This window comes from Vigna umbellata, chromosome 2 (assembly GCF_029865625.1).
Source record: "Vigna umbellata cultivar VRB3 chromosome 2, Vumbellata_1.0, whole genome shotgun sequence".
Lineage (NCBI taxonomy): Eukaryota > Viridiplantae > Streptophyta > Magnoliopsida > Fabales > Fabaceae > Vigna > Vigna umbellata.
In genome coordinates, this window is record NC_142166.1 from 34675249 (window position 1) to 34747337 (window position 72089).

Here is a 72089-nt window from a genome sequence, read left to right on the forward strand (position 1 = left end):
TGTATGTGTTTGTTTTTTTGAGTCGTGTCCTTTGATTTTAAAGGTGATTTTAATTTAAGGGGTAATTAGTCAGTAGCCTAAGGCATTTCTTGCAAGGCAAGACTTGGTACTTAAGCAGCTCTTTAGCTCACCTCTCTTACCTGGGACTTGTCTAAGTGAAAGTTTTTAACCCTTTAAATTAAGAAAACTCTTAAAAACAAAGATGTCTTCTTATAGTTCATATAGGTCTTCTAGGTTAGATAATGTTGATGAAATGTTTAAACAAGCTAGGAATCTTCCATCCTTTGGTAAAGACATAGATGCATTAACATACCTAGCTTGGGAAAAAGAAATTGATAAAATAAATCCTTGGTTTTATGGAGAGAGTGAATATTATGTCCTTAGCATATATCTCTCTAAGTTAGAAGAGCATGCAAGTGAGTGGTGGGATGAAAGACAATATCATGTTAGGAAAGGTAAAAAGTCTCCTATTCGTGATTGGTATGATTTAAAAGCTTGCATGAGAAGAAAGTTTGTGCCTTCAAGCATTAAAAGAAACCTAAAATTAATTAGAGATTGCATTGATTATCGAAAATTATTTCTTGAGAGTTTAAATGATCATGGGTTTCTTCGTAGAGAATTAGAATTTGGGGCAAGACTTAAAGAGATAAAGGATAAGAAAAGAGAAAGAGAGATTGAGAGAAAAGAAAAGGAAGAAAGGAAAGAAGAAGAGAAGAGAGAGAGAGAAGAAAACGAGAAAAGAGAAGAGAGAAGTAGAGAGGAATTAAGAAGAGAAAAAGAGAGAAGAAGAAGAGAAGAAGAAAAGGAAGAAAGAGAAGAAGATAAAGAAAAGAAGAAGAGAGAAAAGAAAAAGAGAGAAAAGAAGAAGAAAATAGAGAAAGGCAAGAAAGAGAGAAGAAAGAAAAGGAGAAATTGTTACTGATGACAAATCGTATTCTTTCAAAGACCATGGAACCTAAAAGGGAAGGTTTCCAAATCTTTACTTCTTTTCCAATAATTGATTATTTTTCAATTTTTAACTTCTCTTTCAAACAAATTGTCATCTCATATTATATGCAAACTTTATCAAAATATGACAATTCAAATCTTGAATTATTCTTATCTTTTAGGAAAGAAATAACTCAAGACAAAAGTGAATTTGGACTTCTAGAATTTCCAAATGTGATAAAACAAAATATTAGAAGTCCTTATTTTCTTGTTTTTATAGAAAAATTCTTTCTTGGATTGATATTAATTGAAAATATATTTGATGTTTATTGCAGATTTGTGTTTGATCCAAGAGGAAGAAAAAGTGGATATAAAAGAATAAGGCCACTCCAAGATGGCCATGCTCCCAAAGATTGTGTGGAGCTTCTTCATAAGGCGATTGCCAGATTTGAGGACAAATCTTTTTTTAAGAGGGAGGGTATGATGGAATCCTGCCTGATGTGTTTTCTTAGTGTCCTCTTTTTGTAGTTTTCACATTTTATTGTGCATGTATTTTAGCTTGTAAGGAGCATGGGTTACTATAAATACCTAGCTCCTCTCTTATATTGGCACTTTTGAGATTAATGAGAATTGAATTTTCTGAATCAGAAACTATTCTCTCTTGAAAGTCATAGGCTAGAGAGTCCAAAGACTCCCTCTAGCCACCTTCCAAGCACCTCTCTCACTTTCATTTTCCAAATTTCACGGTGCTTCTCTCCTCCACGCTACCTCTCCTTCACTGCCACCTCGTTAGAGCATGCGTCAGCGCTATCCATTTCCTTCTTCAACCACGCGTCAGCTCCTCCATTCCACGTCATTGGCTTTTCCTCTCACGCATCAGAAACGCCACTTCATTTCGAAATTCACTCTCGCGCATCCCTTGCACATCACAGAGCATCTCACTCTCGCTCGAGAGCCCCTCGTCGCCAGCCATTGTTCTTCATGGTGAGTCTTCTATCCTCACAGATTCACTTCGTCACTCTCGTTTCTCCCTCACCATAGCCTCTTCCCACCATTTGTTCATATTTTGACCGTTTAAACATCTCTCTTCACATCGCTTTCCATTTTCCACCGATTGAACCCTCCTTTACTTCGATCTAACCCTTTTCCACCGTTCAATCTTCATTTTGAACCGATTAATCGGTTCATATTGGGTTTCCTTCCATTTCCAGGGTTTCTATCGAGTTTAACCCTCTATTTCTTGTTCTTCTTCGAGTTTTTGTCATTTTTCGTTGCGTTCATCTCTGGAGGAAGCTTCGAAGGAGCTCGCAACACGCACATTCGTCGTCTCCTTGGACGCTCGTCCATCACTTAGGGTTTATAATATTTTTGAATTATGAGAAGATGCACAAATAGTTTAAGATTTAGTAAGTAGAATGAGTTTGTATAAATCTCATATTTAGTTTTCTTTTAAAATCTTATTTTATTAACCAAATTTTATAACGGATAAGAATTCATAAATATTACAAACAAATTTTATAGATAGATAAATAATCATGAATATTTCCAACAAATTTTACGACGCTTAAGTATATATAAATATTACCAACTAATATTATTTACTTATAACCATTAAATTATCAAATATAATTTATCACTACTTTACTAGACAAATATAGCTGTTGGCAATACAACTATTAATATTGTTTTAATAATTTTCATTGATTATAAAATTTAGTCGACAGATTCAATTTCATAATAATGATTAGTCGATAATTACAAGCTTTCTTATATTGATAGTTTAGTTTTTTATCTCCCGTAGAAAAGTACTTCAACTCCACATATGTTTAACATCTTTGTAGAACTTGTCATTCTTTCAAAAGAAACATTGATGTGAAGTTATCCCAATACATTTTGAATGGTCTTAATATTTTCCACAGTTCCAAGTCCTAAATTAAATTTCCGCATTCAATTAGCTTGAATTGTTAACTTAAAGCATGTTATAAATTCAACTTCATAGCAATAATATATTGCTTTACGCTTTTTCGTGATACTACTCATTTGGCCAAAAGAAATACATAATTGGGATATTTGAGATTAAGTATTTTGAAGGCACATATTTAAGATAATATGTTTATCCAAATTGTTTTCAAGATATTAAATATATAATTTTTTATTAGAAAAATGAAATATAAGTTGCATATAATAGATAAACTCATTTCACCTGCCAAAATGAGTGTAGTTAATTATATGATTCAACTTATCAGCTTGCAAAACTTATTAGTCTAACAAGTTAATGGGAAGAGTGTGCCAAATTAAGCTATTGGATTGGGCTCTTTTTTTTTAATATTTTAAAAGGTTATCTATTAGATGTAATATCTTGTGCACTATTACAAATTCTATATTTTGCATTATACTTATTTTAACTTGTTATGATAACTTGAAAAAAAATATATATCTAATTTAACTTCACCAACTCAAACTTTATAAATGAAATTGAATTGATATATTTTTATATTTGTATATATTAAACATTTTCGTAATAGTTAGAGATGAATTTCTCACGAAAGTACCAATTGCAAAGATAGGTGACTTCTAAAAAGTACATTCACAAACAAACATACTTTATACAAAATTTGAATTATAACGAAACTAAAAACGAATATGAAAATTATAACCACTAAACTTTTATTAATGATTTTATTGTTTGAAAGTTGGGAGAAATAAAAATTCCTGAACATGGTATAATAGACATTACCTAGAGTTAATTGAGTTTAGAAAATGAGCCCAACCCATTTTTGCTGAAACCAATGAGAGGTAATTGATTCTGCACCCCATCAATTTCTACTTACACCCCATAAGTTTTTAAAACTCCTGTTTTGGGAGATGAGGAAGGGTTTTTCAGATTTATATTTCCGAGAGTAAAATATCATTCTGCAAAGATTAATCTAAAAAGAATAACATGTAAGACTGCCGGAAAATATAGTCCGTATTGTATTGTTGAATTTATGCTCAGGAATAATAATTTCAAAATAGATGTGCTTTTGAACTTTTGAGAAAAGTCATAAGAATATTTCGATATAATAATTTTTAAAGGCTTTTACTTCCTACATCCTACATCCTACAATATTTGAAATACTTGTTTTCCCATGGAATTTTATTTCATATGGTGTTCTCCTTCGAAGATGATGTGTTGTGCTGCTGTAATTTTCACTGTTGTTATCACTCTGCCCTGTTCGATTCCATTCTCCTTCAGGACCTCGCCACCGATGAGTCCTGTTTCATTAACCACGCTGACGGAAAGATTCTACTACCTCGCTTAGTCCCATGGTCTTTATAAATCCTCCCAACGGTGACCACCATGGTCCCGTTCTCAAGGAGAGACTCCAACAACTCATGAGTGAGGAACAGAGGAAATTGTGAAATTAATCAGATCTTCTTAATGAGACGCTGAAATGAGAGAAAAAGTTTCGTTTTGAAGGATTCTACTGGTTATAGACAATGCAAAAATTTTAAGAATCACCATGTCCTGTTACATAACTGTTTTTTTTTTTACGCGTGAAGTTTTTGTACTCTGTATAACGAGTGAGGTTTGGATGGATTGGAGATGAATCAAAGAATGTTCTTTGTTTGGGATGAGAATGGAAGGTGTGAAGATGAAAAATGAATGATAGAATTGGAGGAGAGGGAGAAATCTCCAATGCAACTTTAGGGAGAAGCCTAACCTGTGAAAGAAAAAACTGAATGAAAAATCAATTTTAGCTGTTAAATTAAATAATTTGTTACATGTTTAAAATGAAATCCTGACAAAAAAATATTAACACGTCAAAAAATAATTTTATGAATTTCCAAAGAATAATTTCATGAATTTTCAAATAATAAAGATAGAATTAGAACAAATTTTTGAAAGAAAGATGAAATCAAAATTTCTTAAAAGGTATAAAGATTAAAAACATAATTAAACCCCAAAGAAAAATCTAGTCTGGGAGATGCAAAATAAAGGTTTAATTAATTATTTTCGAAAAAAAATCTAAATTAATCTTTTCATTTTTTTTCTTTTTATTTAGCCTTGATTTGTAAAAATTAATGTAATTTAAACTTAATTTATAAAAACTTAATGTAATCATTTTTAATAAATTTTATAAATATGATCAGTGATCATATTTAGACTGGAATTATGTTAATTATACAAATAAAACAAATCATTCTTATTAAAATAATAATTTTAATTTTTGTTTAATTTTTTGGATCCATTTAAATAAATTTAATGAAGTATCAAATTTTACACCAAATTATATCCATTTTATAAATCGACATTAAATTAAGACAAAAAGAAAATTAAAGAACCAATTTAATATTTTTGAACGAAAATAAAAAACAAATGAGTAATTAAATCCAAAATAAATGTTATGAAAAGTGCATTCCGAAATTGTATTTTATTTTGAAGGTTTAATAGCCAATTTAGTCCTCACTTTGGTTGAAAAATCTCAATTTAGTCTCTCGTTATAAAAGTGTTTTGAATTAGTCCTAACTTTTAAAATAGTGGGTCAGATTGGTCCTTTCTGTTAAATATAAGTTAACAAAATTAATGGATGATGATGTGACACAACTTAAAGTTAACGAGGGACCAATCTAACACATCAGCTTTAAGCTGTGTCACATCATCATCCATTAATTTCGTTAACTTATATTTAACGAAAGGGACCAATCTGACCTACTATTTTAAAAGTTAGGACTAATGTAAAACACTTTTATAACGAGGGACTAAATTGAGATTTTTCAACCAAAGTGGGGACTAAATTGGCTATTAAACCTATTTTGAATAAAGGTATGATGTTATGAGCCATCCCAACATCACCAGGGCGGCGAGGAGTCCGAGGAACACTTCCCTAGGTGGTGTCGGCAAAGAAGAGGACAAACAACTACACAGAACAACCAGGAAGAAAGCAGGAAGGAGAAGGGAAAAGATAAAAAATAATGATACTTTCACACTCAAATTTGACAAACTTTTGATACCGACCCGTGTCATAAGCTAATTGTCCATGTGTTTAATGTTTTAAAAAATTAAAAATGAGATGGATAATGAAGGTTGGGTTTTGAAACGCGAAATTCATTTAATAAAAGAGAACCTCATTTGTGATAGAGCCTTCTAGAGTTCTCCCTCCCACCCACCCACAAGCTTTGATATCCCCACAAGGGTTGCTGGCGTTGACGGAGTTTGTAGGTCACCATAGTGCCGCCATTGATCGAAACTGCATATGCGTCACCATTCCACTCTTTGGAGCGTACTTATTCTGAAACCGTCATTGGAGGTGATTTTTGAAGCTTTTTGTTGTTCATTTCGGTAATGCATTGTTTTAGTGCAGTGAGTTTAACTTTTAAAAAAAAACATTTTAGGCATTTAGGGTTTGTTTTGTTATTTGGTTGTTTCTCGTAGTATGGTTAGTTGTGGTTTGAATTTTTGTTGAACATTTTCGTGTTTATGTTGTTTTTGGATGCAAAGTTTGAATTTTTTGGGTTAGTGGTTATAGTTGAGTTATTTTGACTCAGGTTTTCTATTATGTTTCATTTGACTTAGGAAAAACAAACCTTTATTTTCACCAAGGATGTTCTACCATGAACAAAACATACATCCTAAGTCAATGAATGAACTTTAAACACAAGAAATGTAGGTTCAGTATAACACTGGTACCATAGTTCAAATAAGTAGGGAGTTTAGTTATGACTTATGCACATGAAGGTAGACTTTGTTCTAAATACATGTTTCCTATTAAAAAAATTAATAATTATGTCCACACACCTTTGTTGTCAAAATTGAGGAATAAATGTTGGATTGATGGTGGATTTTTGTTCTACCATGTTGATATACATGTATATGAAGTTTTGGATGGATTGGATTGTGAAATGGGATGGAAAATAAGCGAGTTTCAACTTACTTTTTATCAAATACGAAAATTGTGTGTTTTTGTTGGTTGATTGATGTAATCCCGCCCGACGTAGTCCTTCTTTGTATTTTTACCTTTCATAGGTTAGCTTGTAAGGAGCATGGGTTACTATAAATACCCAGCTTCTCTATTGTAATGGGGACTTTTGAGAATAATGAATTAAACTTTATGTAGAGAGAACTCCAGAATTTAGTTCCCTTGAAAGTCAAGGCTAGAGAATCCCAAAGGATCTCCTCTAGCCACCTTCCATCTCACATTATCATTCTCTCATTTTCCATTACCAGATTCTCTCTCCTCCGTAGCATCCATCTCACGCCATTCTCACCGATTACTAGCGTCCTCGTGGCTTGCGTCAAGTCTACTGCCACGCGTGCCTTTTCTCTCACGAGATTCCATCAGCATAGCTTCCATATCCTCATTTCGCGTCTTCACCTACGTTTTCTCTATCGAAAACTCTTCAACCACAAATCTCCTCCTCATCATCGCTAGACCTTCACCGTGGTGACTCTCATCCATCCTTCGAACTACATCCATTCGAGCCTCTTGACCGAACATCATCAGGAGCCTAGGGTTTCTTCCGCCTCTAGGTTATGTCTTAGATTTCCTTCAGTTCCATCGGTTAGATCTTCTTCTCCACCGATCAAATCCTCCCTTACCTTCAACCCTAGAGTTTTCACCGATTAAACCTCCAAACCTAGGGTTCTTAGTTCTTCTGCTGTTTCCGCTGCTTCATTTGCTTCCTCTGCTTCTTTCCGCTGCGCATCGATGTCAAGGAGGCCTCGAGGAGTCCAGATCTCTCAAGTTTCGTTTTCTCCTCGGAGCAAGTGAACAAGATTTGAACAAGATTTGAACTCTGTGAGACATTTGAGCAAGTACCATGTGCATACCATATAAGTAATGACTTGCTTAGGCAATGCTTGGTTGCACTGAGAAAACTCCAGCAGAGTTCAAATTGCAGTTGGCCGATCTGCATTATCTTTGTTTGAATCATTTTATGTGTTTAAAATCTGTTTGGCATATAGATCTTGTTGGACATCTTGCAGTAATTTCCTTGTGTCTTATTCAAGCTTCAATTGATGTTTTAGAGTCATTCTCATCAATAATTTGTCAATTGACTCCATAAAACTTAAAATTGGTGGTGTGGTTGAGCTGCTAACTGCATGATTGGTTCTAACAAGTTCAATTTTCGAATTACTATTTTCTGCATCCAACTTCAGAGCAAAACAAGTTGTTTTGATAATTCAAACATGATGCAATAGCTTAATTCGAGTTATATCAGCCTTTGTGCAATTTGAAACCTCCAATTTTTAAGTTCAATTTTTTAGTACAAGTTGGAACTGTAGTGCTGAATTTTTTTTTGTGAATTAGATCATTTCACGAGGACTGGATTGTAGCAATAGCAAGGATCTGTGAAAAAAAAATAAATAAAAAAAAACAAAAAGATGAATATGATATATTCAATGTAAAAAGCTTTTCAGACCTGTACAATCCAGTTAAAACCAATTTCAAAACAGACTTCAGATTTAAACATATACACTGGTTTCTTTGTGGCATTCCATTTAACAGTTTTGAAAATTCAGTTCTGGACGCTGCATGTGATTTAAGTTTCAACTTGCTGTGGTTTTTGATTTCTTGCTTTTAAAATCTGTTCTAGTGCCAATCATAGGTTCAGTTTGAGTGCTCACTTTGATCAAAAGCTTTGTTTCTTGCTTGTCTTTGTTGGTTATCTAGTTTTGTCTGCAATGCATGTGAAATCTATTATGCCAATCTTTAGTTGAAGCTTTTAATTGCTTATTTCATCTGGTCTAGAGTTTCCTTTAGTAGAGTCTACTCTACTGTTTGAGTGGTTGTCCTGTTTGTCCATCACTTTGCCTTAGCCTAACCATTTTTTTTTGCTGAATTGAGAAATCTGATTCCATTATGGTTTTTTGGGATTTGAAAGAAGGTAAGTGTGAATGGTAGCATATTAGGTGGTGGTGATCCACAGGATTCTCTGGCCTAGACTGAAAATTTCTCTTTTAAACCTTTCATTTGAGTGCTTAAAATTTTTAAAGAGAAACCTTAGTGCTGTGAGCTTAGTAAGGCTAATTTAGCCTAAATTCCTTAGCATTTGTAAGAGAGTTCAGTTTCAATTAATCATTTGTTGACTGTGTTCATTGTGCAGGAAAAGAAATTGGAGTAATTAAAATGGAACAACTGTGATTTTGTTTCAGCTGCAACTACAATCATTGTTGTTTTAATTGATTATTGATTTTCTGGTGATGCTATTTGTGCTTGTGAATCTTTAAACTGTCATTGCATTCATTTTAGTTAAAACATTGCTTGCTAAATTCATTGATATAATCACTGTTTTGAAAGTGAATTGTTGATTTCATGGTTTAATTGGGCATGTTGAATATTGATTCTGATTTGATAAGACCTATGGGAACTTGGTAGATGCATAGGAATTGCAAATAATGTGTTGATTGTTTTATGAGTATTTCTGGAATTGCAACAACACTGTTTTAAAACTGCCAATTTCTGATTTGCATCACATTACTCTTTGTCCATTGATTTGGTTAGCATGGTCCACTGATTTTTGAATTAGTTTAGGACATTGTTCTTGACTAGTTTGGTCCATTGTTTCTGCCCAGTGTAATTCACTGATTTTTCTGAAAAGGCTGTTCTTGTCATAATCAGTTTTGCATCAATTTGTTTTTAATTGCCAATGCATCATCCAGTTTTAGGAAGTGATTAAAGCACCTAATTTCTAGTGTTAACTTGGCGGTTGAATTAATTAGGTGGTTAGTTTCTGCATTGAATTACATCCAATCTAAATTTAATTCACTGTCCATTTGCACTTGCTGGATTTTGTTGAGATTTATGTGTGCAGAGCTGATGTTTGAGAGCTTAGTTTCAGCACATCTTTACTGAGAAAACAACAACCTAAGCACTTCATGTGGAAGCTTTGAACTGAAGGGAGTTTCTTTTACCTTAAATGGCTTCTGTTTTGATTAAACTGTTCTTGTCATGGTTTGTAATTACTTGTAATGTGTGAATTGTTGATGTTGGTCTGAATATCTGTGCAGGTTTTCTGTGTGCAACACATTGTAATGGACAATCAATAGAAACCTTTCTCTGCATCAAGTGTACAAGCCCAAGAAAGAGTTGAACCCAAGAACTAGAAGACCCCCAAAGTTGTCCAGAAGCAATAAGTTTAAGTGTGTATAAAGGCTTTGAAGAAAAGACATGCAGTAATGAACTGTTTGGACCAGACCGTGCAGCTGTTTGAATATTTTGTAATTGTTTTCTTCATTTTTATGTGTAATAGGTTTTTGTGTTAGCTTTCTTTTAATTTCATTGTAAAAGGCCATTCCAAGTCCAAGTGTATTGGAAGAGTCCTTGGTGCTCTTTCAACTCTTGGCAAAACATTTCTTGTTTGTGTTTAAATTTTTTGTGTTTCACGTTTAGGGGTGCTTTAGGCTAAAAGGGATTAAACTCTAAGCCTTATCACATTAGAGTCCGAGAGTCTAGTCTTTTAATTGTGCTTAATTGTTTGTGTTTTTTTTTTTTGAGTAGTGTTCTTTGATTTTAAAGGTGATTTTTGTTTAAAAGGTAACTAGTAGTAACCTAAGACATTTCTGGCAAGGTAAGACTTGATACTTAAGCAGTCTTCATGACTCACCTCTCTTACCTGGGACTTGTCAAAGTGTGAATCTTGTATACCTTTCACACAAAGAAAACTTTTAAAAACAAAGATGTCTTGTTATAGTTCATATAGGTCTTCTAGGTTAGATAATGTTGATGAAATGTTTAAACAAGCTAGGAATCTTCCATCCTTTGGTAAAGACATAGGTGCATTAACATACCTAGCTTGGGAAAAAGAAATTGATAAAATAAATCCTTGGTTTTATGGAGAGAGCGAATATTATGTCCTTAGCATATATCTCTCTAAGTTAGAAGAGCATGCAAGTGAGTGGTGGGATGAAAGACAATATCTTGTTAGGAAAGGTAGAAAGTCTTCCATACGTGATTGGCATATTTAAAAGCTTGCATGAGAAGAAAGTTTGTGCCTTCAAGTATTAAAAGAAACCTAGAACTAATTAGGGATTGCATTGAAGATGGAAAATTATTTCTTGAGAGTTTAAATGATCATGGGTTTCTTCGTAGAGAATTAGAATTTAGGGCAAGACTTAAAGAGATCAAGGATAAGAAAAGAGAAAGAGAGATTGAGAGAAAAGAAAAGGAAGAAAGGAAAGAAGAAGAGAAGAGAGAGAGAAGAAAATGAGAAAGAGAAGAGAGAAAAAGAGAGGAATTAAGAAGAGAAGAAGAGAGAAGAAGAAGAGAAGAACAAAAGGAAGAAAGAGAAGAAGATAAAAGAATAGAAGAAGAGAGAAAAGAAGAAGAAAAGAGAGAAAGGCAAGAAAGAGAGAAGAAAGAAAAGGAGAAATTGTTACTGATGACAAATCCTATTCTTTCAAAGATCATGGAATCTAAAAGGGAAGGTTTCCAAATTCTTACTTCTTTAAGGAAAGAAATAACTCAAGACAAAAGTGAATTTGGACTTCTAAATTTTACAAAGATTACATATCAAAGTATTAGAAGTTCTTATTCTATTGTCTTTAAAGAAAAATTCTTTCTTGGATTGATATTAACTGAAGATATATTTGATGTGTATTGCAGATTCGTGTTTGATCCAGGAGGAAGAAAAATAGATCTAAAGTAATAAGGCCACTTCATGGCTCTGCTCCCAAGACTGCGTGGAGCTTCTTCATAAGGCGATGCCAAATTTGAGGACAAATCTTTTTTTAAGCGGGAGGGTATGATGTAATCCCGCCCGACGTAGTCCTTCTTTGTATTTTTACCTTTCATAGGTTAGCTTGTAAGGAGCATGAGTTACTATAAATACCCAGCTTCTCTATTGTAATGGGGACTTTTGAGAATAATGAATTAAACTTTATGTAGAGAGAACTCCAGAATTTAGTTCCCTTGAAAGTCAAGGCTAGAGAATCCCAAAGGATCTCCTCTAGCCACCTTCCATCTCACATTATCATTCTCTCATTTTCCATTACCAGATTCTCTCTCCTCCGTAGCATCCATCTCACGCCACTCTCACCGATTACTAGCGTCCTCGTGGCTTGCGTCAAGTCTACTGCCACGCGTGCCTTTTCTCTCACGAGATTCCATCAGCATAGCTTCCATATCCTCATTTCGCGTCTTCACCTACGTTTTCTCTATCGAAAACTCTTCAACCACAAATCTCCTCCTCATCATCGCTGGACCTTCACCGTGGTGACTCTCATCCATCCTTCGAACTACATCCATTCGAGCCTCTTGACCGAACATCATCAGGAGCCTAGGGTTTCTTCCGCCTCTAGGTTATGTCTTAGATTTCCTTCAGTTCCATCGGTTAGATCTTCTTCTCCACCGATCAAATCCTCCCTTACCTTCAACCCTAGAGTTTTCACCGATTAAACCTCCAAACCTAGGGTTCTTAGTTCTTCTGTTGTTTCCGCTGCTTCATTTGCTTCCTCTGCTTCTTTCCGCTGCGCATCGATGTCAAGGAGGCCTCGAGGAGTCCAGATCTCTCAAGTTTCGTTTTCTCCTTGGAGCGTCGCCTATCAACTTACTTTTTATCAAATACGAAAATTGTGTGTTTTTGTTGGTTGATGAATTTTGAATGGATGAATGATGGATTGTATGGAAATCTTTTGTAAGATGGAAAATGGTGAGTTAACCATTAAGATTTTGATGTTGTAAAAAGTTATGTGTGGAAAGTGATAAATCCAAAGGTGTATTTTGATGAGTAAAATTTATAGAGTTATTGCTTTGAAATTTATGGAGTTGTGGAATGGTGTTGAGAAATACAAAGGGAAAACAATGCCCAATTACATAAGTGTAAGTTATCAAACTTTTGATGCTTTGGACTTTTGATTCAACATTTGCATTTTATTGATATTGTGTGCACTTTTTTCTTTGTAGGAGGAACTACAAGAGGTTATTGAGAAGTATGTTTGCGATTGGATTTTGGATGTTGACAATGTGTGGAGTGATGAAGTGTTGCAAGATTTAGGGTTATTGTAGATGTTGTTCAATACAAATTCTTGCAATGTAATTTATGTTTTTTTTAGAACTATTTCAAAATGTATTGATTAGGTCTGAATGTACATATGTTTTTGTTACAAATGATCAAAGAAATGTATTCCTTACATTTATTGATAATGAAATTTGAAGATAAGAATGATCATTGTGTTATTTTTGGTGTTCATTATTAGAAGGTTGAATAGAACAATGACCATTTTTTGTGTAGGACGTTTGTACTGCAATCCCCACGAAATGTATGTCATTATGTGTGTTCAATGTGGTATGTACAATATTGTATGTTGATTAAATGTTGAAAATTAATTATTGCACTTAAGCACTAAATGACATGAACTTTATTGACCAACATGTGCGAAATATTTGCCTTAAGTGTCATAATCATTGGCTGAACAAGACTTGTATGTCCAGCAAATGGTAAAAAAATAAATTTTGAACTTCAAAATCAATGGCATTTTCAAAGTTGACATGTCTGTGCAAAAGCTTTGCCTAAACTCCCCACTTATTTAGCCTTTGGTACCAAGGTAGTTTCTGCACCATGCGTTTTACATAGAATGGTTCCTTGGGGATGAAGTTCGATATAAATGTTATAATGAATGCTTGAACATCAATTGTATGTCTAATAAGTCTTAAAAAAATTGTTCACTTCAAAATCAATGACATTTTCGAAGTTGACCTGTCTGTGCAAAACCTTTGCCTAAACTCCCAACTTATTTGGCTTGCGTTTTACATAGAATGGTTCCTTGGGGATGAAGTTCGATATAAATGTTATAATGAATGTTTGAACATCAATTGTATGTCCAATAACTCTTAAAAAAATTGTTCACTTCAAAATCAATGACATTTTCAAAGTTGACCTGTCTGTGCAAAATCTTTGCCTAAACTCCCCACTTATTTTGCCTTTGCTACCAATGTAGTTTCTGCACCATGAGATTTACAAAGAATGGTTCCTTGGGGATGAAGTTCGATATAAATGTCATAATGAATGTCTGAACATCAATTGTATGTCCAATAAGTCTTAAAATAAAATTGTTCACTTCAAAATCAATGACATTTTAAAAGTTGACCTGTTTATGCAAAATCATTACCTAAACTCCCCACTTATTTGGACTTTGCTACCAATGCAGTTCGTACACCATGAGTTTGACAAAGAATGGTTCCTTGGGGATGAAGTTCGATATAAATGTCATAATGAATGCCTGAACATCAATTGTATGTCCAATAAGGCTTAAGAAAAATTGTTCACTTCAAAATAAATGACATTTTCAAAGTTGACCTATCAGTGCAAAACCTTGTCTAAACTCCCCACTTGATTAGCCTTTGCTACCAATGTAGTTTCTGCACCATGAGTTTTACAAAGAATTTTTCCTTAGGGATGAAGTTTGATATAAATGTCATAATGAATTCCTGAACATCAATTGTGTGTCCAATAAGTTGACTTCAAAATCAATAGCAATGTTGACCTGTCTGTGCAAAACTTTTGCTTAAACTCCCCACTTATTTTGCCTTTGCTACCAATGTAGTTTCTGCACCATGAGTTTTACAAAGAATGGTTCCTTGGGGATGAAGTTCGATATAAATGTCATAATGAATGCTTGAACATCAATTGTATGTCCAATATGGCTTAAAAAAAATTGTTCACTTCAAAATCAATGACATTTTCAAAGTTGACCTATCAGTGCAAAACCTTGCCTAAACTCCCTACTTATTTGGCCTTTGCTACCAATGCAATTTCTCCACCATGAGTTTTACAAAGAATGGTTCCTTGGGGATGAAGTTCGATATAAATATTATAATGAATGCCTGAACATCAATTGTATGTCCAATAAGTCTTAAAAAAAATTGTTCACTTCAAAATCAATAGCATTTTCAAAGTTGACCTGTCTGTGCAAAACCTTTGGTTAAACTTCCCACTTATTTGGCCTTTGCTACCAATGTAGTTTCTACACCATGAGTTTTACAAAGAATGGTTCCTCGTGGATGGAGTTCGATATAAATGTCATAATCAATGCCTGAACATTAATTATATGTCCAATAAGTCTTAAAAAAAATTGTTCACTTCAAAATCAATGGCATTTTCAAAGTTGACCTGTCTGTGCAAAATCTTTGCCTAAACTCCCCATTTATTTGGCCTTTGCTACGAATGCAGTTTTTTTGAGTTTTGTTTCTAAGTCACAAAATGATCTTCAAAAACAAGAAATATACCTTCAATACACCTATTGGACCATAGTTCAAATAAGTGGGGACTTACGTTATGACTTATACACAACATGGTAGACTAACTTCTACCTAAAGGTTTCCAACTTCATTTATTAATTATCATGTCCAAACTCCTTTAATTTCAGCAAGGATGGTCTATCATAATATTTTCCCAAACTTTACAAAATCAACCAAATTTGTCAACATAATACTAAACATGAAATATAAAAGACCTCCTTTTTGCTTGGCCAACTAACTTGAAGTACCTAGGTAACAACTTCATTTCATGTCGACAAACATAAAACATAAAATAAATCTCATTCAACCACTTTCATACAATGAAATTCAATTCAAATTAAAGGGAAAGAACAATTCTTTGTACATTAACATATTAACTACCAATTACATTTTCTATTGTACTTGAACATCGTCAACTGAAGTTCTTAACATTTATAAATCACTATAAATTATTCAACTACTCATTATTTTCTTCATGCATCTATAGTAAATGGAGTTCTATTCGCCCGACTCTTGAATCGTCTTTGGGGTACAACCTTCATTCGATCATACATTGTGCTTTGCTTCATTTCATCCTCACGTTCAAACCCCGGGGTTTGCTGCTGATGTTGAACCTACGTACTTTGACAAGGATCTTCAGTTCCATTAAGTGCTTTCTCCCCAAACTCCTGACCCTTATCTTCATTTTTGGCTTCAACCAACATTCTTAAATGATGAATACTACATTACATCTTGGCAATAACCTGCGTTTGTTCTTCTACAACACGAATTATTTTCTCCTTATCTCCTTTATTTTGCTTATTAAATGGCACACCATATTTCTGAACAACTTCTTTCACAATACCATAACAAAGCTCTTCTTTCGACACCCCAACATCAACAAAAATTTGAAAAAATGAACAAAGTTTATTATATAAAATACGAAATAAAAAATAGATTGCACCACACATTCCTCAAATAGATTCGCCCAAATTCGCATAATCTCGAATTCCAGTTCAGATTCATCCATTCCATCATGTTTTCAAACATATTTGGAGTCCAAAATCACTCCATAATCAATCATAATCATCATAAACATCAACATATACATTTTCTCATGAAAACCAACTCTTTTAGTCACACACCAATTAGATTTTTCTGCATAATTTTCCAACACTCATATAGCCCCAAAAATATGCCAAATCCATCCAAAAATAGTTTATACCCATCACCCATTCATCAATCATCAAAACAAATTTGAAATAACACAATACTCAAGTGAATTTTCTAAAAACTCATCATCAATATTACTCATCAAAATACGCCTTTGGATTTATCATTTTCCACACATAAACTTTTTACAACATCAAAATCTTGATGGTTAACTCACCATATTTCTGTCTTACCAAAGATTTTCATACAATCCATAAATTCATCCATCCAAAATTCATTAACCAACCAAAACACACAATTTTCGTATTTGATAAAAAGTAAGTTGAAACTCCCTTATTTTCCATCCCTTTTTCACAATCCAATCCATCAAAAACTTCTTATATATGTATATCAACATGGTAGAACAAAAATCCACCATCAATCCAACATTTATTCATCAATTTTCACAACAAAGGTGTGTGGACATGATTATTAAATTTTTTTAATAGGAAACATGTATTCAGAACAAAGTCTACCTTCATATGCAAAAGTCACAACTAAGCTCAACACTTATTTGAACTATGGAACCAGTGTTGTACTGAACCTACATTTCTTGTTTTTAAAGTTCATTCTTTGACTTAGGATGTATGTTTTGTTCATGGTAGAGCATCCTTGGCGAAAATAAATGTGTGTTTTTCCTAAGTCAAACGAAACATAATAGAAAACCTAAGTCAAAATAACCCAACTATAACCACTAACCCAAAAATTCAAACTTTGCACCCAAAAACAACATAAACACAAAAGTGTTCAACAAAAGTTCAAACCAATATCAACCATACCACGAGAAACAACCATATAAATAAACAAACCCTAAATGCCCAAATTTTTTTAAACAACTTAAACCCACCGAACAAAAACAATGCATTACTGAAATGAACGACAAAAAGCTTCAAAAACAACCTTTAATGGCGGTTTTGGAGTAAGTACGCTCCAAACGGCGGAACGGTGGCGCATATGCAGTCTTGGTCAACGCCGACGACCCTTATGGGGAGATCAAAGCTTGTTGGTGGATAGGAAGGAGGACAGTTCTGTAGAAGGCTCTAGCACAAATGAGGTTCTCTTTTTTGAAATGAATCCAAATAAATCTCGCGTTTCAAAACCCCTGCAGCTTTCATTATTCAAGTCATTTTCAATTTTTTAAAACATTAAACACATGGACCATTTAGCTTATGACACGTGTCCGGTGTCAAAAGTTTGTCAAATTTGGGTGTCAAAGTATCATTAATGATACTTTGACACCAAATTTTGACAAACTTTTGACACTCGGACACGTGTCACGGTCCGATTGGTTCATCTGTAAAAGAATTTAAAAAGCGAAAATGGCGTGGAAATGCAAGGACTGCAGGAGATTCATTTCGTGGGCTTCATTTTGGGGGTTTCACAAAATAGAACTTCATTTGGGTTTGGCGAGAGAACCCTAAAGAGAACGTGCTTTCACCCACAATCGTCGCCTGAGCAGAAGCGATCATTCACGGAGTTTGCACCGTTCACCGGACCGCCGCTGTTCACCAGAGTCTTGTCTGCCGCCGTTCCGCCGTTTCGAAGCAGCAACAAACACCGAAACCACCATTGACGTGGTTTTTTAAGGTTCCCGCCCTTCCTTTGGCCAATCCTTTATTATTGTTCGGTGGGTTTGAATTGTTTTTTTTTAAATTTTTTACCATTTAGGGGTTGTTGTGTTTTATGGATCTTATTCTGAATTTTTTGAAGTTTATTTGGTGTATTGTAGATATTGTTGCAATGGAGGAAGTTGGTCAACAGAGTCAAGTTTGTCATAACAGGAAGAAGGTATGTGAGATTATATTATATTTGCATAAATTTAAGGTTTTTATGTATGTAAATAGAAATCATATTTTTCGATCATATTTTTGTGAAATTATTTTGGAATAATTTGGCTACATGACTCTATACGCTTACCTCAATTTTGATGATGGTTATAACAAGATACTTCTGCTGGAAAAACAGTTTGATGCCAAACAGAAATTGGAAATCGAAGGAAGCTAAAAGGGAAATTGCAAGTTATGAAGCATGTTGGAGATGAAGGTGATACAGCGGTTCGGAAAAAGATAAAAGAAATGAACGATGAATTGCAAGAAAAAATAGAGAATTTGGAATCTGTGGAGAGCATGAATCAAACTCTCATTATGAAGGAACGTCAATGTAATGATGAACTGCAGGAAGCTCGCAAAGAATTATTAAAAGTACGATCTCATTTACTTCATTTACTTTCTCTCTGATAAAAGTCTCTCTGCCTCCCCTTTAATCAACCTATATATGTAGATTTACTATATACACAACCGTTTTTTAGGAGTACATTAGTAAGCTATAACTTGGCTTGTGTTTTAGAAAAATACTAGTTATAACTTGCCGAAGTTGAAGCTCTCAAAATAAAATAAAATAACGAGGTAAACATTAGCAGATTGGAATCATGACTTTCTTAAATACACCTAAGATATAAGTTGCTAATGTATGTTCACTTATTTTTTTCAAAAAGAATATTTTAGCGTTGATATAGTTTAAGAAAACTATAGTTATTTCTTTGCTAAAATACCCCAAATAATAAGTAGATTTGTGTTAGCAAACTCCATGCCCGCCCCCAACATATTAATTCACACACACACATATACATATCTTTTACTGTGCAACCTTCGCCTTAGGATTATTTGAAGAAAATCATGGTTATAACTTGCTAACATACTTCTAGAAAACAAGTGGGTATATGTTAATAAATTTCAATTTATATCTTTCACTCAGGTGTGAGCTTTAACATTTTTCTTCTTTGATTGTTGAATATAACCACTTTAACTAGCAACTGTTGTTTCTGTGTCTTGTCTTGCTAAGTTGTGAACATTTCTCTGAGAATATTCCCTTCACCATTTGTTGGATATAAGAATTTTGATATTATGTTGTTGGATCTTGAGTAGATTGGGTATACTAAATGTATAGTTTGCTTCTAATATTTTAGGAGTTAGAGGATATGCTTAATGGTCCTTAAGGTAATATTGCGCTCAAGAGAATGGGAGAGCTAGATCGGAAGGTTTTTGAGACTAAATGCAACGAAAGATTTTCTCTTCAAGAAGCTGGGACCAAAGGTGTCGAGCTTTGCTCTTTGTGGCAGGAAAACGTGAAGAATTCTTCTTGGCATCCATTTAAAGTGATCACAAATGATGATAAAGCAGAGGTACGAACCACCCTGGCATGCTTTAATGAAGTTCAACCTCAATTGGTTATCTGATGTTACTCGTAAATTTCTGCTCATACATTGAAGAAATTTGCTTTACATGTTTTCTCGTCCAAAGAAAATGGTTTTAATTGTTAGTAATTTGTTCATTATTGTACCAATGGGTCGGACGATCATAATGCCACGGAGGTTGTCAATATGGTCGGACGACCCTAGAATTATCTCGCTCTGACCAGACGGTCAAGAGCGAACGATCGGAAAAATTTTGTAGTTATCTATGCGAATATTAAGGTAAGCAATGATTAAAGCCACTGGGCCGAAATTGGGCCATGATTAACGTCTCACTAATCTCAAGCCTATGGCGAAAACTATAAATACAGGTCAAAGGTAAGAGGTAGGTGGTTCGCATTTACTGTACATTTATTACTATCATATTGAATTATCGAACGGTACACATACAGACTTTGGCATCGGAGAACCTTTAACAGGTACACCTTCGGACGGAAGAGCGAGACCGAGGACCTTAGAGCGAGACCGGACAGATAAAAATAGCAAATTGTTAAGATGTTTGGTGACTCGACCTAACTACCGAAACATTTTGGCGCCCACCGTAGGACCGAGTTACTTGTCAAACCCAATGGTGACCACAAGAAATATGAGCGTTGACGACCCGGTAGAGATGATCAGGAAGTTGCAGCAACAAATGGAGAAGATGCACCAGCGCCACGGTAGGAAGCTGGGCGAGTTCTACAAGGTGTTACGAATGAGGAGCATTGGTGTTTTAAAGTTAATAATTATGATGATGGTACAAAGTGAAGAATATGAAGACTCTTGTTGCATCAAGTTTTAAAACATATATGCATAATGATCGGCGAAGAAAAAGAACAAGAGTAAGATTCAGACCGAACGACAGATAAGTAGATGAAGACCAAACGGTCGCTATCAATGAACGACCGAACAAAGATGAAGACCGAACGACTACAATCAGATGAAGGCCAAACACAACTAAAGGCAGAACATTGTTCATGGCCGAACGCAACTAACAAGACCGAGCAGTAAGCACCGAATGGTAGACTTCATGACCAAGACCAAGCAGTCAGGACACGAGCATTATTGACCAAGAACATAGGACCGAGTGGTAAAGTTATGACCAAGACAGAGCAGTGTAGGGCCTGACCGAGAGCACGTAAGACATGTCGAGATCAAACAGTTCAGACCAAGCAATGAAAGACAGTAAAGAATAAAGCCGAATGCTGAAAAGCTGTAAGAAACCTAGACGAACGGCAAAAGGTGACAATGACTTGAGCTATACGCATTTGAAGCCCGAACACAAGTTGTAACACAAACCGAACGACAGAAGTCCATGAGGGTTCCAAACCGAAGGCTGGAAAGCTGTGAAGAACCAAGCCGAATAATAATGGTTCAAAATATTGTTATCTATGATGTAATTTTGACACTAAATGCACCCTTTCTCACTTAGAAACTTGCTTTAACTCATGTTTTTGCTTTAGTGAATAAGAGAGTTGAGGTTATACTTGATGATTTTATCACTAAATTTCCTTGATTTTGTAGGCTATTGGAATGATTTGAAAGAAGAATTAAAGTACCAAATAGTTAAAATGCAGAAAAGTCAACCAGAGTGCAGAATATCAACCAGAATGCATAAAAGTAAACCAGAGTGCAGAAAAGTCAACTAGAGTACATAATTTAGTGCTGTTTCGCGCCTAGGCGCCCTTTCAGGGGCGCTAAGTGCCAGATTGAGTGTCGTTTTGCGTCAGTTTCGTGGGCTTGGACCTATTTTCTATTATTTTTATGTTCTATTTAAGGACTTGGACGTGCTAGGGATTGTATCTTTTGATGGCTTGAGGATAGAAACACACTTTTCACCTCTTAAGGGTAGATTTGGGGATGTGACAACTCTCCTATTCTCTTTCTAGGGTTTTTCTATCTCTTTTATTCTTTCACTATTCATCTAGTTTCTTCATGATGATGGGGAACTAAACCTTATTCGTTGTTGGGGAAAGATGTAACCTCTTAAACTCTAATGTATTTGAATTGATTCTTATTATTGAGATATGCTTCTTTCATTAATTGTTAGGGATATTCTTCTTCATGTATGACATAAATCTTATGATTTGTCTAAGTATCAGGAGATTTCGTACTCCTAGGGTTGGACGATTTGGGGATGTGATAGATCTCCTCTTCTCTCCCTAGGATTGTTATCGAGAGATATCTTACAAATCATGACCTAGGTAATTCTCCCAAAAGCAGTATTGTCTAGACATAGGGATATGAGGGTTGGTTGCCTTTACGCTTTTGTGCGTTTATAATGCAGAATTAATTCCTAGGGAGACAAGACATTGTAAACTAGTAATTAAGGATAGACTTTATTCGCCGAGACATTTGGTGTAAAGTAAATTAGAAAGTGGTATTAACAATAATGAAAGAAGAAGAATTTTTATATGCATGAGAGTGATTAGGTGAAATCTAAACCCAACAACATATTCATCTCATATTTTCAATATCATTCATTCATCCTTGTGTTTAGCCTAATTTGATCAAATTAAATTCATGTTTATTTTTATTGCATTTGCATTGAGTAATCACATAACTGTTTAGTGCCATGAGTCCTTTGGGATACGATACTTGGTCTTACCATTTTATATTACTTGATACGATTCAGAACACTTGCTGGAGTCTTAACATCGAACGACAGAGGATGATAAGGGGTTGAACCGAACGACATGAGGATGTGTCGAATTAAGCCGAACGACAGAAGGAGATAAGGGTTTAAACCGAACAGCAGCAAGCTGTGACGAATCAAACGAGGAGCAGAATATGAGGAATTCGAGCCGATCGGTTGAAGAGTTAAAAAATCCTAACTATTCCAAGTTTCGCATATAATCGATTATCACTTACAATAATCGATTATCACTGGCAATTGTAATGCGTCTTTTCATTTCCAGACCAGTAGGTTATAAATCTCTTTGCCAAACACTTTAGAAGACAACTTTGCGAATTTGAGAATACAGTGAAATCTGAGGAAGTTCTCAAGTGCTAGTCCCTATTCTTGTCAAGTCTTGTGAATAGGAGAAGCTCGCGCTTTGTATGTCAAAGGTCGAAGCTGTTCTCTTCAAGTTGGCAGAGTTGTTGCTTCCGGTTCGTTTGTCGAAGAAAGCTCTTTTAGTTCGTTTGTCGAAGGAAGGTTTTTGCTGCACTCTTCTGGTTCGTTTGTCGAAGGAAGGTGTTTTTGTTATTTTTATTTTCTATTCACTTTCATTGTAACTGTGAAACTATTTTAGTGAAAAGGTTAATCACTATTCATAATGATTAACGACTGAACGTAGAATCTTTTGATTCCAACCACGATAAAAATCTATTGTGTGATTTTTCTACTTCTTACACTGTTTATATTTTCTGCTCATCAACTGTTCGATAAAACGTTTATGAGAAAATTAAAGGAACCATTTTTAAATTGACCGAACAAGCTCTTCGCTTTTAAACAATTAGTATCGTACTCTGTTTTAAATATTTTCGCTACGCAAAATCGGTACCGGTTGTTCCAACGGTTGGTATCAAAGCTTGCTTTGATATTCTTTCAAATTTTTCGAAAGATGGTCGGTCATCAAAATCAAGTATATGCCGAAGGTGCTTCAATCAACAGACCACCACTTTTTACTGGTGATAATTATGCCTTCTGGAAAGTCAGAATGGAAATTTTTATGGGGTCTGTTGACAGAGGCATCTGGGAAGCTGTACTAAATGGTCCTTATATTCCAAAAAGTACTGTTGATGGTGTACAAGTAGAAAAACCATATTTTAATTGGATTGCTGAGGAAAATAGAAGAGCCCAATTTGACATCAAGGCTCGTAATATTATTTCATTTGTTGTTGTACTTGACAAGTTCTATAGGATTTCTATTTGTAAGACAACACAGGAAATGTGGGAAATCCTTAGAGTCACACATGAGGGCACTGGTGATGTGAAACGTGCAAGGAAGAACACGCTCATCAAGGAGTATGGGATGTTCAGAATGCAGCCTGGAGAATCAATTTCTGATGTTCAGAAGCGCTTCACTCACATAGTGAGTCATCTAACCAGTTTGGGTAAGTCCTTTGGTCTTGATGAATTAAATGTAAAATTTTTGAAATCATTGGACAGGTCTTGGCAACCAAAGGTGACACCTATCTTAGAGTCACAAAATCTCACCCAAACGTCGATGGCAATTCTCTTTGGAAAGCTTCGTGAGCACGAGCTTTAATTGCATAGATTGACTGCTGAAGAGGATCAAGGAAGGAAGAAGACTCTTGCCTTCAAATCTGAAATTTCTAAAGGAAAAAGTTCAAAAGGAAATGAGGATGATGACTAAAATGATGAGGAAAACATGAGCCTCATGATAAAGAAGTTTGCCAAGTTCATGAGAGCAAAAGGAAAGGACAAATACCATGGAGAAAGAAAAGAGAATCAAGGTTCTCCATCAAGTGTTAAATGTCATGGATGTGGAAAAAGAGGACGCGTGAAGACTGACTGTCCTAAGAACAAGAAAAGTGAAGAAAAGAAAGAAAGAAGATTTCCCAAGAAGAAGAAAGCTTACATAGCATGGCAAGAAAACACTTCTAGTTGTTCAAGCTCTAGTGAATCTGATGAGGAAGCAAATCTCTGTTTAATGGCAAACTCAGAAGATGCTGGAAGCCAAGTAAGTGATTCTAGTTTTGAGTCAAGTGATGAATTTGATTTACGAAAGGCCTTTCTTGAACTGTTAAATGAATATGAGAAACTAGATGCTGCTCATAAAAATTTGAAAAATGAGTTTAAGGATTTGTAAATTAAATATGAGAAAGCACTAGATGAAGAAGTGGTGTTAAGAAATAAAGTTAGTAATCTAGAAACTAAAATGTCTGAGTCTAATGCAAATGAACAACCTATTGAATGTTTATCTTGTAAGAGTCATATGTTTGATATTGACATTCTTGAAAATCTACTTGCAAAGGCAACCAAGCTTAACTCATGCTACAACTATCCTTAAAAAGAGCAATTATAGAAGTAAGAGCATGCATCATCATAAAAAGTCTACAGTTAAGAGAACTCGTAGAGTTTGGGTTGAAAATGGGACTTTTGTGAAAAACAAAGTGCATGATGTTTGTTGTTTTTATTGCATGCAACATGGTCATACAACAAACAAATGTAACATTAAACATTTTGGAATTCCAAATGGAAAATATGCTTGGGTTAAAATTGTGAAATAATGTTTGCTTGCATGTACTAACCCCAAGGACCCATAATGAGATTGGGGACCTAAATTCTTGCTTAACCTGTTTTGTAGGAACCTACAAAGTCAAAGAAGTCATTGTGGTATCTTGATAGTGGCTGCTCAAGACACATGACTGGTGACAAAAAGAGGTTCATCTCTTTTGAGAAGAAGAAGCAAGGTTTTGTAACATATGGGGATAACAACAAAGGAAGAATAATTGGAACTGGAGACATTGGAGAAGGAAATACATTGACCATAAAAGATGTGTTATATGTTAAAGGTCTCAAACATAATCTCCTAAGCCTAAGTAATTAATGCAACAAAGGTCTCAAGGTGATGAGGATTATTTAAGGGAAGCTCTTGAAGAGATGTATCTAAATGAAAACAATCATAGATAAACTCAAAATCAAGAAGTGGATCCTAAGAGCTACCAACAACCTCGTGGCCTCTCCGTGGACAACATCATTGGAGACATTTCAAAAGGGGTAACTACTAGACACAATCTAAACAATTTTTGCCAAAATGTAGCTTTTGTGTCTCAGATAGAACCCAAGAATATAAAAGAAGTTCTTCAAGATGATAAGTGGTGTGTTGCTATGTAAGAAGAGCTAAATCAATTTGAAAGGAATGACATTTGGGAACTCATTCCTAAAAAAGAAGACTATCAAGTCATATGAACAAAATAGGTTTTCAGAAACAAGCTTGATGAAGATGGAAACATCTAAAAGAATAAAGCAAGACTAGTTGCAAAGGGATACTGTCAAAGGGAAGGTATAAATTATGATGGAACTTATGCTCAATAGCCAGGTTAAAAGCAATTAGACTTTTACTTGCTTATGCATGATTGATGAAATTTAAACTATATCAAATGGATGTAAAAAGTGCATTTTTGAATGGTTTTATAAAAGAGGAGGTATATGTTAGTCAACCTCCTGGATTTGAAGATTTCAAATTTCCTGATCATGTGTACAAATTGAAAAAGGCATTGTGCCTTAAACAAGCACCTAGGTCTTAGTATGAAAGACTTAGTACATTCTTGATTGAAAATGATTTTTCTAGAGGAAAGGTTGATTCAACCTTATTCATTAAGAAATTTGGAAAACATATTTTGATTGTTCAAGTGTATGTGGGTGATATTATCTTTGGATCTACTGATGATTCGTTATGTGAGTGTTTTGCAAATATAATGCAAGTTGAATTTTAGATGTTTATGATGGGTGAACTAAATTTCTTCTTAGGATTACAAATTAAACAAATGGAAGGTGGAACTTTCGTTTCCCAAACCAAGTATTGTAGGGAAGTACTTAAGAAGTTTGGAATGGACACCTGTAAAGAAGCCAACACCCCAATGACAACCTCTTGTTACTTAGATAAGGATGACTCTGGAGAAGAAGTAAATCAGACTATGTATAGAGGGATGATAGGATCTTTGTTGTAACTTAGTGCTAGTAGACCTGATATTATGCAGAGGGTTTGTGTATGTGCTAGGTACCAAGCAAATCCCAAGGAGTCTCATTTGACTGCTGCTAAGAGAGTGTTAAAATATCTTAAGGGAACCACCTCCTTTGGACTTTGGTATCCCTCTATTGCTACACCTAGTTTGATAGGTTATTCTGATGTAGATTATGGGGGTTGTAAAATAGATAGAAAAAATACTAGTGATACTTGTCATTTTTTGGGATGCTCTTCAGTGTCTTGGCACTCAAAGAAAAAAGCATGTGTAGCCTTGTCTACCACTGAAGCTGAATATATAGCAGCTGGCAACTGTTGTGCCCAAATCTTGTGGATGAAACAACAATTGAAGGACTTTGATATCTTCCTTGATCACATTCCTCTGAAATGTAATAACACTAGTGCAATAAACCACACCAAGAACCCTATAGTGCACTCTAGAACTAAGCATATAGAGATTAGACATCACTTCTTAAGAGATCATATCCAAAAGGGGGACTGCAAGATAGAATATATTAATACTTTGCATCAATTAGCAGACATTTTAACAAAAACCTTGCCTAAGGATAGGTTCTGTGATCTTAGAAGAGAATTAGGAGTTATTGATATGTCTTAATCTTAAGATTCATGACCTTTTTAAGTTTTTCGTACTTCAAGCGTATTTAATCGATTATCATATAATCGATTCTCCAGGCTTGTAATTAAAAACTAATTTTGTTAAAATATAGGATATGATAGATGACGTCTGGAATAGTAACCAAACGGCAACATAGGCAACTAAACGGTATCAACAAGAGACACCAAGAGGTAACAGAGGCATGCCGAATGGTTTGAACAGAGGAATATGACATTCATGGGAAAAATTTCTGTTTAAGATCTTATGTCATGATCTTGTGCTACCTAGTACCCATTTGAGGGGGAGATATATAAGGTTATTGTTAAATACCTTGTTATTTATCCATACTCTGGTATTTCATCATGTATTTGCCTCTCATTTTATAAAATTTCAAATTTTAAAATATTTGAATTGCATCTTTCTTTTGTTGAGGGGGAGAACTTTTTTAGGGGGAGTATACTTACTTTTTGCTTATGATAAAAAATGGGGAGAAATACTTCTAGTGCAGTTATTTCTAACCTGTTTGTAAGTTTAAATTTTGTGCAGATATTCAACAATGCTTTTAAACAGGGAATTTTTTATCATCATAAAAAAGGGGGAGATTGTTACCAATGAGGAGCATTGATGTTTTGAAGTTAATAATTTTGATGATGCTACAAAGTAAAGAATATGAAGACTCTTGCTGCATCAAGTTTAAAAGCATATCTGCATCATGATCAGCGAAGAAAAAGAACAAGAGTAAGATTCAAACTGAACGGAAGATAAGTAGATGAAGACCGAACGATCGCTATCATCAACAGCCGAACGCAGATGAAGACCAAACGACTACAATCAGATGAGGGCCAAACACATATAAAGGCAAAACATTGTTCATGGTCGAACGCAACTAACAGGACCGAGCGGTAAGCACTGAACGATAGACTTCATGACCAATACCAAGTAGTCGGGACACGAGCGATATTGACCAAGAACATAGGACCGAACGGTAAAGTTATGACCAAGACCGAGCAGTGGAGGGCATGACCGAGAGCACGTAAGACATGTCGAGATCAAACAGTTCGGACTGAGCAATGAAAGGTAGTGAAGAATCAAGCCGAATGCTGAAAAGTTGTAGGGAACTGAAACGAACGGCAAAAGGTGATAATGACTCTAGCTGGACGCATTTGAAGCCCAAACACAAGTTGAAACACAGACCGAACGATAGAAGGCCATGAGGGCTCAAACCGAACGCTGGAAAGCTGTGAGGAACCAAGCCGAACGACAAAGGGTGATAAGAGGTTGAACCGAACGACATGAGGATGCGTCGAATTAAGCCGAATGGCAGAAGGTGATAAGGGTTTAAATCGAACGGCAGGAGGCTGTGACGAATCAAACCGAGCAGCAGAAGATGAAGAATTCGAGCCAATCAGTTGAAGAGTTAAAAAATCCTAACTATTCCAAGTCTCGCATATAATGGATTATCATTTACAATAATTGATTATCACTGGCAGTTATAATGCGTCTTTTCTTTTCCAGACACGTAGGCCATAAATCTATTTGCCAAACACTTTACGAATTTGAGAATACAGTGAAATCTGAGGAAGTTCTCAAGTGCTAGTTCCTGCTCTTGTCAAGTCTTGTGAATAGGAGAATCTCGCGCTTTGTGTGTCAAGTCTTGTGAATAGGAACAGTTCTCTTCAAGTTGGCAGAGTTGTTGCTTTCGGTTCGTTTGTCGAAGGAAGCTCTTCCGGTTCGTTTGTCAAAGGAAGGTTTTTGCTGCACTCTTTTGGTTTGTTTGTCGAAGGAAGGTGTTTTTGTTATTGTAATTTCTATTCACTTTCATTGTAATTGTGAAACTGTTTTAGTGAAAAGGTTAATCATTATTCATAGTGATTAACGACTGGACGTAGAATCTTTTGATTCGAACTAGGATAAGAATCTATTATGTGATTTTTCTACTCCCTACACTCTTTATATTTTCATCTCATCAATTGTTCGATAACACGTTTAAGAGAAAATTAAAGGAACCATTTTTAAATTCACCGAACAAGCACTTCGCTTTTAAACAATATGTATCATACTTTATTTTAAATATTTCCGCTGCGCAAAATCGGTACCGATTGTTCCAACAAGGGATTGAGGATCAAACACGTGACCAATTCCGTGGAGCATCCTCAGACGAACGGTCAAGTGGAGGCCATGAATAAGACAATAGTAGCCGAATTAAAGAAACGGTTGGGCCACAAAAAAAGGAGCGTGGGTAGATGAACTCCCAGAGGTCCTATGGGCTTATAGATGCACCCCACACAAAAAATTGGGGAGACTTCTTTCAACTTGACGTTTGGGACCAACGCATGAGGGCGGAGGCAGATCGGGGATCTTCATCTAAATGATGCTGATATGAGGGTGGAGTTAGATACCTTGGAGGAGCAGAGAGGTCGAGCGGCGCTAAGGGCGGAAGCATGCAAATGAATGTTAGAGAGACGATACAACACTAAGGTCCGGCCTAGAAGCTTTCAAGATGGAGACCTGGTATGGAGGAAAACAGGTGAGGCACGCCGCACGACCTCCCACGGAAAGCTGGCAGCCAAGTGGGAGGGCCCTTTAAGGTGACGGAAGCTCTTGGCAACGGAGCCTACCGCCTTACCAACTTGGATGGACGTTCATTTCCTAACACATGGAACGCCTCACATTTAAAGTTTTACTTTAGTTAAAAGTCATTTTTGTTGTATTCTTCATTTTTCAATAATCAATACAATGACAGGACTCCCATGCACTGCAAGAATTTTCCATAATCAGGACTTGATCGGACAAACCTCCAATAGAAACCTAAGATGATGAAGGACGAGTTCCGAAAGGAGTCATTGTCAACTTGGCCGGGCGGTGAACGACGAGTTCCTTCAATGAACCACTACCGCCCAAAATGTATAAAAATGCATGTTGATGAACGACGAGTTCCAAAAGGAACCACTGTCAATTTGGTCGGGCGGTGAACAGCGAGTTCCTACAATGAACCACTACCTCCTGGAACGTATAAAAATCCATGATGATAAACGCGATTTCCAAAAGGAACCATTGTTAATTTGGTCGGTCGGTGAACAACGAGTTCTTCCAATGAACTTGGATGCATGAGCGGCGACCGACCGAATCAAATGAAAATATCGATAATGATAAAAACTACGCAATAAGAATAATAAAGATGCACGATCGGGAAGTAATAACACAAAAGGCAATTATAAGAAAAGAAAATTATATTAATGGAAGGTTTGTGGTATACAAAAGGTATGGTGATGGGCCAATAAGGCAAAAATCGAACACATCACAGTGTTGACCGACTGGCCATACCTCAATTACATGATCCCAAAAAATAAGTAAAGAAAATGTTCCCCGCAACCTACAAAACTAAAGTAATTTTACTTAGGACCCCGGTCGTCGGCTACCTCCTCGATGACAACCTCTTCACCAACGGGATCGACAGTTGGAGGTTCCACCACCTCCAGCTGGGCTTCCCTTATGGCCGGAGCTTCAAGCTGGACCAAGATCCCGTAAAAAACATCCTTCTCAATATCGAAGCCCAAGGAATACGGCTCCATGACTCCCAAAAGAACGTACGCCTGTTGCAAGGCCTTGTTAAAGCCTTCCTCATGTTCCAACACGATACCCTTATACAGTTAACGCTCAATGTGTAGAACTCATTTGGAAATTAGTCCTATCACTCATATTGAATTTTGGGCTGAACACCCCGTTAGGGAGCGGTCGGGAAGAAGTTCCCTCCTTTCACTCGTTTTTAGAGGCAGACCTCTCCCCTTCCTTATGACCTTTCCTCTTTCTATGAAGAGGCTGGACAGATGTAGGGGCCGCTTCTGATGACGGCTCCAAGAAGATGACCGGAGGATTCTAAGGATCCGTTACAACACCGGTAGAGGCGGTCGTTACAACAGCAGCAGGGGGACATTAGCACGGTTCAGCGCGACGCTAGGAATACAGTTTGTCGAAGTAACTCGGTGGATCGAAGACGGATGATTGAGAGATGGCAAAATTCGCTCTCGGCTACCTGAAGGGTCAACTCTAGCATCCTTCCTCGAAGCCATGAAGTTGGATTTGCGAGGAGGCGGGGCAAACATGATACCTAACAAACACACAGAAACTCAGCTAAGTTAACATCAACTTACTAAATAAAACAAACCGAACAAAAAATACCATACCGAAAGCCATTTGGTCACAGTCCTCATGGCGAAGGCATTCAACAAGGCCGCGGGCAAAGAGGTAGTGGGGGAAAGCATTGATGATTTTAACGGCTTCCAAATCCGCCATGTCCAAAACATCGACCAAATAAGCCTTTATCTTCTTGTCCAATAAAAGGGAAACAGGGGAACTCTGGCCTCATCGTGGAACTCGCGATGACCGACCTCCCTAATAATGATCTTGAAACATGGGCTTTGAAATTCTTGTATGAATCGAAGAATGGCCGGAGTAGGCATCTATCCTTGACAAATGTCAAAGAAACCCAACCTTCCTTAGGGAGAGGGCAAACGTCGAAATAATGCAAAAAGACGGGGACAGTGAGGGTTATCCCAAGAGCCGAACACATCGTCGTAAACGCCTGAATCGACACCCATGCATTCGGATGCAATTGCGCGGGAGCAACATTAAGTTCGCGGAGAACCGCCTGAAATGTCGTAAAGGGCACCCGGACTTCCAAGTCGACGTCATGTGGTGCCCAGTCGTATCCCTGAATGAAAAATAAGCCATTGACCGACACTAGAGGTACATCGTCAATAGGAATGCCACCGTTAAGTAAGTGGATAGAAACCCCGTGAATAATGTTGATGGATTGGCAAGTGTACCGAATCGCACAAGTAATATAAAATGGTAAGACCAAGTATCGTATCCCAGAGGACTCTCGGCACTAAACAGTCGTGTGATAAATTAATTAATTAAGACTTAAAATAAACGAGATCATTGGTTTGCAATGCAAAAACATAAAATAAAATATGAATGCAAATTGATCAATAGTAGAGTAACACAGAGATGAATATGTTGTTGGGGTTAGATTTCACCAGGTTCCCTCTCATGTATATAAGAATTCCTCTTTATGCATTAATGTTAACGTCACTCACTAAAGTACTTATAACCCAATCCCTTGGTGCAATAAGTTTGCCTTAATTCCTAGTTCGTGCAATTCCTAGCGTTCCTAGAAAATTAAGTCTGAAGATCAAGAGCTTAAGACAACCAAGTACTCATACCCTCATCCTTGAGAAATATTACCCTTGGGAGAATTCAACAAGAACCTGAATTGTAAGGAACCTCCCGACACTCATGCAATTCATAAATCATGCAACTAAATGAGTTAAATAGAGCAAGCATTAAAACAGATGAATTCCCTAACAATTAATGAATAAAGCATATATGATTAAGAATCAATTCAAATACATGAGAGTTCACAAGGTTACATCATTCCCCAACAACAAATAGAGTTTAGTTCCCCATAGACATGGAGAAACTAGATGTACAATGGAAAAGCATGAGATAGTAAAACCCTAAGAGTAGAAGAAGAAGCTTCTGCCTCCAGATTCGCCTTCAGAGAGTAAACGAGTGTGCTGCTGTGTTGCTCCAGCCAGAGATACCAAACCTAGAGTGTCGGGATCCTTTAAATAGAGTCGGAAAAGAGTAGAAACAGGGCCCGGTCCAAAACAGTCAAAACAGAGCAAAAACTGGGCCTAATCCACGACGCACGACGCCCGGGCGCCCAAAACATCAAGTATAACCTCAACTCTCTTATTCACAAAACTAAAGCAAAAACATGAGTCAAAGCAGGTTTCTAAGTCAAAAAGGGTGCATTTAGTATCAAAATCACATCACAGATAACGGTATTTTAAACCGTTATCAAGTAACCCTTTCTCCCCCGCGTACCAGGGAAAGCGGTCCCGAAACCTCTTCCTCACTATGTACAGGGGACCTCGGATCCGTCTCCTGGTCAGACTCTTCAAGATACAATGACAACATCGAACTAGGAGAGGACAACTGATCATCACCACCCCCCGGCGTGCCACCGCCACCTTTGCCCGACAACTCCAACGAAGACTCAACATGGACAATCGCCATTTATTACCTGGGGAAAAAGAATGCTTTGAAACTAGAAGTGAAAGAGGTGAGAAAAGATGAAATTGATAACGTCCCCACCCTCCTATTTATAGAAATTTTTTTGAAAATCGTCGACACATCTCCACCGTTAAAAATCGCCACGATTAACGGTCTGGATGCAGTGACTCTCCAACTGCTAGAGGCTCATACACGCGACATGTTTTTTCCCGCCCCAACCCTCTTTCAAAAAGAGGCGGGCGGTGACATCACCGTGATTAATGGTCCAGGTGAGGCGATGCTTCAATTGCCCGAAGCTCACACACACGACACATGCTTTCCCGCTCGAGCCCTATTTCAAAATAGGCGGACGACGAAAAGGACTCCAACATCGACGTTACCAAATTTGAGGCGACTTAAAACCCAACACCAACTACATTGCTTAGGGCTTGGGGGTCCTGTGTACCAGATAGGCCGGACGGTCATAATGACACAGGGGTTGTCAATCTGGCCGGATGGCCCTGGAATTATCCTCGCTCTGACCGGATGGTCAAAAGAGAACGACCGGGAAAATTCTGTAGTTATCTACGCGAAGATTAAGGTAAGCAGTGATTAAAGTCATTGGGCCGAAATTGAGCCATGATTAACGTCTTGCTAATCTCAAGCCCATTGCGAAAACTATAAATACAAGTCAAAGGTAAGAGGTAGGTGGTTCACGTTTACTATGCATTTATTACTGTCATATTGAATTACCGAACGGTACACATACTGACTTTGGCATCGAAGAACCTTTAACAAATACACCGCCAGACGGAAGAGCGAGACAGGGGACCTTACAGCGAGACCGGACAGATAAAGATAGCAAATTGTGAAGGTGTTTGGTGACTCAACTTCACTACCGAAACAATTATATAAACTGTATGAATTTTGGACTTGGCTTGGCATATGTTAGAAAGTCGTGTGTAATCTGTTTCGGAAATACTCTTTTAGCTCCTGATCTATCTTGTATCATTAATACTTCTATATAGCATAGTAGTATAATATTGAAAGCATAATGAGTTTGCATTTGTGCAGATAATTACAAATGAAAATGATGACAAGTTACGAAGCCTCAAGCAAAAAATGAGAAGATGAGATATATTCAGCTGTTGTAATAGCCTTGACAGAAATAAATGAATACAATCCAAGTGATGGGTATACTATTGCAGAGCTATGGAACTTCAAGGAAAAAAGAAAGACTACATTGAAAGAAGTTATCGCTTATATTGTGGAACGTATCAAGCTAGCAAAAGGATTTTGTGTGGCTGATTAATGAACACATTATATTAGTGTCTTTGGCCTTATTGAATGTGAATTATCTATGGAGTGATTGATCATGACATAAATGAGTTACACTATTTTATATTCAATCACTATATGAGTAGGTTTTTGCTTTTCTAGAAGTTGGCTATTTTAAACATCACTATTTATTGTAAATAATATTAGAACTAGAAAATAAAATGGTGCTGAATGCTAACAATTGAGTATACCAGTTTTCTAAAAAACAGCTAGAAAAAATTCTGGTATATGCATGTTTCAGTTTAGTTAATGTATCTAAAATTTGAATGAATGTCTTTGCAGGGAGTACAAATGCTGATATATCAATGGGTTGAATGAGCATTTGAAGCAAGCTTCTGACATAATTGTTAAATGTGATAATTTTTCATCAGTAATGGATTTGAGCATATGTATCTGACAGACAAAGTTTCCTAACTATAAAACTATAAATCGATTTAGGTTGTTTGTGCTGATTTTATGCATTATCGGTTAATCAACGTATACAATCCTTTTTTTAAAAAAAATACGTAGATTTAGTTTATCTTTCTAACTATAAATCATATTAGTTGATAATCGACAAAAATTAAATCATTGTAGTTTTTTATTTTTTTAAATTTTAGAATAAATTTTATCAATATTTAATAACAGGTGTTGAGATTGTTGATAGGGGGAGCAGTGGTTTAGCTGAACCCACAATCTCAGTGATATTTGTGTTTTTGATGATGACAACACATAAATATTTTGTGTTACATGTTATAATTTTTTTGCTTACTGTCACAAATCTGTATAAGCATATTTGTGAACATGATTGTGTTTTTCATTGCATATCACTATGTTTAATATGTGATTTTATATGTGTATGCATGACATAAGTTTTTGGAAATGGAAAACCACAAGCACTTTGGTTGAACTTGAATGTGTAGCAAAACAACAGTTTTAAGTCGATTACACACTAGTGCAAAAAGGGCTTTAGACGTCTGTTATTTTGGGCTTTTAACGTCTGATCCCGATCCGACGTCTTTATGGGTGACAATTATGGGACATCAGACTCTATAGGTCCGACGTCTTTATAGACGTTGGACATGGCATTAACCGACGTCTACTGCAGCTCGTGTCTTTGGGTAGCATAGTAGCACCTTCTTCCTTTGCTAGTTTTGTCATAAGAAATGGTTGCGTCTTTTGGACCTCTTATGGCATTTCAACCAAAAACTGAATCTGGGTCCTTGCCTGATTTCATTCCAACCGACAATGAAAACGAATACGGTGACATGAGAACTAGGCAAGGACCCAGGTTCGGTTTTGGGTTGAAATGTTATAAGACATCCAAAAGACGCTAGTTTTCCTTACGAGGAAACTAACAAAGGGAGAATGTGTTACTACGCTACCCAAAGACACGAGAAAAACTGCACCAAAACACAACGAAAACTCATTTTAATCGGTTCAAATGGAAGATAATCCATCAAAGACTAATTTAATCGGAGTAAAAGTAAGTTTAAACGGTTCAAAAGAGAAAAAAGCACTTGGAAATGCAATGCCGCGAAGAGAAAAGGCGAGAAGGAAGACGATGAAGTGCGCGTAACCGTGAGTTCCATTTCTGATTTAACAACAATCAAGACGTCGGACATAGAGGGCCTCGACGTCTATTCTCGCCTAATATGACAACCAAAACAACTTTTCACCTACCCTGTCAAGCCATTTAGACGTCGGATGGCGGGATCAGACATCTATATGGCAGAAAAAACAACTTTTCACCTACCTGTCAGGCATATAGACGTTGGTGACAGGGGGCCAACGTCTATAATCGTATATAGACGTCGGGGTGGCGGGATCAAACGTCTATATGGCGGAAAAAAAGAACTTTTCACCTACCTGTCAGACATATACACGTCTGTTAGGAGGGACACCGACGTCTATAATGTTATAGACGTCGGTGCCCCCTTTAACAGACGTCTATGTGTCCAACTTATTTACGAAAATGCCACCGATCAATAATTTACGTTGGTTATTTTGTTGTTCGACGTCTACGGAATGACGTTAAAGGCCAATTCTGCACTAGTGACATTATGGGATGCATCGATTAAAACTCGTGTGTTTGCATAAACTTTTATCAAGTGTGCTGTGATTTATTTTGAATAGAAAAGTTTTCAAAAATGTGCTAAGTGATTTTTCTTAATCAACTGCATGCAATTTGTATTTGACTAAGTTGGTTGTTATTTTGAAAGCTGGTTGAATGCTTGACATAATTGTTTTAATGGTCATATTTTTAAATATATTGACCATGCATTTATTGTGAGTCGACTGTATTAAATGTGCATTCAATTAATGAGCTCGACTGATGTTAGTCTGTTATAACTACAAGATGTATTCGACTACATTAGTAGCTAAATCGATTAAAATGCGTTTGATGCGTCTATTACTATAAATTGACGTTGATTTGAATTCTGTAAGAAATTTTGTGCATTTGACACTTTCATATCTTTTATAGAATGTTGTGTGATCTTACAAAGAAAGGAAAAGCTCCAAGAACCAAGATTGATCGTGGTGATCAAACACTTGAGGTTTCTTGAGAAGCAAGGCTTGCCGATTTGAACGTCTGATCAATCTGTACAACTGGGTGTATTTTGCGCGATCAGGATTTGCAATCTTTGAAGATTGGCTTGGATTCCCTACGGTGTTTGCAGGAAGAAGAATGATGTTCTTGACTTTGAGGGTGCCTCAGAGGGATAGACAGCAGAAGAGGGTGGTCTTGCTGCTGGTCTGGTTTGTTTGTTGCGTATATTTGGATTAGAGGGTTAGAGAGGTGTTTTACATTTTTGACGTGAGGTCTCTGTAAAAACTTTGTTGTAAGAACCTTGATCTTTATAGTGCATTTACTTTCCATGGTGGGAAGTACACTGGATGTAGGCAGGTTGGCCAAACCAATATAAAAATCAACGTTTGAATTCTCTGATCCCTATACTATTTTATTAAGTCGATTAAGATGTCAATATATTCGATTATGTTTACTGCTGCATTGCTGATCATTTAACTTGCGATTCAAGAAAAGTGTAAAAGCATCTTATTTTGTGAAATAGATTTTGAAAGCTTATATTTTTACACTTCACCAATTCAGCCCCCCCCCCCCCCCCCCTCCCCCCCCTCGTCTTGGTGTGAGAAACTAAGTCATTCTATTTTAACAATAGGACTCTGAACTAAGTTACAAAGAAAAATAATACTTTAACACAATGTTTTAACAGATACTTTAACAATTAATGGATTTACAAGTCATGTTCAACTAATGATGACCATATTTCCCTACATCCCCAAGGAGCCATTTTTTCTAAAACTCTTGGTGCAAAAACTGCATTGGTAGCAAAGACCAAGTAAGTGGAGAGCTTAGGAAAAGGTTTTGCACAGACATGTTAACTTTGAAATTGTCACTGATTTTGAAGTGCAAAATTTTTTAACACTTATTTCACATACAAGTGATGTCCAGCCAATGATTATGACATTTATATCGAACTTTATCCCCATGTTACCATTTTTTCTAGAACTCTTGGTGCAGAAACTGCATTGGTAGCAAAGGATTAATAAGTGGGTAGTTTAGACAAAGGTTTTGCACATGCATGTCAACTTTGAAAATGACATTGATTTTTTTAGCACTTATTTTACATACAAGTGATGTCTAGCAAATGATTATGACATTTATATCGAACTTTATCTCCAAGTTACCATTTTTTTCTAGAACTGTAACTGCATAACTTAAAAAGTAGACGCTATGGAAGCAATGAAGATAAGATGCAACAATTGTTAGAACCTATGGGGCCACACATCACAATTCAATGGTTGATCATCTCCTTGGTTTTGATTGTTTCTTTTGTTTCTTATATTGTTCATATAGCTGTAGCGATAGTGCAATCCTGTCCAGCTCTTTTCTCAATAATCGTTTTATAAATGCAACAGTCTTTTGCATGTCATGTTACTTATCATCACACAACATTATCTCAAAGCTTTGGCCAAAACCTTTCCTTGATCTTTGTTTCATAAATATAAAGCAAGAACGGAACAAGTTAAGAAATAAAAATCAAACTGGAAAATTTGCTAATGAGGTGTATGTCTTTGTACACACATTAAAATTGAAACAAGGAATAAAAAATTGAAAAGATTAAAACAAAATTCAACAACACTTTATGTTTCCATTCCATGCTTTCATTGGATGCTCATTTGTGTGTCTGCATCAAGCATATATGGAATAAGATTAGTTTTTCAACAAAAGTATATATCAAAAGAACTAACTGATTCTAAAAGCACACGAAGTTAGGTGAAAGCATGATAGTAATTTTTATTTTCATTTCTCTAATATATGCATTCATGACAAGGCCCTAGGGCTTTAGGTGCCAATATATGCAAGCAAACTCTACCTTGCACTAAAACTATAATTGAATTAGAAAAATTAGGGCAGATAAGACTAAATTCCTAGCCAAAACTGAACCTTTGGTTCAAAGCACCTATCCATTTTGTCTTGTAAAAGTGTTTAAAGACTAACTGCATACAAAAACATGATTTCTATTTAAATACATAAAAACCCTAAATCTATGAAGAACTTCAGTCTATTGACCAAGTCCCTCCATTACACTACACCAAATAAGGTTCAAAAATATCCCAATAAGACTCATAAAACAAAAAGAACCCCTAAATGCTAAAAAAATTTATAAAACAACTCAAACCCATAGAACAACAACAAAGGATTGGTGAAAGGAATGGTGGAACGGTGGCGGAACGACGAAAAGGTGGCAGTTTCGGTGGCCGTTATTGCTTCCAAATAGTGGAATGACGGCGAAAAATGCTTCGATGAATGGTGGCGGTCCGTTGAATGGTCGAAACTCCATCAAAAGAAAGTTCTGCTCACGTGCTGCTTCTGTTGGGTGCTCCTTCTCTCTAGGATTCTCTTGAAGCCAAAGTGATGTTCTGATTTTGAAATCCCAAAATGAAGCCCGCCACTTGAAACCCCTAAAGCCCTTCATTTCCACGTCATTTTCGTTTTTTAATTTCTTAATCGCGACACATGGTGGAGTCAAAAGTTTGTCAAAAATTGGTGTCAAAGTATCATTGTCCAAAAAAATAGGGTTAAATTGAAAATCCATAATGACATTTTCGGACTTTTTTGCATAATGGATAGGGTGCAGTAAGCAAAACCCTACTGAAAAAATAACTAAAGGAAGAAAATGTATTGGCCCAAGTATACATTAAGTGAAGATAATGGAAAGGCTTTCCTATTTGCACTCTCCCAACTACTACTGTTTATACTCTTTTTGTTTTTATTTTTAAATTTTCCACGATAACCTACTTTTTTTCCATTTCAAAAAGATAACCTTTGCAATTTCATGATTTAAAATTTCCTTAAGTCTCATTTTGAAGTATCAATGAGTTCACCATTTAATTTCTCTATCATATATAAATGTTATATATATATATATATATATATATATATATATATATATATATATCATGTATTCTAATCTAGTTTAACTTTCTGTTATGTCAATTACCTATTTGTTGGTGTCTAGTGGAAAATAAAAAGTGATCACAAACCATTTATACATTCAATAAATTCTATCAGTTATCCAAATAAATAAATAAGATTTTGTCCTGAATAAGACTATTTAACAATGTCTATAAAAAGAATCATAATTTGTCCAAAAAAATAATATATATCAGTCTTATCCAACTAATTCATAACATGTTTACGGGAAAAAAAAAAACTATAATTTAAAATAGGAAAAGATATAGAACCCAATTAGTTAAAATGTATATAATAATACATAAACAAACATAGTAAAAGTAAAAAATATTTATTATTTCAAATAAATTTATGTTACACATTATTCTAAACTTTGATATTTTAATTATATTGACACTTGAAAATTCATTAATTAATTGGCATTATATAAAAAAACATTAAAATATAAAAGAAAAAAATAAATACAAAGATCACACTAAACTAAAAAATTATATTATGAAAAATAAGTAAATTATATATCATGAAAAAAAATCTAAAATTAAGATAAAATATTAAACCATTTATACGATTCTTCATAAAAGTAAAAGCCAAATTAGTTAACTTATTAATTATAATAATTTTTTTTATAAAATAAAATATAAAAACTTTAAACTACATATATTTTTATATAAATGCAAGCACAAACGTCATTTTCTTCTAAAACTTCAAAAATGACTGATATAAGAAATCACTAATTGATCAAACTATTTAGTAACCAAAGTCTTTAAATGTTCTCGTTCAAACATATTCCAAAACATAAATGACTTTCATAAACTCAATCTAAATAGAAGTTTTCACTCCTAAAAAAGATGAAAAATTATTTATATATTCATCCTAAGTTTATAGATATCAACACATCATCATATTTATTCTTTATCGTTTTAATATACATTTTCTCTTTAACTAACTTGTACTATCAACCATTGTATCTACTTCTTATGCATGTTTAATTCATAACACAAAAACTTCAAATAGATTAATGTTTCGGATAGGGTTGAGATCCTTTACTCAAATTATTCAAAGTTGTCCACTCCATCATCCAGGTTAGATGTTCTCTCTTCTTCTTGTCCTAGTCGTGGGGAAGGGTGCCTGCAAAAGACAATATGACGCTCAAGTCAATGACTTTGCGTAATAATCTTGTAATAAAAATTAGTAATTAGATTAATTACCTCCCTCTTTCATCAGACATATATTTATAAATATTATAATGAGCTTACCATTAGGTTTGAATCATTAATCACCAATAAATGATTGTTATTCTACTTAACAACCCATTAATTGTTATTATTACCCAAATTAATTATGAGTTAATGATTGTTCTTGATACGCGAGGACCAAGCACGATGACACACCAAGGTCCGATCACTCGAAGGATGGTCAAAAAGCTCCTATAAGACCTTGAAGATTCCTTTCCAGAAGGTCAAGAGCTCTTTGCATGCTTTGAGTGGAATCCAGGAGCCCAATCAGATGATCCAGAATGGCCCAAACCAGCACATGGGAAGGATAGAAGAAGTCCAAGCAAAGAGGCTGAATGTCAACGTGTTTGCTGTTGCTTTTATGCACGTGTATTTTGTGCAAGCTTCTATATTTTCAGCACATTTCATGCTTTGCCACATGGGCTATGATCCACAAATTATGGCTTTCATCAGCACCGTACAAGGCTAGGTGAATCTCCTATAAATTCACCTTAGCCTTACTTGTAATTCCACTTTTTGATATATGAGAATTTCTGCTGATGCAATTTCCAGACATGTTCTCTGCAACCAAGAGTCATTCCTTTGCTTATTCATTCACCCCTATAGCTTCCTTCCTTGAATGGAAGGTCGTCTGAGTTGTAGCCATCTCACCAAAGCAGTACCTCCATTCCGAACATCCACCAAATCACACCTACTCCACTGCTAGTTACCGTTTTCTCCCACTGATTCAATTTTCACGATGGTCCCTGCTAATTCCACATCTGGACGAAGCTATCAGTTATGGACCGGTCATTTCCTTGTTGGATGGTGGACCGCTCGGTCCTTGGGTGACTGGGTGGCCATACAATACAAAAGTCCCCCTAGTCCAAGCAAGCTCTTTATTGGAAGATGTGCCTAGTGATTATTATGATCTTAAGAGAGGCCGCTCACGTTGTATTAAAGAGTTTATTTTCGATGCACTTTAGATCTTCATTCCTCTCTACATCGAGCGACGGATGCTAGGGGTTACAAAAACGTTTCCTAGGTTGAAGAGGCTCAAGTGAGAGCTACACCGAGTGACAAACTCTAGGAGCTACGCAAGTGTTCCCTAGGTCGAAGAGGCTCAGGCAAGAGCTACGGAAGTATTCCTCACCGTGTGGCAGACACTAGGAGCTATGGAAGCATGGTGAGAGCTACAAAAGCGTTCCTCACCGAGCAACAGACGCTAGGAGTTACGTAAACGATCAGAAAAAATGTTAGGCAAACAGACTTCAACACATTTATGACGTTAAACAATTAATATTAGTGTATTTTATTTTATAAGGCTAGACGACCGGGTAAGTGAGACCGTTCGGTTTTCAGTTGAACGTTTAAAGATAAAAAATGAGATATCCATATTAAGATGTGTCATGGCTTGGACATTAGTGCCTAATGCCTTATGACCTGCAGAAGAACTGAGGACGTTAACCATGACTTGTATGGAGGTTCACCTATGCTAATAATATTGAATTGTCGATAACCTCAACAAAGCAGGCAAGTATCGTATCATCAAGATTATCATGCTTCGTTGCCCAATAAAAGAGCAACTTATAAGAAGAGATCACGACGACCTATATTGGATGATCTTGAATCTTTGAAGCCCGAGTTTAAACGCCGGGTGGAAAAATGAAAAGACTTGCATGTAAAAGATTCATTGCCGAAGGAAAATGGCTTCAATAAGGCTTTGCAAAGTTCTGTAAATTCATCTTTGGAGTGGCCGATTGTCACTAAAAGTAATAACTTGAGTGTGGATTTAAAACGGCCTTCTGGCTTCAGTTCACACTCTTCATGGAATTATAATAGTATGTCATTATCAGATTCCAGGCCTATTGATAAGTAGTTTCAGAAACTATCTCTTAGTCTACCTGCTCCAGATAAGGAGACTTTGTCCAGACACTCATTTTTAGGACTAAATGGCCTTCGCGGTCACTAGCTTGGACCTAGTGCAGAAATAAAGGTTCAATCCTGAATCCAACTGGGTCGTATGACATTGTGGCAATTAAAGATGTCGCTCAAGGACCCGTTACTTCCGCCATGGATGCAATTCTCTCCTGAGGAGTGCCAGCATCAAGCCAATAGCGAGGCCCGCGACCTCGTCGGTCACCACTTCAGGCGTGTACGTCACACGAATCCCTTTCTCCTTTATTTGTTGATGATGCCTCCGTTTTCAACAGCTTCCCCGTCTCAGAAAAGGATGGTTGATCACGTGACCTACCACGCAACTAAGAAGGTGGCGGGTTTTGGTATTTTAGAAAGAAGTATGGAAGTACCATTGTGTATCCACCAGCAATACCTGCATATCTTTCGATCACGGTGATAGTGGCATTAGAATTGGGTCCAACGTGTAGCGGTTTTGACCCCCGGTGACCAATTCAATAGTTGAATATTTAATTAAAATATAAATTAAATTATTCAACAAAAAATAATAAAATAAATTTAAGATGGTTATATAAAAAATAGTTATCAAAATATATATGTATGTTTGCTGTCGATGTTTGTTTGCGTCGGTGATGAGATTTTCTATCGTTATTGGTCAAGGCCAATCGACTAGAGCTTGGCTGGAGTAGTGATGTTGAGACCGAGCGTTCATCTGGTTCCTTGTGGTTATAGGGGATGTCGCTCAACTCTATGGTGGACGCCAAAATGTTTCGGATAGGGATGATATCCCTTACTCAAAGCATTCAAAGTTGTCTGCTCCATCATCCAGGTTCTTCTCCTTGTTTTAGTAATGGGGAAGGGTGCCTACAAAAGACACTCCGACGTATATCTTCAACCACTTACTTCACTAAGCATATTTCTTCAACATATTTTTGGAATTCTCTTTAAACTCCCTTTTTGATGTATTTTCTATAAATTTATACAAAACATTATTACTTATTGACTTCAACTCTTTTTGAAACATAAGATCTAATATATGTGCACAACATCTCACATTGAAATATATGTCTTTTATATCATAAAAAATTATGCAAATTAAGTCTTTCTTTTGAAATTTTCACCATCCTATCATTAGAAGAGATGCCACTCAACGTGGAACAAAATATTTTGACTTTTATTCCTAATCCTTAAGAATAAGAACTTGAGCTACCTTGCGTATTAGTTCTAACATGTGAGTGAATTATCTAAGTAATAAAATAAAATAAAAAATTATTTAATTTTCAATTTTAGTCAATATAATGAGCATTTGCAATCATAAAGCCTTGGTACAACGATTCATACATCAAAAATCAAATGTATTCTCCCACATATATTTGATAATACTCCTTTTTAGCTTTGCATTTTCACTTAAATACACATTATCAACACAATACTTAAAGTGTTTGTACTACTTGTTTTGAATTCAAAACTTTATTTACCTTCCAAAGCCCTCGTACTCAACATAGCTAAATAGAATATCATGCTTAGAAATTAAAAATATATTTAATCAGTGATCTAAGAGTCAACGTTTCATTGCTTCAATACATACATTTGAAAATGTGTCACCTTAAATAATTGGTGAGTAAATTATACGATTTTGAGAATCTTTACATTTTCGCTTCTTGAAATAGACTAATCTTTTCAAAATAATTCACACTTTAAAAGTGCTGACCTTTATTTTTATTTTTTAACTTTTTAACATTTATATTCAATGTCTTTAATATTATTTGAAACGACAAAACAACTATTAATAAATGAATTAGTAATATACATGCATGTTACACTAGTGCAGTCAGAGACAATGACAACCGTTATTTTCGTCCATCGATAGTCATTCCTAAATCAAGAATAAAATGTATACACTTTTATGTCTCGGTTGGAAACCGAGACAAAAAGTTGTAAGATTTTACCTCGGTTCAAAAAGAAACCGATGCAGTAGATTTTTTGTTTTTTTATTTTTTTTGGAAGGTAACTTTGTCCATGCCCTGAATCCAGAATTAAAATAATAAAGCAAAGATCATGTCAGAGTTCCAATTTTCCACCGCTCACAATACTATTAGGATATTTATCCTATTTTATCATCATTATAGTGTCTCAAGGGTTATCCTATTTATCATGATTATATTGTGTCTAGGATTATCCTATTTATCATGATTATATTGTGTCTAGGGTTACCCTATTTATCATGTACTTGTGTATCAATTTATTCTTATAATTAGAAGATTGTGAGAGGGATCAATCAAGCCCTCAAGAATTATTTCTTTTCAATCTTAAGTTGGTATCAGAGCGGGTCGATCCCGCTCTGGTTTCTGTCTCGTAATATATATCTGTCCGGCGCCACAGTTCTTCGTCGCCCGCCGCTGCCCGCCGCTGCCCGCCGCCGGCCACCGTCTTCCGTCGCCGGCCACCGTCCGACCACCATCGCCGCCGGCCACCGTCGTCCATCACTGTAACAGTTTCCTTCGTTTAAACCCTTAGGGTTTTCTTGTTCCTTGCTAGTACTATTTGTCTTCTTCAAAAATGGCGTCTGGCAGTACTCTTTCCTTCTCTGGAAGTCCATCAATTACCTCCGAGAAGCTAAATGGAAAAAATTATCTATCATGGTCTGCTGCCGTTGAAATGTGGTTCCTTGGCCAAGGGCATTATGACCACCTTGAGCGAGATGGAAGCCATGTGCCTACTGAAAAAGCTTATCAGTGGAAACAAGTAGATTTCCAGTTGTGTGCCTTGTTATGGCAATCAGTGGAACCCAAACTTTTTGTATCTTTGAGGGCTTTCAAAACTTGTCACTCCTTTTGGAAGAAAGCCCAAAGCATTTATGCCAACGATATTCAACGTCTCTATGACACTACGAACAAACTTGCATCTCTTAAAATGGCAGACCATGATATGGTGTCCTTCATGGATGAAGCCCAATCTGCTGTCGAAGAACTTAGGATGTTTTTGGAAGTAGATCCATTAGAGGATATAAAAAAGAAACTAGACAAATTTTACATGGTGTTGATCCTTCGTGCCTTACATCCCGATTTTGATCATCTCAAAGATCAAATTCTAACTAGTCATGAGGTCCCCTCTATGGAAACATTGACCACTCGCCTTCTGCGTGTCCCGGTATCTCAAACTCAAGAAGCGCATGAACTAATGGAACCATCTGTCATGGTTGCCACACGAGGAAGAGGAGGACGTGGCACTAGAGGATGAGGACGAGGAGGTCGGGGACGTACTCAATGCACATATTGTAAAAGAATGGGTCATACTCAAGAGAATTGTTACTCCTTACATGGTTTCCCTTCCAAAACCGCCAATATTTCCAAGACTGAAACTTCCACTTCGAAAACTGAAACCTCCACTTCTATGTTTTCTGAGGAAGAATATCAAGAGTATTTAAGGTTAAAGTCTAACAGCTTGGCACAACCATCTCAATCTCCCAATACATCAACAACCTGCGTTTCTCAATCTATGGAATGTCAAAATTCATGGGTAATTGACTCAGGTGCTTCTGATCACATTTCTGGTAATACCTCTTTGTTCTCATCTATTTCCTTTCGAGAAAAACCTCATTTCATAACCCTTGCAAATGGATCTAAAACTTCTTCCAAAGGTGTCGGTCATGTTTCTTTGTCTCCCTCCCTCAATCTCAACTCAGTCCTTTTTTTCCCTAATTGTCCTTTTAATTTAATTTCCTTAAGCCAGTTGACTAAAATGTTAACTTGTTCAATAACCTTTGATCATAAATCTTTTGTTATACAGGAGCGTGGTTCGGGGAGACAGATTGGAGAAGGATATGAAGCTGGCGGCTTATACCATTTTGGATCTCGTCCAAGGGTGTCCTGCGTTGCTGCTCCTAATCCTAAAGTGCTACATGATCGACTTGGTCATCCTCATTTGTCCAAATTAAAAAAGATGTGTCTTGAACTTAGTGGTCTCCAAACCTTAGAATGTGAGTCATGTCAATTAGGAAAACATGTTAGATCTTTCTTTCCTAAAAGGTCTCAATCAATATGTAATTCTAGTTTTTCCATCATCCATTCTGATATATGGGGACCTAGTCGTATCTCCTCCTTTGGTTTTAGATATTTTGTTACCTTTATTGATGCATATTCAAGATGTACTTGGGTTTATCTTATGAAAAATCATTCTGAATTGTTAGCTATCTTTACATCCTTTTTGAATGAAATCAAGAATCAATTTGGTCAAGTAATAAAAATATTAAGAAGTGATAATGCAAAAGAGTATTTCTCATCCTCCTTTTCTGCCATCTTGAGTTCCCATGGTATCTTACATCAGTCTACTTGTCCTCATACACCACAGCAAAATGGTATAGCAGAACGAAAAAATAGACACTTGGTTGAAACTGCTCGTACCTTTTTGCTTGGTGCCCATATTCCTGTCCATCACTGGGGGATGCCATTTTAACTGCATGTTATCTTATTAATAGGATGCCCTCCTCCTCTCTTGATAATAAAGTCCCTTTCTCCATTTTGTTTCCTAATGATCCTCTCTTTCATACATCTCCCCGAGTGTTTGGCTGTGTATGTTTTGTTCATGACATGTCTCCAGGTCTAGACAAACTCTCCGCTCGCGCTCTCAAACGTGTCTTCTTAGGCTATTCTCGACTTCAAAAAGGATATCGGTGTTACTCTCCTGAAACTAAGAAGTATTACATGTCTGCCAATGTCACATTCTTTGAACAGACTCCTTACTTCTCTCCATCTGTTCAGGATGTTTCTATCCTCTAGCAGGTCCTTCCTATTCCAATGGCTGAGTCAAATAGCTCCACTGTCTCTGTCATTCCGAGTCTTGATCACAATCCTTCTACACTTGTTTCTTCACATACTGAGATCATCCCACACAGGGCCCCAATGGATAGTCCACCTCCCCAAGACAATGGTGAATCTCCTACTTCAGATTTTTCTCCCTCATCACCTCCTCCCATGCCTCCTAGTGCAAATGATTTAGCATGGCCTATTGCCCTCAGAAAAGGTACTCGTTTCACTCGGAACCCTCATCCCATTTATAATTTTCTAAGCTATCATCGATTGTCGCCCTCCTATTTTTCTCTTTTATCCTCAGTGTCCTCTGTTGTTATACCCAAGAATGTGAAAGAAGCACTTGATCATCCTGGATGGCGACAAGCTATGATTGCAGAAATGCAGGCTCTTGACCACAGTAATACTTGGGAGTTGGTGCCCCTTCCCCCAGGAAAAAAGGCGGTTGGTTGTCGATGGGTGTATGCAGTTAAAGTTGGCCCTGATGGTGAAATTGATCGGCTCAAAGCTCGACTTGTTGCAAAAGGCTACACTCAGGTTTATGGTCTTGATTATTGTGACACTTTCTGTCCTGTAGCCAAGATGACTACTATTCGTCTCTTCTTTGCCATGGCAGCAATTCGTCACTGGCCACTTCATCAATTGGATATCAAGAATGCCTTCCTACATGGTGATCTCGAGGAAGAAGTTTATATGGAGCAACCTCCTGGGTTTGTTGCTCAGGGGGAGTCTGGTATGGTATGCAAATTGCATCGATCTCTATATGGCCTCAAGCAATCCCCACGTGCTTGGTTTGGAAAGTTTAGCTCCATTGTTCAAAAATTTGGGCTAAAACGCAGTGAAGCAGACCATTCAGTTTTTTATTGTCATTCTTCTCTCGGGAAATGTGTTTACTTAATAGTATATGTTGATGATATTGTCATTACAGGAAATGATGTTGTTGGAATATCTCAACTAAAAGAGTACTTGTGTAGACATTTTCAAACCAAGGATCTTGGAAGTCTCAAATACTTCTTAGGCATTGAAGTAGCGCAATCAAAAGATGGAGTTGTAATCTCCCAAAGGAAGTATGCTCTTGATATATTACAAGAAACAGGCATGATTGATTGTAGACCGGTAGACAGTCCCATGGACCCAAACCAGAAATTAAGGACAGAAGAAGGTGAATTATTCTCCGATCCAGAGAGGTATAGGAGGCTAGTTGGCAAACTGATTTATCTCACTATTACAAGGCCAGATCTATCCTTTGCAGTTGGAGTGGTTAGTCAGTTCATGCAGGCTCCATGTGTTGACCACTGGAATGCTCTCATTCGCATTCTAAGATATGTAAAGAAGGCTCCCGGGCAAGGATTGTTATATGAAGATAAAGGAAGCATTCATGTCTCTGGGTATTGTGATGCAGATTGGGCAGGGTCACCTTTTGATAGACGGTCTACAACAGGATATTATGTTTTTCTGGGAGGAAACATTATTTCATGGAAAAGTAAGAAACAGAATGTAGTAGCCCGATCAACCGCGGAAGCCGAGTATAGGGCAATGGCATCATTAACATGTGAACTTATATGGGTGAAACAATTCCATCAAGAGGTTAAATTTTGTGACATTCATACTATGAAGATGTATTGCGACAATCAAGCTGCTCTCCACATTGCATCAAATCCAGTGTTTCACGAGAGGACTAAACATATAGAAATTGATTGTCATTTTGTTCGTGAAAAGTTGTTGACCAAAGAAATATGTACTGAGTTTATTGGGTCAAACGATCGACTCGCAGATGTATTGACCAAATCATTAAGGGGTCCTCGGATTGAGTTTATTTGTTCCAAGCTTGGTACATACAATTTGTATGCTCCAGCTTGAGGGGGAGTGTTAGGATATTTATCCTATTTTATCATCATTATAGTGTGTCAAGAGTTACCCTATTTATCATGATTATATTGTGTCTAGGATTACCCTATTTATCATGATTATATTGTGTCTAGGGTTACCCTATTTATCATGTACTTGTGTATCAATTTATTCTTATAAATAGAAGATTGTGAGAGGGATCAATCAAGCCCTCAAGAATTATTTCTTTTCAATCTTAAGTTACAAATTAATACAATCCATACTAAAAAGAAAATAATAAAGCAAAGATCGTGTCAGAGTTCCAATTTTCCACCGCTCACAGTACAAATTAATACAATGGGCCAAAAGCATATGAGAATTACAGCACAAATTTAATAAGCATGGGGTAGCACAATTTGGAACTCTAAATCTACTAAAGTAAAATAACATAAAAGCCTAACACAATATCTTCTGATCACATTTTTCTAAACATGATCCTCTTAGTACTTCTCTGATAAAAAAAAAATGTGAAGATTATGTTTCTACTTTTTGTTTTTATTTACAATGTATATGATAAGGTATAAATTATCTTCTGCATACTAATTGATTTCTATCTAATCATTTTATTTGAGCAGATTTCATGTCTCATCCTTTTAGCTTTTCCATGGTGATTGGTTCAGTGCCATTGTTGAACACAAAAAGATGAGCTTGCTTTAACACTGCAAGTTGTGGATAAACTCGAGAAAATATGATTGTCTTTCCTCCTGCTCCAAAACTTTCCACTACTAAGTGATTAATCTGTCATTTAGTTAACACAATAAAAAACATTAATCAGTTATAATAAATGTTACATGCAAAAAACCAAATAGAGTAATTGTTACATATTTGCACATACCAAACTCCTAAGAGAAATTTTATTATCCTTTGTCAAATCCAAGTCCACAAAGCCACCAAATGTCGGCTTATAAAAGACGCCTTCTGTAACACCCAAATAATTTAAAGGGTATTACTAGTAGTAGAGACTAAATTAATTTGATATCTAATATAAACAATCAAACTTTATTTCAATTCCTCCAAAGTACAATTCCAAACTTACAAACTTTAAACAATATAGTCTTCACCACTTAACATAAATTCGAAATTAAACTTATAAGTCTTACACAACATATTTTTCCAATGCAAATTTATTCTTTTTACAAAAATCCCTGAAAGTTTTTCCCCGCATCTCTCTCATCATCTCTAAGCTTTTTCAATCGCATCTGCAACATTATCTATTCACATATAACATGAGTTATATGATCATAGTACAAACAAATAAGGGTAAGACAACCATATCATACAATCATTAAACTTACTTATAATATAAATGTTTCAATCATGTATTTCTGCAATTTATAAATACCATTATCCCGATGTCATTAATTCATTTTTTTTTTAACTTCTTCAAAATCATCTTTCTCATTTTCATAAACCTTACAAGTATACCATGCTTACTCACGAAGCCTTATGGTCAGACCGCTCTCTGCTTGCTTTCTTAAGCCTTACTTGTATACTATGTCTTACTTTCTGAAGCCTTATGGTCAGACCTCTCTCTGCCTGCTTCTATAAAACTTACGAATCATATGTTTATGTCAAAGCCTTATGGTCAGACCACTTTCTGCCTGCTTTCATAAACCTCGGGTGTTACTTTGCTCATATCAAGCTCTCATGGTATAAACCGAACATACTACTCACAGTAGTAAACATCATTTCATAAGTAATGATTTCTTATATCCACTCCAACATTTCATAAAATCAACAATTCATACTCTCTTATCCACCTAACTCAATCATGTTCATTCTTTAATCATAAATTGACAATAACTCGTTTTGGTGTCAACAAATTAAACATATTGCCAGATATCATACTTCATATTATAAACTCATTTTTCCCATAACGAGTATAACTCAACATATTTTCACCAATCAAAAATCATATATCAGCCAAAATACATCAACATATTTTAGGAACTACATATTAAAGTTTGGGCTCAATGTAACGGTAAATAAAATATATATGAAGTTTTTACCATGATAACTTAAGAACAAAAATATAGTGTTCATCATACTTTTCAAAATTTCGAAATCTATTTCTCAACACAAAGACTTCTAATTACAAATCCGAACGGTCAAATTATAGTAATATATCTTAGAAATCATATATCAAATTTTCAGGTTGATCCAACGGTCAAATAGAATAGAATCTATATTTTTCCGAGAGTACTAAGTAACACAATAACAGGGGTAATTAATTTACTCAAACATGCAGAACTCATTTCTCCAAGTACATACTCTTAATTAATAATCCGAACGGTCAAAGTAAAGAAATAGGTCTTAGGATTCATATATTAAAATTTTAGCTAAATCCAACGGTAAAAACAATTAAAATGAATGTTTTACCACAATAACTCGAAAATAAGAAAAATTATAATCATGAAAACTAAATTTACACAAGTGAATAGATAACTACCATTACCAAAATTTTAACATGTTCATAACTCATATTCATGATCATAATATGTACAAATATCATATGTAAGAAAGGATTAGCTCCCCTACCATCAAAATAATCTTAATATAACAATTCAGGGGAAACGAGAAGTTGAATCTGGCATAGCCGGTTAGAAAACTTCCCGTCCTTCCAGAAAGATGCAATAAAAAAATAGATAAAACAATAAAATTTCTGGGGAAACAAGAAGTTGAATCTGGCAGAGCCGGTTAGACAACTTCTCATCCTTCCAAAAATAAATATAACTAAATAAGAAATAAAAGGTCTGGGGAAATAAGAAGTTGAATCTGGCAGAGCCGGTTAGAAAACTTCTCGTCCTTCCAAAAATACAATATAAAGAGATAAGAAACAATAAAAGGTATGGAGAAACAAGAAGTTGAATCTGGCAGAGCCGGTTAGACAACTTCTCATCCTTCCAAAATTGCAAAAGAAATAACTAAATGTTCTAAGTAATAATAACGTACAATTAGCGTAACAGAATCAACATCACGTTTTACAACCATCAAACTTGGGTTTTATCACAAAAGCATGTTCTCATTCAAAATTCAAGACCATCAAGAAACAAAATACTCCATATTCAATATTTAGAATTAGACAAAAGCAAAGTATTGTATACTCAAGATTCAAGAGTGGTTTCCCTTACCTCTATTACAAACTTAATCTCCTCGTTCCCCGAAAACTTCCAGAATGTCCCCTTTGCAACTAGAAATTCTTCCAACTCTCTTCTCTCAAAATTTTTCTAAGTTTTTGGTGTAAATTTTCAGCCTTCCCCCCTTGGCTATCTATAGCAAAAAAAATTTACTATTCATTTTGACTATTCATTTTTCTATTCATTTTACTATTACAAAATAGTTTTTTATTCACAATTTGATGAATTCTGATCTCTTATGACTCAAGAAAACGTGTGTCAACACCCAATTTCGTCCGGGTAAGTAAATATTTAAAAATAATAAAAAAATAAGATAATAATAATTAATGGTGGGTAAAAAGGGATAAAATAATGACTTTACTACAATATTTTTGAAATGTTAGTTTAATATGGTAATAATCATGAACAATAAATTAAAATAGTATATTAACATAATTTGTTGCATCAGTTGCTTTTAAAGAGGAAATTATGATTTTCTGACAATAATGATAATCAATGTTTTAAATATTATTTAATTTGTTTTCTAGCAACCATGGCAATTATTTCCCTATTTTGTTTTATTGTCAATTAATTCACAATTAAGGCAAGATTTCCATAATATTGCAATGTGTGTATATAAATACGCACTCTGCCATAGAGAAAAGAGGAGGAGAAAAAATAGAGAGAGACACTATGGAATAATGGAGATAGAAAAGGTATAAGAGAGTATAGAGAAAAGTAATTTATCACGCTAGAGGAACTCTGCCAACAGAAATTACCAAGGAAGAATTAGAGAGTATTGAAAGCTGAAAAGGTACGTCATCTTCACACCCTCTTTTTTTTTCTTTTTGTTGCAATTTGAAGGTTTTTTCTAAAGGTTTTATTTTTTTTATATATACAAATGACGTTCTTTTAAAAATCATGATTTTTGAAATATAAGTACGCGTAGACCTATGGTCGGCTTCTTTCCTCTTTCCCACCGTTCTTAAAAATAAAAAAAAATACAAAAATCTTTAAAATAAAAAATATCAATCTTGTTAAACCAAATCTTTTTTTTGGGTTCACTCTTCAAAAATCCAAATAAATCTATAATATTTTTTTTTACACAAACTCACAAACCTTTTTCTACATAAAGAACTACGTGATCCCTGATTGTCCATTAAACGGATGTACGTAGGACCAAGATCAATTCTTGTCGGGTTCATAAAACAAAAAATATATTTTTGTCTCTTAATAGTTTATTTATATTATTTTTTTTAGGGAAAATTAAACATTTAAAAAACCACTTCAATCTTTATACATTTAATTAAAGGTACTGCCTTTGGGCAGGCGCAATAGGGTGCTAACACCTTCCTTACGCGTAACCGATTCCCGAACCTGAAAATCTCTTTTCGCAGACCATGTCTTATTTTTTGGTTTTCCATAGTTTTTCCATAATAAATTATGGTGGCGACTCCAAAACCTTCTTCCCAAACTCGTTTGTTTTTCGGGTCGTCGTCCCGTCGCGATCCCGGTTGCGACAGATGGCGACTCCGCTGGGGATGCTAGTGAATCAGGCCTTCTTAATTAAATGTACAAAATTGATGTGGTTTTTATTTTATTTTATTTATTTATTTTCCCTTTATTTATTATATATGATTGTCTTTATTTATTTTGGTAATTTATTTATATTCATTATTATTATTATTATTATTATTATCATTGTGCATATCATGAGTGGGACCCTATACTCGGGTCTGAGTGCAACATAGAATTAGAGGGGTTGCGTAGCGGTGTCACGTCTGGACTACTTCCAGTTTGGCTATCGTGAGAATCCCAGCCAGTGTCTGTTCTCTTCACATGTAATTTCACACCTAGTTGCATCTCAACTGTTGTGGAAAATGCGGTGAAAAGGACCTTAGCTCTGGTGGCCTTGATGCTAGGTTTAGGAAGCTTTCCCTGTGAGATTGCATATGCAATGCTTAGACTTTAGGACGTTGGACCTACCTGAAAAACATAAAACATGTCGTCTTTTAATCATTATTTTGGCATAGACATCTTCATGCATCATATGAGTTAGCAGCATTTTCATCTTTTTTTTCCTTCATTTTCTTTATACATAACAATAAATGTGTCATGTTTTATTTAAATAAAAAAAAAACAAGAACAAAAATATCATGCCTTGATGAATAAATTAATAATGAAAAATAAACACTTTTTAGTCAAATGAATTAATAAAACTTTCATTTTTTTGAAGCATTTATTAACATGAAATCGTGAAAATAATTTTCTTCTTCATCATTTTCTATCATCCATTTTATCCATAAAAAAAAATTAGTTTATAAGGGGCACTATCTCAAAGTGATCGCAAGCAATCTTTTTAGCAAAAAAATAAAAAAATAAAAAAATGGAAAATGAAGAAAACAGGGGCAACTTATCTAAGTTAAGATTTTCGAAAATAAGGCGATCATAATTTAATGGGAAGATATGTTTCTTCATCAAAAAAAATTATCATTCTTTATAACCTATTTTGAGTCTTAAAAATAAAAATAAAAATGTTTTTGAACAAGTCAGGTTGACATCATGTGATTTAAGAAAGAATTGTTTTTTTAGAAAAATCAAAATTTCAAAGCACAAGGAAAAATGAAGATGGCAAACTTAATTTTCATTTCACTGTAGCAAGAACTTTTTTTTAAGCCCATTGGGCCCGGTTGATAGTTTTCTTCAAATTCAATTTCTTGAAAAAAAAAAGCAAATGAATGCGATAAGAGGAAAATAAAAAAATATTTCTCAAAAAGTTTTATCATTTTCATTTCGCAAAAAAAAAAACATAAAAAAAAATATTTCTATTACATTTTGAGTAATTTATACGTTTTTTTGTGACCAAATATTTTAAGTAAACAATAGCATTTTCTGTTGAGCATGTGTGTGTGCATTGCTTGAAAATACTCATTTTTCAGCCTTCCCCAAAAGAAAAGAGATTGACTCTAACAAACAATAACGCTACCATATACTAGAGCATATTTGTCTTGCCAAAGTTATTCTCGCTTGTGTTATTTGACAACTCCCTAACTAGCCATGCAAAAGAAATCAAACCATTTGGGGCAATCCTTTTTTAGTAAGCCCTTTCCATACTCGTTCCCTATCATGAACAAAACCCATGCCTAAAAACTGGGGCAGCTTTGACATTCATGGATTCATATCTCCATATTTACTTTACCAAACACCAACATCCTTTTGGTGTGTTGTATCTCATATTCACATATTACACGCCAACGTGGCTATCCAGTGTCCTTTAAATCCTTACCACTTTCAACTTTTCTGTGAATTCAAGCATGCACATATCAATGTCAAAAGAAAATGCCAAGCACTGTTTTGAATATCCGACTTCAAAAACTTTGACATTTATTGTTTTCAAATTGACTCCGCAAAAAAATAAAATAATATTACAAAAAAAAAATCAATCAAAGGCCGGACATTACGTTTTTTTTTTTTTTTTTTTTTTTTTTTTTTTTTTTTTTTTAAAAAAAAAACTACTTGCACAGTATTGTATCATAAAAAAGTCATAACCATTTATCTGCATAAATAACTATCATGTATATCTTCGTCGATGAGAAACTCTATTTGGAACTTTCAAATCTCTTTCATTCAAAAATACAAAAAGATCAACATACATCTAGGTTTCCCCTTTCTAGTTAGCCAGGTCTTCTACTAGGCATTGGTCGAAACAAGGTTTTTCATTATAGGCCCATGTATTCATACATTCAGCATCATGCATGCATCACCATAGGGGTTCAAAGAGAAGAAATAACATAACACACCATGCATCGCCAACTCCGACGAGAATTCATGAATTCGATGGAAATCATTTCAAAAAATACATCAGTGACAAAATTCAGAATTTTCAAATAAAAAAGAACAAAAGGAAAAAATATTTGTTTCGAGATTGTCAAAGCCCAGTTTTCTTTCTGGCACCAGAGAACTCAAAAAAAAAAAAGGTTTATGCATCTCTTCAGCGAAATTCATAGGGTAAGTACACCTCTTAAGCGAAATCAAAGGTGATACCCCCTCCATAGCGAGATTCATAGGGCAAGTACACCTCTTAAGCGAAATTAAAGGTGATACCCCCTCCACAGCGAGATTCATAGGGCAAGTACACCTCTTAAGCGAAATCAAAGGTGATACCCCCTCCACAGCGAGATTCATAGGGTTAGTACACCTCTTAAGCGAAATCAAAGGTGATACCCCCTCCACAGCGAGATTCATAGGGCAAGTACACCTCTTAAGCGAAATCAAAGGTGATACCCCCTCCACAGCGAGATTCATAGGGTTAGTACACCTCTTAAGCGAAATCAAAGGTGATACCCCCTCCACATCGAGATTCATAGGGCAAGTACACCTCTTAAGCGAAATCAAAGGTGATACTCCCTCCACAGCGAGATTCATAGGGCAAGTACACCTCTTAAGCGAAATCAAAGGTGGTACCCCCTCCACGAGGTTCCTGCCCTCATCATTCAAGTTATGCGAGGTTCCTGCCCTCACCATTTAATTTTACGAGGTTCATGCCCTCATCATTCAAGTTATGCGAGGTTCCTGCCCTCACCATTTAATTTTACGAGGTTCCTGCCCTCACCATCTAATTTTACGAGGTTCGTGCGCCTCACCATTAAGTTTTACGAGGTTCCTGCCCTCACCATTTAATTTTACGAGGTTCCTGCCCTCATCATTCAAGTTATACGAGGTTCCTGCCCTCACCATTTAATTTTACGAGGTTCCTGCCCTCATCATTCAAGTTATACGAGGTTCCTGCCCTCACCACTTAATTTTACGAGGTTCCTGCGCCTGACCATCAAGTTATACGAACAAAGTTCATAGGGTATGACACACCCTCCACAAGTGTCACGGCTTTTTCAGCGAGCTCCACAAGGTTGCCACATGCTCTACCAGGTAAGCTTCGAGGTAACCTCTCTCCTTTTCTTTAGACCCGAACGAAATTAGCGTCTTTATCTTTATTTAGCTTTTACTGTGATAACACAAAAACTCTAAGGTTCATGTTATCCAGCAAAATCCAAATAAAGAGGGGCAGCTGTCAACACCCAATTTCGTCCGGGTAAGTAAATATTTAAAAATAATAAAAAAATAAGATAATAATAATTAATGGTGGGTAAAAAGGGATAAAATAATGACTTTACTACAATATTTTTGAAATGTTAGTTTAATATGGTAATAATCATGAACAATAAATTAAAATAGTATATTAACATAATTTGTTGCATCAGTTGCTTTTAAAGAGGAAATTATGATTTTCTGACAATAATGATAATCAATGTTTTAAATATTATTTAATTTGTTTTCTAGCAACCATGGCAATTATTTCCCTATTTTGTTTTATTGTCAATTAATTCACAATTAAGGCAAGATTTCCATAATATTGCAATGTGTGTATATAAATACGCACTCTGCCATAGAGAAAAGAGGAGGAGAAAAAATAGAGAGAGACACTATGGAATAATGGAGATAGAAAAGGTATAAGAGAGTATAGAGAAAAGTAATTTATCACGCTAGAGGAACTCTGCCAACAGAAATTACCAAGGAAGAATTAGAGAGTATTGAAAGCTGAAAAGGTACGTCATCTTCACACCCTCTTTTTTTTTCTTTTTGTTGCAATTTGAAGGTTTTTTCTAAAGGTTTTATTTTTTTTATATATACAAATGACGTTCTTTTAAAAATCATGATTTTTGAAATATAAGTACGCGTAGACCTATGGTCGGCTTCTTTCCTCTTTCCCACCGTTCTTAAAAATAAAAAAAAATACAAAAATCTTTAAAATAAAAAATATCAATCTTGTTAAACCAAATCTTTTTTTCGGGTTCACTCTTCAAAAATCCAAATAAATCTATAATATTTTTTTTTACACAAACTCACAAACCTTTTTCTACATAAAGAACTACGTGATCCCTGATTGTCCATTAAACGGATGTACGTAGGACCAAGATCAATTCTTGTCGGGTTCATAAAACAAAAAATATATTTTTGTCTCTTAATAGTTTATTTATATTATTTTTTTTAGGGAAAATTAAACATTTAAAAAACCACTTCAATCTTTATACATTTAATTAAAGGTACTGCCTTTGGGCAGGCGCGATAGGGTGCTAACACCTTCCTTACGCGTAACCGATTCCCGAACCTGAAAATCTCTTTTCGCAGACCATGTCTTATTTTTTGGTTTTCCATAGTTTTTCCATAATAAATTATGGTGGCGACTCCAAAACCTTCTTCCCAAACTCGTTTGTTTTTCGGGTCGTCGTCCCGTCGCGATCCCGGTTGCGACAACGTGGAGTACTTATTCCTTCCACAAATTAATTAATTTTTTTTTACTATTCACTTTTTACTATTCACTTTTTACTATTTACTTTTTACTATTCACAATTTACTATTCACTTTTTACTATTTTTTTTATTTAATCTAGTATCTGAATTACAAATATTTTCAAGGGTCTTACACCTTCATCTGTATAACATAATGAAAGAAAAAGTGAACTTGGGATTAGAAAATTCATACAATATTTTAAGACGCCTCCTTTGTAAAGTGGTTCAAGGATGTTTCAGTGAGATATTTGCATGCTTGCAGCTTTAACACCTTCATGAAACAGGAGAAAAAAAAGATTTAATGTCTCAATAGGTCCCTATTTTTGTTCAGAATTTGAAATAGGTCCCTTTATTTTTTGGCGTCTCAATTGGGTCCTTATTTTTGTTAATTTGATGCAAATAAATCCTTTCCGTCAATTTCATCAAACGGCGTTAATGAATGTGTGACGTGGCCTTACACGTGTCAATACTGTCCTCAGGCCACGTCACACATTCATTAACGCCGTTTGATGAAATTGACGGAAAGGATTTATTTGCATCAAATTAACAAAAATAAGGACCCAATTGAGACGCCAAAAAATAAAGGGACCTATTTCAAATTTTGAACAAAAATAGGGACCTATTGAGACATTAAACCAAAAAAAAAGTAGCACTATCAGCAAATGAAGATAATAAAAACAATAACAGTAATATAAAATGCCAAATTATCAATAATGAAACGAAAGGGAAATGACATATTAGAATTATGGGAATAAGATACCATGATAACAGTACACATTACTGATTATAAAAAAAAGGTATGATTGTTCTAAACCCATCTCATTAGGAATACTCGTGATTAAAAGAATATACAAGAATAAAAAACCATTCTATGGTAACTCTAACCTTTAGTTGTAAACAAGAATCAAAAACAGGTTGCAAGTTCACCAAGAAAGTGTATGATAAGTCAAGAACAATCAAATTTGGAAGACAAAATAAAGATCGAAGACCGTCTGAACCAATTGATGGGCATGACATCAGTATCAATGATTCAATCAGTGGGCATGAGACAGTTGTAGCAAACAAGCAGTCATCAGTTAGTTTGCTGGAATTCCAAACAGTAAAAAGTCAATCAGCATTGCAGAAGAAAGAGTCTAGAGATGTTCAGAGAAAACCATTAACAAATGTTTTAGAAAGGATAAATAGGAAAATAATGTATAGATGACCTGCAAAAGGAAGCATCGAGAGATGTTAAGAGTGGACAATTAATGAATGCTTCAGATAGTAGACCACATCCTTTCAACTCAAGTGAAACCATATAAGGTGCTTCAATGCTGACAAGTGAGGCATGAAAAGAAAATACTTAGCCTACAGCTTATGTAAATCAGATTAATAGAAGTTCATCTCATGCAAAACAGAAATGTTTTCTATGGGGAGTAAAACCTAGATATCTTACAAGCTATTATAGCTTGAAGAACAGGAAAATAAACAAGCAGAAAACTTCATATTTTGTAGTTCATATCAATCTTCAGTAGTCGTGATTATTGATTTAGCAGTATGTCAAATATTCAAGCATGCATTATGGTCATACTGACAAAAAAAATCCCTAATTCCAATTCCATAAACAAAATCAAATCGCACAAATCCACAAATGCAACACTAGAGCAACAAAACTCCAATCCTTCACCACAACGTCATTGAAATTAATCGACTAAATCAAGCAACCAAAACAGTGAATCAAAGCGGTATCCGCCATCAAAATCCGAATAATCGAAAACAGTAATAAGAAATAACAACAGCAGCAAAGAAAGCAGTCCCAACGAAAAATGACAGATCGAAGTTTGTAGAAAGAGTAATTGAATGGAAAAGAAAAGAGACCTTTCCTGGCCAGTAGTGTCCCAAATCTGAGCCTTGATGACCTTGGAATCGATATTCAAACTCTTGGTGGCGAACTCAACTCCTATGGTAGACTTGGACTCCAAATTGAACTCGTTCCGCGTGAAGCGCAAGAGAAGGTTGGACTTCCCCACGCCGGAATCGCCGATCAGAACCAGCTTGAAAAGGTAATCGTGGATTAGAACCCTAGGAGTTGTTATCGAGAAGTTTCTTCACTCCCAATAGCACAAACAACTTACCGTGGCTGCCACAAGAGAGGCGCGACGACAGAGGCAGAGGTGCTACGAGTGAGGCGGAGGCGGAAGCGATTGCACGGCGACGAAGATGTTGGCAGCAGCAACGAGGTAGAGGCGAGAGGCGGCAACAATAGCTCGCGAGGAAGACGAAGCAGCAATGGCCTCAAGGAAGATGAAGAACGACTCTTGCATAAGGAAGAAGAAGGAGAACGCAAGAAAGAAGAAGAACGCAAGGCTAAGAGAATGAAGAGCGTAGGTTAAAATTTCTGAAGTTAACCAAGTTATACTACCTCGGTTATCAGCGCACCGATGCCTAAGGTACTCAGAAAAATTAAAAAGAAAGTAAATGGCAATTAATTCAAACGCCTCGGTTAACACTATAACCGAAGCCTGTGAATCTTTTGACACCAGCTCCCAAGGACTCGAGGTAATAGTGATTTTTAAACTGTTGAGAAAAGTAGATTTGACAGGCCTTTATGTATCATCTCTCTCAACCGAGGCAATAGACATTCCAGAAAAGGTGTGTTAGACGAAAGGTCTGACTTGCAGAAAATAGGTGGTAATTATGTTTCGGTTTCTTTTATAACCGAGATAAAAGACCCTTTTTGCTTCGGGTGTTCTGGAACCGAGGCATAAACATTCGCTATTATTACAATTATGCCACCATATTTTTATATGCTTCGGTTTTGATAAAACCGAAACCTATATGGCGCGTTAGAAAGCATATTTTTTCCTAGTGTTAGTAATATTAGTTAAATCCATAAATTATATAAGGGTTAAATATATTTTTGTTACTAAGTTTCAATGCAATTGGAATTCTTCCATGTTAAAAACTTTGGTACATTTTGATCTCTAAACTTAAAAAATAAATAAATATAATTCTCTTAATCTAAATGTGTTAACTTTATTTTACATGTTAAACAACGTTCGAAATTGATATCTGAGTAGAATGTGTCAAATAATATAAACAATTCAAACGCCAACTCAAAATGTTACTTGGAATATATTTTTTAAAAATTATATTTCAAACGTGAACTTGGAATATATAATTTAAAATATAATTTAAAAATATATATGAGTATGAGTGAATGTGTAATGTAAACAATCTAAAATATATGTTTTTAATATATTTCGAAATATAATCTAAAAGTATTTTTAAATTTAAAAATATATTATAAAATATAAATTTTTTTAAGTACATTTAGAATTAATCTAAAACATATTATTTTATATCTAATAAAAAAATGGAAAATACAAAATATATTTTTTAAATACATTTCAAAAATGGGACTGCACGAAGTAGAAATAATAGTGGTGCAAAAAGAAACCGGCCTTCCGAACTAATTGAAATACACTTTTTTATATTTAGACCATCTTCATCAACCTAATCTGGTGAAGTAAATTTGGTGTTGTGCTCGTGCGACAATTATTTCCTTAAGATTTGGAAATTTGTTGTCATTGGCTCTCATTGGGAACAGTAAGTCATATCAAGTTACAATTTTAAGATATTTTCTTTTTTATCTTAGCCTCAATTGTATGATTTGAGAAAACATAATCCTTATAATTTTAATAAATTAAAATGTTTATAGGACAACATTTAGTCATTTATGTTTTTTTAACACTTTTACTATCAATTTTGATTATATAAACATATTAACATTTAACATTTAGTTTATTAAATAACCTATATATAAGTTATTTTTTCTTAATTTGGTTTCATTTGAAATTTTTTCTTCCTCTACATAATTTTCCATTTTTTCATTGAAATTCAATCAATGTTATGAAATTTACTTAAATTATTTTTCCACTCAATAATTTTAAAAAATAATTAGTATTATATATAGAGATATTTTACATTCGATATTTTTTATTAGGTAATACTCCAATATGTAGTGAGAAAATAAATTTACTTCAGACTTAAACTGATGTAAATTTAGAATGTTAGGTGATCCTGAAATAAATTATATTGAATCTAGGCAATCTTAATGTAAATTTATGTCAGAATTAAACATCGGTGTAAATTTATGTTACACTTAGACAATATCAACATACTTTACTCATTCTGCCAAGCAATGTTTTACTCTTTAGATGTTGAGAATCATGTAATAAAAAAATAATCTCTGTAAGTGGAAACACACTCATAAATAAGAGTAAACAATATAGTTCAACCTTTCAAGACCTACATCCACGAATAATCAACAAAAAAAAAACACTTTATCACATAACATGTAATTTTTCAAAACTATAAACCTTGTGATTTTTTTAGACCAAAACTACAAACTCTACATAGTGCAACTTTTCTAACAAAAATTACAAACTTTCAATGACACATAACTACCTAAGTCTTTCATATAAACCTATTGAGTTACAGTGATAATTCAAAAAATAACTCTTTATTTTTACAATGTTTTTCTACTGCTTTCTTCTTCATATTATTTCATATAGGACTTTAGTGAATATTTACTTGAAAATCAACAATAAAAATGGTGCTACGACTCTATGAGAAATTACAATACTAGTTTCTAAAGGCATTTGTGTTACAAAGTCTTTAGAAAACACACACTCTACAACATTCATGAATCACTATTTTCCTTTCTTGTATATTTAGACATTTTGATGAGCTACTAAAATTATTTAGTGCAACATTGATTTGGTGTTGTCAATGAAATTCGAGTTTGCATTTCAGTTCTATGTATGACTCATAATACCACTAACCTTAATGAATGTTTAAATCATTAACCTTTAAAAATAATCACAATATAATTTTAAAAGAAAAAATCACAATAAAAATCACGGCTCGAGAAATAAAGAAAAACACCTTAATTGCGAAGAAAAAAAATGAGGAAGAAGCTGCGTCCAAAAAGAAATTTATATTGAAACTTTGTAAATTTCAAAATTTATGTGAAAATTAAAATATAATTCGACATAAATTTTAAATTTTACATTGGATATAAGATGTTTAACGAAAAAAAAAGTTTTTAATTAAAAAAATCACCATACATTTTTCATATAAAATCTTTTGAGGTTAGATGTTTAATCATTGCTGTGAATGACTTTTTTTCACTAAGAAATAATAAATGTTATAGGTGTTGTGAAGTTTTAATTGTGTAATGTTATTTAATTTTTATTTTCTTTATTGTATTTTTTTAATAAAAAATCATTTAATTAATATTTAGAAAAGTCCTAAAGCGAAAGAAACTGATACGAGTATATATATATATATATGCAGATGTAACATACATTTTATATCTAATAGGTGTGATGAAAAAAATTAGAATATCTAATAAAGATAAAAATAAGTGTTACCTGCCATCCTATCATAAATGAATCCTTAGTATTAAATTAGTGTATATATCTTTTTATCGAGCACCTTTTTTAATATATAACCGAGACTAATCTATATATGGCTGATAGTATTAGTTAACCTATATCCCTTTTTCTGGATTTCATTTCTGAACATATGCAGCTGATGTATAGTTGAAGATGTTTGTAAATTGACTATTCACTGAGACTAACTACACAGCCCAAAACGTCTGCACCAGGTGTAAAAGTAATGATGATCTTAAAAGTAGCTATTATATTATTATAACATATATATAAGGAGTTCTAAAGTTTATGATAGTCACGTAATTATGATGGTTCTGACATACCCTTCTGACTTGCTACTTTTATACGATATCATCTTCAGTTCAGATTGAAAATAAATAATAATTTTTGTGCATACTTTCTTTTAGTTTTAAAAAAGGTGAATAAATATGCTTTGGTTTGGAGCTAAATTTTATTTTCTATTCAATTCTCTTTGTTTTTTGTTTTTATACTGTTGTTACCGATGAATATAGACGAATTTAAATGTAGTGAAATTTGTTTTCATTCTGATAATAAACGTTGTAATTGTAAGTGGTGCAATGAAGATAATAAAGATGAAATAGATGTTATTACAATAGATAATGGAGAAAGATTTATAATCTGAAAAATAATTTTAAAAGTTGTTTAAGTTCTTAATATAAATGATATGTTTTTTTGGGTTTGATTAATATCAATTTTGGTTTTATATATTAAAATTCTATAAAGTATTATAAAAGTATATGTGTTGTTATTAGTAAGGTATAGTTTGAGTTATACTATGTGTGATGAACTTGATTTTATGTTTCTTATTGTGATGTTATTAAATTAATCAGATTTTCTTTTGCAATATAAAAAAGGCATAGAAGTAAAATTTTGCTATAAATACATATGGTATTAATTCAAATAATAGATAACATTCTTCTTCAAAAAAACTTAAGTTGCTAAACAACATAGATACATGTTATGAGCAAAATAAATTCCTAATCAAAATAAAATGCATGATACATATTGAAGTTTTAAATTATATGTCTTCTAAAATAGGATAAAATATGTACATAAATAACATTTCATGGATTTCAAATTGGACCTTCCTATATGACAATTTCTCTCTGATGAGGGATCTTGTAGTTGATTGAGTTTGTTGAAGTTGAGATGTAGTAATCTGACTTGACTCAAATGGTGTTGGGTGTGTTGAGGTTGATTGAGTTTGTTGGGTTTGTTGAAGTTGACATGCACTAATTTGAGTTGCTTCAGATGGTGTTGAATTTGTTGAAATTGGCCAAGTTCCTTTAGGATGTGTAGGTGTGGTTGCTGGCTGTGGTGATCTTCTATTTAATGAGCTTGTGGGCAACTATTTTTATTATGTCCAAGTTATTTGCATATTTCACATCTCTTACGTGTTCCACATTGTCTTAGTTGTGTTTCATCCTTCTTTAGCCCTAGACTCTAGTCATTTTTTCCTTTTTCGTCTTCCAAACAAGACCTTTTTAGGTAGAGATAAAACATCATAGTTTGAAGTCATTTTCCATAGACAAGGACCGTTGACAAGGTCAATATTGAAAGATATGTTTCTTCATAGGTTGAACTCCTGAACCAGTGTGGAATGTAATCTTCTCCATTGATATTTAAAAATCTCATGATAGTCAGTGCATGACAAAACGAGATTCCCCCCGTCCATTTTCTGCATCTACATTCAAGTTTATCTATGTTGATCATAAACTTCTCACTAATCATGAACGTGTGTGTGACCTGAAACAATTTTTGTCTCGACCCATTTTGAAATGAATTAAAATCAAAATAGGCTAATCCATAATCCTGAATAAATAAATCATACCAAAATCGTAACTGGTATCCCATATTAGTCTTTTGTAATTCATTTTCCAATTTGTTTTTTATTTTCAAATAGAGGGAACCTTTATATACATTTATCTTGTTTCTACCTTTGAGAAGATTAATAACTTTTTCATAATTTATTAGTATGTCTTAAATATCATGAATATTTACTAACTGTGTTTTGTATTGATCTTCGAGTGGAATTTAATTGTGGTTTATAATCACTTTCATTTCATGTACTGAAGATCGATGTGAAATACAAGAATTTTTTTTTGAAATTTAAGATATGTTGTTTAAAATTGATATGTATAATAAACTAAAGAAAGTGAATCTTCTTGAATGGGATATGATTAAATCTTGAATGAGATAACATCAAACCTTGAATAAAAAAGTGATTGAGGTGATCATTCATTTAAAGATTACTGAAATTATGTGAACAATTTCTATATGTATAGGTCGAGATTAAATTAATTTATCATGCGTTAGTGTTGAGTAAAAGAGAAGAGTAAAAGCATTTATGCAATTTGTGCAAATGAGGGTAGAAGTGGTGATAAAGTGAAGTTTAGATGTTTTTGTGTAAACTATTTGAATGAGATAAGTTGAACGCAACCGAAATTACAAAACACCTTATTTGTGATGGTTTCCTTTTCCACCATGGAAGATCGATTGAAAGAAGATAAATTAAAAGACATTATTCGCAATGTTAGCGCATAAGCTTTTTTCTAAGTGCATGTTTATGAGACAATGTCTATTGATGTAGAGGCACCGTTGTATGTCGATTGTTTGAAGTGTTAGGCTCATAAATTTGAAGGCGACCAATGAAACTAGTAAAAGATTCATAGAATTGTTGGCATTATTTAATGAAATACTTCCAAATGGAAATACACTACGACTTGTAATTATGATGTGAAGAAAATTCTTTGTCAGATGGTTATAGAGTATAAAAGGATACATGCATTGCCTAATGATTTCATATTATAATGAAAGAATTCAAAGGTTTGAAAAGTTTGAAATGTGGGTTATCACAGTACAAGCTAAAAAATAACAGTGAAGATAATGGTCATATATAAAAGGATAATGTATTTAGGAAAACATCCAACAATTCATTTGTAATGAGCCCTTGAAAGAAAAAATTAATACTTTTTTATCTTCCATATTGGTAAAAGTTAAAGGTTAGATATTGCATAAATCTTATACATGTAAAGAATAATACGTATGATAACTTGTTTGGTACACTAGTCAACATTTGAGGAAAGACAAAAGATGGAGTAATTGCTCATTTGGATTTGGTGGACATGAAGATTCGAGAATACTTGACACCAAGAGAGGTTGATAAGTGTGCAATATAGTAAAAACTATATATGAGATTAATCTCTCTTGTGTTGAATATACATATAGTATACTCTATTTATAATAAAAGAAATGTAGGTTAAGTCCAAGATAAAAATAAGAAATAATAACAAACTAAGTAAAGACAAAAGATAAAGATATGATAGTTGTATAAGAAATCTAATATTCTAATATATCTAACACCCCCTCAAGTTGGTGCATAAAAATCATATGTACCAAGTTATTACTAATATAATCAAGAAAGACTTAGTAAAAATATATGTCTCTGCACTTAAGTGACTTAAAATTGTTAATGATTTGTGAAGGCGACATAGAAGATGAAATACCAACCCAGAATACTGCCATTGAGAAACAAATTTGGGAGGTTGTTCCATATAAATCTTTTCTTACAAATCACCGTTGAGGAATGCATTCAATATAGTAAAAACTATGTACGAGATTAATCTTCCTTGGGTTGAATATACAGATAGAGCACTCCATTTATAATAGAAGAAATATGGGTTAAGCCCAAAATAAAAATAACAAAGTAAGTAAAAATAAAAGATAAGGATATGATATCTATATAACATATCCAATTATCTAATGTATCTAAAAGTAAGCATACTTATTTACCCCCCGCATGTTGTTACACTGGTGACTCGTCCAAATGCAGCTGGAGTCATGCTTTTAGACATCGAACACGCAAGGGAGCTAAACAAATTTGGGGATCAGCGGAAGAATGGGTGAAATGATGGCTGTATGCGGTACACTGTTTGGAAGCAATGGAAGCTAGCTCAGACGACCTTCATCAATGGAAGGAAGCTAGAGGGATTTGGTGTTGCACATAGCAATGACCTTTGAAAGAGAATATTGGAAGCAATTCTCAGTAGGAAAAATCTCTATATATTCAAAAGTGTTCATATAGGGGAATGAGTGTGCTTTTTATAGTGCCTAAAATCAACCCATTCGATGATCTATGGGTAGTTGATAATCAGCCTACAATAGGGATCAACTGCCATGTGTCCAAGCGTGAATCAAGTGATGGAGGCAGCTGGCATGAGTTCCACGTGTTGTAAAAAAAATGTTGTTGGAGTAGAGGATGCAAAGTGGGCCGCTGTTGGGTTTGCACTGGGCGCAACCCGTGTTGGGCTTCTTGGCTTCCTTTTGTGCTTATACATCTCCATGTGCTGGAATGATGTGTAATGGGCCTCCTTGATGGTTCAAAGGTTGCCACTAAAAATGAGCATAAAGAGTTTGGGCTTCCCTAGAGGTGTCTTCCATATCTTGTTGTATTTTCCTAGCAATTCCTTTAGTAATGGGTCCTTGACTAGTTATTGGGCTTGGGCCCAAGTCATCATATACTATGTCCAGATAAGAGAATATAAGTTTTTTCCTTTGTCTAAAGAGTGTCTAGGTACGACAAGGATAATCTTCAAATATTAAAAGTTTAATGTCGATGTAGGACTTGAAGCTTGTTGGCATAAAGTCTCACGATTGTCACATCTTTATGCAACAACTATTACCAATGGCTATTCGTGGAATTTTTCCTAAAAATGTTATACAAACTATAACTCATTTGTGTTCATTTTTCTTTTTAATTTGTAATAAAGTCATTGATCCTGTAAGGTTAGATAAAATTCAAAATCACATATCAAATATTAGTCACGATTTAATTAGTTCATAACTTTGTTGGTAATTTTTTTAGATTTATTTGAGAGTAATTTAATCATATCTATGACAAACATATTGTATAATATTATTTTTGATTTTTGCAATAACAATAAAAGTGATGAATAAATTAAAATAACATAATTTTTCTCTTTAAGAAAGTTAAAAAAATATATAAATAATAATTATATAATAATCATAATAATAACAATAATAATAGTAATAATAATAATAATAATAGATATAGTAATAAGAAGGCAAAGACAAAAATTGATAAAGTCAAACTATTTTTATCATACTAAAAATAAGAACATAAGATATAATTATAAATTAGGAAAGGATTAGAAAGAGTCTAGGTTAAGGCACGCACAAACTATCTTTAGAGAATAAATGCTTTGATTACACAAGGTAAAACAAAACATTATGTTCTAATGCAACGAAAGATCTCTAAACTTATAAACATCAATGTTTCAAAAGACGATATAGAAATAAGACTGAAAACAATTTTATATAAGCTACTATATTGTGCATTTCACTTGTTAAAAACTGTAACATCCCAATATCTCATATTGGATAATTCATAATTTATATATTGTAACATTACATTTACGGTAATATCCCGTAATCTCACACTTATAAATTCATAGTTAATATATGTCTACACATGTTTTAAACTCAAATTTCAACTATGAACTCATAAATATAATTCGAATTCTTCTAACTTATTCTTCTGTCTCTCTCTTCATTGGCACTGGATCAGACGACATTCCTTCATCTGCTCCCGTATAACATCACGCATTATACGATCATCGCATTCACATGCACACACAAGTAAGGGTGAGCTAACATGCAACAAATCATTTATAAAACATGTATAATTACCTTGATATAAACATCATATAATAATTATGTTCGACACCCTCATACCACAATTCCTATTAGATACTCGTCTCACAATACCCAATAGACACCACAATACCCAATAGACACTCATCCGGATGATACGTTGATGAGCGGTCACGGGAGGTTATGCACTTGTAATGACTTCTACTTCTTTTTACAAATACACTTTCAAAATACTTCATACCATTCACAAGGTTAATCCCCTCACTATGTCCAAAACCGGCACATAGACCAGGACCTCCTGCTCCTCTCACCACATAATTCATCCCTCTCTACTTGAGACTAGATGATTATTAGAGTATCAGGATAACCTCCAACTACGGGACCCTCAACATCAACATATACCCAAATACCATAATATTACTGAATCTCTCCACGAGACTCATGCCATACTCATTTTCCTCAACTCACATTATACCCCTACAAAATCTCCCCATAATACTCATAACATGTTCAGATGCATAAATTCAAATGCAATATAATAAAATACAATCATCGCATAAATCACACAAATTCAATATATTGCATAATAATTTAACAGTACTCAATCTGTTCAATAGGATTTAAGTTAAAAACTTGTCGAGTAGACTTCCAGGAAAGAGAGGTGCGTCACAATGGACAACTTAAGTACCAAGTCTTTCCTTAGCCAAAGTGTTCCTCAACTAGTTTTTAACAAATTTCTTATTTACAGATTTAAAACAACAACATATAATATTCACACCGAAATTTAATATAGATATCAAAAAAACTAGAAATTTAGCAATATTGAGATCCCTGAGAAGATACGAAATTAATATCTCTAAATCTGTAACTCCGATTTCAAATCTGAATGGTCACAATAATTCACTATTTGTTATAAACTACATATTAAAATTTCAGGTTGATCCAACGGTTAACTAGATAGATATTGAGGTTTTACCGAGGTAACTCAGGTGCAAAATTTTAAGTGGTTTTCGGTTATACTCAAAATGCGGAACTAATTTCCCTAATCACAGACATTTAATTACAAATCTGAACGGTCAAAATGACTTAATATGTCTTATGAATTACATACTAAATTTTGGGCTCAATCTAACGGTAGATGAAATATATATGAAATTTGTACCATGATAGCTTAAGAACAACAATACAGTGTTCATCCGATTGTTTCACACTTTCGAAATTTCTTTCTCTAAACATAGACCTTCAATTACAAATCCGATCGGTCAAATTGTATTAATATGTCCTAAGAATCATATATCAAATTTTGAGGTTGATCTAACGGTTAAATAGGTCAAAATCTATATTTTTACCGAGACAACTTAGTAACAGAACTACAGGGTGACTAATTTACTCAAACTTGCAGTATTTATTTCTCCAAGTACAGACTTCTATTTTCAAATCCGAACGGTCAAAGTTTAGTAATAGGTCTTAGGATTCACATACTAAAATTTTAGCTAAATCCAACGGTGAAAACTATTAATAGAAAATTTTCACAACAGTAACTCGAAAATAAGAAATTATAATAATGAAAACTAAATTTATATAAGTGAATAGATAACTACCATTACCAAAATTTTAACATACTCATAACTCATATTCATTATCATAACATGGATAAAAAAAAATCATATACAAGAAGGATTAGCTCCCCTACCTCTATTCCAGACTTAATCTCCTGCTCCGAATTTGTTTCCCCGAAACCCTTCAGAACCTCTACTCTTCTTGCAACTAAAAATTTCTCCCTAACTCTTTCTTCTCTATTTCTCAAGCTCTCACTTGATTCCTCTTTTCTTGGTGCAAAATACCCTTCCCTCCCATGGCTATTTATAGTAAAAAAAAATTTACTATTCATTAATATTTTAATATTATTTATTATTTTAATATTATTTAAAAATAATATTTCAATCATTTTCT

At 34.6% G+C, this 72089-nt stretch overlaps 1 long non-coding RNA gene across 3 annotated transcripts; it reads left to right on the plus strand.

Annotated features, from left to right (window-relative positions):
* Positions 1–17752: 17752 nt before the first annotated feature.
* LOC148203862 (uncharacterized) lies at positions 17753–21615 on the plus strand. Of its 3 annotated transcripts, XR_015784276.1 has the most exons (5): positions 17753–17964; positions 18067–18125; positions 18303–18538; positions 19303–19518; positions 19980–21615. It is a non-coding gene; the product is annotated as an uncharacterized LOC148203862 (long non-coding RNA). The 3 variants fall into 3 exon arrangements; XR_015784275.1 differs by having other exon boundaries at positions 19303–21615; XR_015784277.1 differs by having other exon boundaries at positions 17753–17924; positions 19303–21615.
* Positions 21616–72089: the final 50474 nt, after the last annotated feature.